Here is a 70,166-nt window from a genome sequence, read left to right on the forward strand (position 1 = left end):
TCTCTCTCTCTCCCATTCTATCCCTATCATTATTTCTACAATCTCAATCCTTCAATATTTCCTTCTCTTTCATTCTCTTTGTCTCTATCGTTTTATTTCCCACCATCATTTTCAAAGTCTCTTTCCCTATCTTTATCTCTGTTTCTCTTTTCTTTTTTCTTCCCTATTCTCTCTGTCTCTATCTCTCTGTATCTCAATATCCCTCTCTGTCTCTATCTCTATCACTGTCTCTGTCTGTCCCTCTTTCTGTCTGTCTATCTGTCTTTATCTCTCTCTGTCTCTCACCTTGCCCCGTTTCCTTTTTCTTCTCTGTCTCTTTTTCACTTTCTTTCAGACTCTACTACAAACTAACATTTCTTGTTTTCTGTAATCAGTCACTCTATCATTTTGTCCCTCCTACATTCTCTCTTTCAATCTCTCTCTCTCTCTGACTCTTTTCTTCTCTTTCCCTCTCCATTCTTCTCTCTCCTTCTTTGCCCATCCATTTCCCTTTCTACATTTTCTAATTCTCCCTTTCCCTTGTCTTTTCTATGTCTTCCCCTTCTTTTGTCCATCTTGTTCTTTCCTTCTTTTTCTTTCCCTTTCTCTTTTCTCTACTCCTTGCCTCTTACACCCCTTCCCTCATTCTTTCTTACTCTATTTCTGTCTCATTCTCCATATTTCACTATGATTCTCACTATTCACCTCTCTATTCTAACTTCCATTTCTTTCCCTCCATGTGTCTTTCTCTTTCTGTTTCAACATCTCTCTAATACTTTCACACTTCCTTCATCTCAATGTCTGTCTGTTTCTCTCTCCTCTCTCTCTCTCTCTCTCTCTCTCTCTCTCTCTCTCTCTCTCTCTCTCTCTCTCTAACTCTCTTTCTAACTCTCTTCCTCTCTCACTCTCCCCTTATTTCTTCAGCTCCCCGTCTCTCTTTCACTCTCTACTTCTCACTCTCTCTAATGCTTTCCTTCTCTCTATGCCTCCATGACTTTTTCCTTTCTCTCTCTCCTTCAACTCCCATTTTTCTTCCTGTAGCAGTTTATATTAACCTCTCCATCATTCTTTAACTTTCTACATCTTTTTCTTTTTTCCTTTCTCTATTACTCTCTCCATCATTCTAGCTTTTTTATTTTCCTTTCCTTCTCTCTTTCTCCTCAATTTTTCTATTATTTCTGTCTCTCTCTTTTGCTGTTCATCAGCTCTTATCTCTCTCCTCTTTTCCTGTGATTTTAAGTTTCTTGTTCTCTCTGTGTCTCTCCTTTTTTCTTGCCCCCCTCTCTCTTTTCATTTCTTTTTCTCTTTCCCTTTCCCTTTCTTTCTCACTCTTCCTCTACCCCATTTCTTTTTTCTGTATTTATCTTTCTATCATTCTCTCTCTTCAACATTCTTTCTCTTTCACTCTTTCCCTTTCCTTCTTTCTACCTGTTCATTTCTCTCTTTTTCTTTCATCTCTCTATTTTCCACCCTCTTAGCCTTCACTCTTCTTCTACTTCCATTCCAATTTTTCTTTCTCCGTAGCATCTGTCTCTGACTATATCTTTCTTTCTCTGTCTCTATCAATCTCTCTTTCTTGGGTGATATTTCCATTTTCATCTCTTTCTTTTTCCCTCTCCTTTACCACATTTTCTTTCTTTTTCAGTCTATCCCTATTGTTTTTTCTCCCTCTCTCCATCATTCTCACTCTAGCTCTCTTTCTATGTCCACCTACCCCTTTTATTCTCTCTCCTTCCCCATCTCTATGTGTCTCTCTGTCTCTGACTCTCTCTTTTCCTCTCTCTCTAGCTCTCTTCCCCTCTGACTCTGTTTCTATCTCTCCATCTCCTTCTATCTTTCTTTCTGTCTCTAACTCTCACTCTCTCTAATGCTTTCCTTCTCTCTCTACCTCTCCATGATTTTTCCTTTCTTTCTCTCCTTCAACCCCCATTTTTCTTTCTGTAGCAGTCTCTATTAATCTCTTTCTATCATTCTTTATCTCTCTATATCTGTTTCTTTTTTTCTTTCCTTCTCTTTCTCCTCATTTTCTCTCATTTCTCTTTTGAAGTTCATCAGTTCTTCTCTCTCTCCTTTTTTCCCATAGTTATGTTTCTTGTTCTGTCTCTGTCTCGTCCTTTCCCTTGCCACCTCTCTCCCTCTTCATTCCTTTCTTTCTTTCCCTTTCTTCCCCTTTCCCTCTACCCCATTTCTTTTTTGTACATTCATCTATCATTCTCTCTCTTCAACATTCTTTCTCTTTCATTTTTTCCCTTTCCTTTTTTCTACCTGTCCATCTGTCTCTGTCTTTCTTTTGTCTCTCTATTTCCACACACTTAGCCTTCTCTCTTCTCCTTCCATTCCATTTTTTCTCTCTCTGTAGCTTTCTTGTCTCTAACTCTCTGACTCTCTCTCCCTGCGTGTCTCTGTCAATCTGTCTCTCTCTTGGTTGATGTCTCATCTTCATCTCTTTCTCTCTCCCTCTTCTTTACCACATTTTCTCATTCTTTTTCAGTATATCCCTATTGTTTTTTCTCCCTACCTTCCCATAATTCTCTCTCTAGCTCTCTTTCTCTGTCCATCTCTCCCTTTCATTCTCTCTCCTTTTCCATCTATCTCTGTCCATCTGTCTCTCTGTCTCAATCTCTCTATCTCTGTCTGCCTCTGTCTCTCCCTTACCCTCTGTCTCCCTTTCTCTCTCCCTTTTCTTCAACTCCCTGTTTTTCTCTTTTTGGATTAGGTTCTCCTATCTGTTCTTTTTCTCTCTCCATCATTCTCTTTTTCTGTGTTTCTCCCTTTCCTTCTCTCCCCCTATCCATTCCTCTGTCTTTGTCTTTCTCCCCCCTGTCTCTGTATCTTTCTTGTCTCTCTCCCTGTCTCTGTCTCTGTCTCTCTCGGTCTCTATCTCTCTCAATTCATCTCTGTCTTGACTTTTCCTTCGATTTCCCTCTATATCCTTAATGTCTATTTTCCTTTCTCTTTCTCTCCCCACTCCTTGCCTCTTACACCTCTTATACCTCTTCCCTCATTTTTTCTTACTCTATTTCTTTTTCATTCTCCATATTTCACTCTTAATCTGCCTCTCAACCTCTCTCCATCCTTTATTTCTTCCATCTCTTTCCCTCCATATGTCCTTTTCTTTAATTCACTGTCTATCATATCATGGAGACCCCTCCATCCTTCTCAAAGTCTATCTTTGTCTCTGTCTCTCTTTTCTCTTCTTTTATCTCCTTTCTATCTCTGTTTCTCTGTATAAATATCTCTCTCTCTCTTGTCTCTCCCTTTCACTCTCTCCCTCTTCTTTCCTTTCTCTCTTTCCATTTCTATCTCTCTCTACTTCAACCCATCATTACTTGTTTTGTGTATCAGTCTCTCTTTCTTCCTTCCTCCATCCTTATTTCTCTTTCAATTTTTCCTTCTCTTGCTTTGTCTACCTTTCCTTCTCTCTCTTCATCCTTCTTTCTGTCTCTATCTCTCTATCCATACATTTCCCTTTCTACATTTTCTACTTCTTCCTTTCCATTGTCTTCTCTGTCTCTCTTGTCCTTTCCTTCTTTTCCCCTCTCTATTCTAAATGTCTATTTTTCTTTCCCTTTCTCTCCCTACTCCTTGGTTCTTATACCCCCTCTCTCATTACTTCTTACTTTATTTCTTTCTCACTCTCCATATTTCCTCGAGTCTCTCTTCACCACTCTCCATTCTTTATTTCTTCCATTTCTTTCCCTGCATGTGTTCTTCTCTTTCATTCTCTCTTGCTGTAATTTTCTACTCCTCCATCTTAAAGTCTCTTTTGTCTGTCTCTTTGTTTCTCTGTCTCTCTCTGTTTCTCTCATATCATGCTGTCTCCCTCTTCATCCCCTTCTTTCTTTCTTTCCCTTTTTATCTCCCTCTCCTTTACCCTGTTTTTCTATTTATCAGTCTCTCCCTATTGTTCCTTCTCCCTCTCTCCCCATCATTCTCCCTCTACCTCTGTCTATGTCTACCTCTCCCTTTTGTTCTCTCTCATTTCCCATCTTCTTGTCTCTGTCTCTCTGTCTCTCTCTCAATATTTGTGTCTGACTTTATTTTACTGTTTCTGTCTCTTTGTCTCTGACTCTGACTGTCTGTCTCTCTCTTACCTCTGTGTGCCTCTTCATCTCTTTCTCTCTTTCTCTTTCTCTCTCCCCTTCATTAAGTCCCTGATTTTCTCCTTGTGTATTAGGTTCTCCTATGTGTTCTCTCTCTCTCTCTCTCTCTCTCTCTCTCTCTCTCACACACACACATTATTTTTTTCTCTGTCTCTTTCTTTCCTTGTCTACCCCTACCCATTCATCTGTCTGTCTCTCCATCTTTCTCCCTGCTCTTTGTCTCTCTGTGTCTCATTTTCTCTCTCCCTCTCCATCCTTTTCTATGTCTCTTTCTCATTATCCATTCATTTCACTTTCTTTTTCTATTCCCCCCTTCTCTTGTTTTCTTCCTCGATTCTTCTTTCATTTGTGTCCTTTCTGTCTTTTCCCTTCATGTCCTTAATATCTATTTTTCCTTCTTTTTCTCTCCTTTCCTTGCCTCTTACACCACTTTACTCATTCTTCATTACTCTATTTCTTCCTCACTCTCCATATTTCAGTCTCAATCTCTCTTTCCATCTTTCATTTCTTCCACTTCTTTTGCTTATACGTCCTCATTGTCTCTGTCATTCTCTTCCCCTCTGTCCTTCTCAAAGTCTCCTTTGTCTCTTTTTGTCTCCTCCTCCTTTGTCTCTCTCCCCCTTTGAGAGGTGTCTACCTCTTCTTTCCTTTCTCTCTTTCCCTTTCTTGCTGAACTTTGAACCACCATTTTTTGTTTTCTATCACTTTCTCTACAATTTCCTCTCTCATCATTCTTTCTCTTTCAGTCTCTCTCTCCTTAAATTCTTTTCCTTCTGTCTTCCCTCTGCATCTGTCTCTTTCTCTGCCTTTTCTCTTTTTTCCCTTCCACTCTCTCTTCCTCTCCTTCCTTTCCACTTTTTCTTTCTCTAAAGCTTCCTGTCTCTGTTTATATCTATGTCCCTCTCTGTTTTTCTGTCTCTCTTTTACATGATGTCTATGTCTTCATCCCTTTCTTTCCTTCCATTTCTCTCTCCCTTTCCTTTACCCCCATTTTTCTCTTTATCAGTCTCTCCCTATCATTCTTTCTCCCTCCTTCATTCTCTCTCTACCTCTCTTTCTTTGTCTCTCTCTCACTTTCATTCTCTCTCCTTCCCCATCTCTTTGTCAATGTCTGTCTCTCTATGTCTCACTATCTGTCTCTGTCTGTTTCTGTCTGTCTCTCTTTCTTTCTCCCTGTCCCTTGCACTCATTCTCAGTCTTCATCTCTCTCTTTTCCCTTCTCTCTCCCTCTTCTTCATCCCCCTGTTTTTCTCTTTATGTATCAGGCTGTCCCATATGTTCTTTCTCTCTCTGCATCATTCTTTTTCTCTATCTTTCTTTCATTCTCTCTCCCTATCCATTCCTCTTTCTCTGTCTCCCCCTTAATCTCTATCTCTGTCTCTCTTTCTGTCCCTCTCTCCATCCTTCTGTCTCTTTCCCTTCCCCCTCCATCCCCCCTTTTCTATTTTTGTGTATTTCTTTCTCTATCATTCCCTGTCATCAGCATTCTTTCTTGCTCACTACCTCCCTTTCCTTCTCTCTCCCTCTCCATTTCTTTCTTTCTCTGTCCTGTTTTTTCTTCCTTCCTCCCTTTTCTTCCCTTCCTCTCCCCCACACTCCTTCTTTCTCTGTCTCCCTCTCCCCTGACCTCTCTCTTTCTCTCCATCCCTTCTATTCTTCCTTTTCTCCCTTGTTCTGCAACCCCCTTTCCTCTTTTTGTATTTTCTCCTCCAACCATTCTTTTTCTCTCTACACATTTCCCTCCTTTTCTTTCTGTGTAACCCTATTTCTCTCCTTGTTCCCTAACTCTCTCTCTTTCTCTCCCCTCTCTCCCTTGACATCTGTCATCCTCTTCAACACCTTCTCTTTCCCTTTCTTTCTCCTCTGATTCAACCCCTTTTCTGTTTTGTATATTTGTCTCTATCATTCTCTCTCTTCAACAATCTTTCTCACCCTCTACCTTTCCTTCTCTCTGCCTCTCCCTCTTTCTTTCTCTGTCCTCTGTCTGTCTTTTTCCTTCCACCTCCACGTTTCTCTTTCCTTCCCTTCCACTCCCCTTCCCCCCTCCTCCTCCACTCCTCTCTCTCTGTGTCTGTGTCTTTCTCTGTTTCTGTCATTCTTTCTCTCTCTCATCTTTCTGTATCTTTCTCTGTTGCTGTCTCTATCTCTCTCCCTGTCCATCCCTTTCTCTCCTTCCCTTTCTCTCTCCCTCTTCTTCAAGCCACTGTTTTTCTCTTTGTTTATCATTCTATGATGAGTTCTCTCTCTCTATCATTCTTTCTTTTTCTGTCTATATATTTCTTTCCTTCTCTCTCACTACCAATTCTCTCTATGCCTTTCTCCTCTCCCTTCCTCCCTCCCTCCCCCTCTCCCTTCCCCTTTCCCTCTCCCTATCAGTCTCTCTATCCATCCATTTCCCTTTCTTCATTTTCTATTTCTCCCTTTCCCGTTTTCTCTTTCTCTCTCCATTCTTTTATCTTGTCCTTTACTTCTATTTCACTCTATATCCATAATATCTATTTTCCTTTCTCTTTCCTTCTGCTTCTTTGCCTCTTATATCCCTTCATTCATCCTTTCTTACTCTATTTCTTTCTCACTCTCCATATTTCATTCTGAGTCTCTCTCCCCACCTCTTAGCATGCTTTGTTTCTTCCATCACTTTTCTTCCATTTGTCCTTCTCTTTTATCCTGTTTCTGTATTCTCTCCATCCTTCTCAAAGTCTGCCTTTGTCTATCTTTCTTTCTGTGTCTCTTTTCTTCTTTCTCTCTCTCCCTGTCTCTCTCTGTGTCTCCAGTTCTCACTCTCTCCCTGTCTGTCTGTGTCTTCAGTTCTCGCTCTGTCTCTTTCTCTCTATCCCTCTCCATGACTTTCCCTTTTTTCCTTTCTCTCTCATTCAATCCCCCATTTCTTTCTTTGTGTATCAGTCCCTATTACTCTCTCTTCACCATTATTTATCTCTTTTTCTTTTCCATCTCTTTCCCCATTTTTTCTCTCCTGTTTCTCTTTTTCCCTTCATTAGCTCTGCTCCCTCTCCTGTCTTCCCATGTTTATATGTTTCTTGTTCTGTCTTTCTCTTTCTCTGCCTCTTTCTGTCTCTATCCCTCTCCCTTGCCTTCTTGTCTCCCCCTCCATCCCTTTATCTCTTTCCCTTTCTTTTACCTTCTCCTTCAATTTCCTTTGTTTTTGTGAATTTCTCTCTCTCTCTCTCTCTCTCTCTCTCTATATATATATATATATATATCTATATATCACTATCTCTCTTCATTATTCTTTCTCTCACTCTCCCTTTCCTTCTCTCTCCTTCTCCATGTCTTTCTTTCTCTGTCCTGTTTCTTTTTCTTCCATACTCCGTTTTCTCTCCCTTTCCTTCCCTTCCTCTCCCCCAGCCTTCCTCTGTCTCTCTCTCTCTCCCCTGCCCTTTGTCTCCCTCTTCATCCCCTTCTTTTTCTCATGCAACCTTCATTTTTCCCTTTCTGTATTTTTCTCCTCCAATCATCCTTTCTTTCTCTCCATCATTTCCCTTTTTTCTTTCTGTGCATCCCCATTTCTTGTTTCCTCCTTGCTCCCTAAATACGCCCTACCTCCTCCCTCTCCTTCCCTCCCTCCCTCTTCATTCTTTTCTCTCCCTTTCTTATACCCCTTCATTCATTCTTTCATTTATTCAACCCACCATTTCTTGTTTTGTCTATCTTTCTCTTTATTTTTGCCTCTCTCCATCATACTTTACCTTTATGTCTCTCTGTCCTTTATCTTTGTCTTTTGGTCCTTTGGTTCCTCTCCATCTCTCTCTTCCTCTGGATTTTGTTTCTCTCTTTTTCCTCCCACTTTCCCTTCTCTTTTCTTCTTCCTTTCCTCTTTTTCTCTCTTTAGCTTTCCTCTCTGTCTCTTTCTCAGTCTCTTTCTCTATCTCAGGTGATGTCTACCTCTTTATCCCTTTCTTTTCTTCCCTTGCTCTCTCCCTTTTCTTTACCTACTGTTTTTCTCTTTATTTCTCAGTCTCTTCCTATCATTCTTTCCACCTCTACATCATTTTCTCTCTGCCTCTATTTCTATGTCCCTTTCATTCTCTCTCCTTCCCCATCTCTGTCTCTGTCTCTGTCTCTCTTCATCTCCTATCTCTATACCTCTTTATCATGATCAAAGTCTGTCTTTGTCTCTATCTTTCCTTATGTCTCTTTCCTCTTTTTCTCTCCCTGTCTCTGTCTCTCTTTGTCTCTCTCTCTATTTCTCTGTTTCCTATCTCTATCCTTCTCCATCATTCTCAAAGTCTGTGTTTGTCTCTATCTTTATGTCTCTTTTCTTTTTTTCTCTTTGTCTGTGTCTGTGTCTCACTATCTGTCTCTAGTCTGTCTCTCTTTCTCTCACATGCCCTCTGTTTCATTGTTCATCCCTTTCTCTCTTCCTCTTCTTCAACCCCCTGTTTTTCTCTTTGTGTATCAGGCTCTCCTGTCTTTCCTTTCTCTCTCTCCATAATCTTTCTCTTTTTCTGTCTCTCTTTCTTTTCTTCTCTCTACCTACCCATTCCTGTCTCTATCTCTCTGTCTCTCCCTCTCCATACTTTTCTGTCTCCATCCATTTCCCTTTCTACAATTTAGATTTCTTCTTCTCTGTCTTGCCCTTTCCTTTTTCCCCCTCTATGTCTTTAATATCTATTTTCTTTCCCCTCTCTCCCCGTTCCATGCCTCTTACACCCTTCAATCATTCTTTCTTTCTCTATTTCTTTCTCACTTTCCATATTTCACTCTGTCTCTCTCTTCACCTCTTCATCCTTTGTTTCATCCATATCATTCCCTACATGTGTCCTTATCTTTCACTGTCTCTGTCATTCTCTCCCAAGTCTGCCTTTGTCTCTGTCTTTCTGTGTGTCTCTTTTCTCCCTTCCTTTATCTCTCTCTCTGGAGTGCTCTCTCTCTCATTTTGCCTCTGCTTCTGTTTCTGTCTCTCCCTCCCTCTTTCTGGCTCTCTATCTCAAGCACTTTCTCCCTCCCTGCTTCTCCTTCCTTTCTCTCTCCCTCCTCATAACTTCCCCTCGTTTCCTTTCTCTCTCTCCTTCAACCTCCATTTCTTTGAGTATTAGTCTCTCTCTATTACCCTCTCCATAATTTCTTATCTTTCTGTCTCACTTTCTTTTTTACTTTTCCTTCACTCTCCCTTCTCATTTTGTCTCTTGTCTCTTTTTCCATTCGTCACCTATGCTCTCTCTTTTCTTCATATATTTATATATTTGTTCTGTCTCTTTCTCTCCCTCCCTTTTCATCTATCTCCCTCTTCATCCCTTTCTCTTTCCCTTTCTTTTCCCCTCTCCTTCAACCCCATTTCTTTTAATTTATTCATCTCTATCATTCTATCTTCAACATGCTATGCTTTCTCTCTCAATCTCTCCCTTTCCTTCTCTCCCCCACTCCATCTCTTTCTCTGTCCTGTTTCAGTTGTTTTTCTCCTACATCCACTTTTCTCTCCCTTTCCTTCCCTTCCTCTCCCCCTCTTTCCCTTCTTCCCTTCCTCCGTCTCTCGCTTTTTATTTCTCTGTGTCCTTCTCTGTCTTTGTCTCTTTATTTCTCTCTGTCTCTCCCTCTTCCCCTTTCCTTCTCACCATCTATTTTCCTCTTCTCTTTTTCCTCCCACCTCCCTTTCTCTTTCCCTTTTCCATTCATCTCTCTCTTTGTCTCTCCATTTCTCTGTATTTTTCTCTGTCTCTTTCTCCTATCTTTATCCCATCCCATCCTTCTCAAAGTGTGTCTTTTTCTCTCTGTCTCTTTTCTTTCCACAACCCCATCTGTTTCTCTCTCTGTCTCTATCCTTTCATCCCTCTCTGAATATCTGTGTCTCTGCCTCTGTTTGTTTGTCTCTCTCCCCTGCCATCTTCATCCCTCTTCATTTGTTTCTTTACCTTTCTCTCTTGCTCTCCTGTAACCCAGAGTTTCTTGTTTTCTGTATTTGTCTCCTCCTATCATCCTCTCCATCATTCTTTCGATTTGTCTTCACTCGTTCTGTGTATCCTTCTTTCTTTCCTTCTAACCATCTCTCTGTCTCACGTTGTCTCTCCCCCTCTCCCTCTGTCTCTCTGTCCCTTCTTCCTCAATGCTTGCTTTTTCTCTTTCTTCTATCTATTCATCTCTATCCTTCTCTGTCAGTTTCTCCATCCATCCATTTCTATTTCAACATATTCTGCTTCTCCCTTTGCCTTTCCCTCTTTCTCTCTTGATTCTCATCTATTTGTCTTTTCCTTTCCTTCTCTTCCCTCTCCATCCTTAATATCTATCTTCCTTTTTTCTTTCCTTTTCTGCCCTCCTTTCCTCACACCCCTTGTCTTATTCTCTTACTTTATTCTTGCTCTCCATTCTTCACTCTCTCTATCCCTTTTTCTTTTATTTCTATCCCTCCTTAGCGCTTTCTATTTCATTCGCTCTGACACTCTCTCCCCTCTATCCTTTTCAATGTCTTACTCTATCTCTTTCTCTTTCTGCATCTGTTTTTTCTCTTTTCTGCCTCTTTCCCCTTCTTCTGTCTCCCCTTCTGTCTTTATCTCCCTATTTCTTGGTCTCATTCTTTATCTCTTTGTCTCTCTCTCCAATCTTCTCTCTGACACTCTCTCTTGCCTACTCTCCCTTTTCCCTTTCCCCTCTCTTCCTCCCCTTCTCATTCTTTCTATCTCCTTTTTTGTCTCTGTCATTCTCTCCCCCTCCATTCTTCTCAATGCCTCTCTCTGTCTCTGTCTCCGAGTCACTGTGTCTTTGCATTTCTTTCTGTCTCTGTCTTTCTCTCCCTTCATCCTTCATGCTTCCTTTGTATTTTTCTCAGATCTCTATCCCTCTCCATCCTTCTCTCTTTCTCTGTCTCTCCATACATCCATTTTATACCTTTAGCTTGCTCTTTCTCTCTCAATTTTTCTTGGCTTCTCCTTTCCATCCCTATCTTTAATATCCATTTTCTTATCTTTCTCTCTTCCTCCCCCTCCTTACCTGTTATATCCTTTCATTCATCTTTTTTTATTCTACCTCTTTCTCCCTCTCCATATAAAACACTCTGAGTCTCTTTCTCATGTATGTATGTATGTATGCATGTAAGAGAAAAGACTAGAGTATATACACAAATACACACACACACACATATATACCTCTCTTCTTTCTTCCATCTCTCCCTCCTTGGCTCCTTCTATTTTACTTTCTCTGTTTCTGTAAATCTCTCCCCCTCCAAGCTATTCCATATTTTACTCTGCCACTCAATCTTCCGCATCTCTGTTTTTCTCTCTTCTACTCTTTCCCTTTCTTTTGTCTTCCCTTCTCTCTCTCCTTCCCCTCTTCTTTCCCTCCCTCCTTCCCAGCCTCATTCTATTTTTCTTTACTTCTCTGTCTTGCTCTCCAAACTTCTATCTGTTGCTCTCCCTCTTCCATGCTCTCCATCCCTTTTCCTTTCTTGTCTCTACCTACATCTCTCTTTCTATTTCTTTTTCTCTCTCTGTCATGCTCTCCCCTATCATCCTTCTCACAGTCTACCCATGTCCCAATATTTCTGTCTCTGTCTCTTGGTCTCTTCTTTTTTCTTTTTTGCTCTCTTCTGCACTAGCTCTTGCTCTATCTGCATCTCCCACTTACTTTCTTTTATTTTTGGTTGCGCAATGAGGGTTAAGTGACTTGCCCAAGGTCACACTAAGTGTCAAGTGTCTGAGGCCAAATTTGAACTCAGGTCTTCCTGACTCCAGGGCTGATGCTCTATCTACTGTGCCACCTAGTTACCCCTCACACTTATTTTCTTTCTCCCTCTCCATGACTTTCTTTATTCCCCTCTTCTCTCCTTCAAAGCACTATTTCTCTCATTGTGTATCAGTCTCTCTATTGTTCTCTCTCCACCATTCTTTATTCTCTATTTCACTCCCTCTCCATCTCTCTTTTTCTTTTTCTTCTGTCTCTCTCCTTTTCCTTTCATCAGTCTTTCTCTTTTCCTCTCTGTCCATCCCACCTTTATATCTGTCTCGTTCTTTCTTTGTCTTTTTTTCTCTCTTGCTTTTCTTGCTCCATCTTCATCTTCATCTTCTTTATCATACTTCTCTCCATTTCTCCTTTCTATTTCCATCACTCTCCTTCCATGTGCATCTCTCTATCTCTTTTTCTTTCTGTTTCTCTTTATCTGTCTCTCTTTGTCTCTGTCTCTCCATTTTTATCTTCATCTTTATCTCTCTGCCTGTCTCTCCTGACATCTTTCTCCCTCTTTGCTCCTTTTTCTGTTTCTTTTTTTCTTTCCCTCTCTTTCTATCCACATTTTCATTTTGTGTATATCCATTTTCGCTATCATTCTATCTCCATCATTCTTTTTCTTTCCATCTCTCTTGCCATTTCCTTTTCTCTCTCCATCCGTCTCTTTCTGTCTTCTCTCTAATTTTCCTCCCACCTCCCCTTCTCTCTACTTCTTCCCTTTCCCGCTCTCTTTTTGTAGCTTTCTCTGCCTCACTATCTCTGTTTCTGTCTGTCTCTTTCTATCTCTCTGACTCTGCCTGTTCATTTATCTCTCCCCTGCCCTGTCTTCCTCTTCATTCCTTTCTCTCCTTCCTTTTCTCCCTCCCTCTTCTTCAACTACCTGTTTCTTTATTTATAAGTCCCTCCCTATATTCTCTCTCTCTCATTCTGTGTTTCTCTTTCTTTTCTTCACTAACTCCCTACCCATCTCTCTGACTCTCTCTCCCCTCCTTCTCTGTCTCTCTCTTCCTCTCTCTGCCATGCTCTCTGTCTCTGTCTCTCACTCATCTCTATCCCTCTCCATCCTTCTTTCTTTCTCTGTTTCTCCATCCATCCATTTCTCTTTCTACATTTTCTACTTCTCTTTGTTTGCCTTCTCTTTCTCTCTTGATCATTCTCTATCTGTTCCCTTCTATTTCCCTCTATATGCTTAATATCTATTTTTATTTCTCTCTCTTCTTCTCCGCTCCTTTCCTCTTCCAACCCTTCACTCACTTTTTTTTTTTTTTGCAGGACAATGAAGGTCAAGTGACTTTCCCAGGGTCACACAGCTAGTAAGTGCGAAGTGTCTGAGGCCGGATTTGAACTCAGGTCCTCCTGAATCCAGGGCTGGTGCTTTATCTACTGTGCCATTTAGCTGCCCCTCACTCACTCTTTCTTCCTCCATTTTTTCTCCCTCTCCATATTTCACTCTGCTTCTCTCTCTCCAACTCTCTCTATCCTATATTTCTTCCACCTCTTTCCCTCCATGTCTTCTTTCATTCTCTCTGTCTGTCATTCTCTCCCCATCCATCCTTCTCAAAGTCTTTTTCTCTATCTTTCTCCCTGTCTCTTTTCTTCTCTCTCTCACTCTCTCCAGATTTCTCACGCTATCTCCTTTCTTTCTCTCTCTCTCCATGACTTCCCCCCTTTCCTTTCGTTTTCTCTCTCCTTCAACCCTTCCTTGTCTCTTTCTATTGCTCTGTCTCCACCATTATCTCTGCTCTCTTTTCTTCCTTTCCTTCTTTCTCCCTCCCCATTTCTATGCTTCTCTCTCTTCTGTCTCTCTTTTTACTTTTACTAGCCTGATCTCTCCCTCACCTTTCTTTACACCTTTATATATGGGTCGTTCTTTCTCTTGGTCTCTGTCTCTCTTTGCCTTTGTCTCTTGGTCTCTGTCCCTCTTTTTCTCTCTCTCTGCTTCTGCTTTTATCTCTCTCATGCTGTCTCCCCCTTCATCTCTTTCTCTTTCCCTTTGCGTCAACCACCTGTTGCTTTTATGTCTTTATCTGTTTCTCTATTGTTCTCTGTTCAACATTCTTTCTTTCTCACTCATTGTATCCCTTCACTTCTCTCTCCATCTCCCTTTCTTCTGTCTCTCTCTTGTTTTCTCTGTCACTCTGTCTTTGTATTTCTCTGTCTCTCCCTTTCCTTCTCTCTTCCTTGCAATCAATCTTTCTCTATATCCCATCTCTCATTTTCCTCCCACTTCCCCTTCTCTCTCTCTCTCTCTCGCATTCTCATTCGCTAGATGTCTCACTCTTCATTGGTCTCACTATCTTGCTATCTCTCTACACCAATCTAACTGTTCAGCTGTTCTTCTCTCTCTGGATAACACTTTCTCCCCTGATAATTCTCTTTGTTGTTGTTTTGGTTTTTGGGGTTTTTTTTTGTTTTAATGGGCAATGAGGGTTAATTGACTTGCCCAGGGTCACACAGCTAGTAAGTGTCAAGTATCTGAGGCCAGATTTGAACTCAGGTCCTCCTGAATCCAGGGCTGGTGCTTTATCCACTGCGCCACCTATCTGCCCCCCCAATATTTCTCTTTCACTCACCTTCTCCCTCACTGTCTCTCTGTCACTGTCTCTCTTGTTCTCTCACTGTTTTTGTCTCTCTCAATATCTCTCAATCTCTTTCTCTCTCAATCTCTCTTGTCTTTCTCAGTGACTCTCTGTTTCTATCTCTTTCCATCCCTCTTTCTCTGTATCTCTGTCTACTCTCTCATGTTCTGTCTCTATCTCCTTGGCTCTCACTGTCTTTCCCTCCCTCCCCCCCTCTCCCCTTCTCTCTCTCTCTCTCTCCCTCCCTCCCTCCCTCCCTCCCTCCCTTTCTCTGTGAATCTCTGTTTCTATCTATCTCCATCTCCCTTTCTCTGTATCTCTGTGGCTCTTCTGTAATTGTCTCCTTCCTTCCCCCCCTCTCTAGCTGTTTCTCTCTTGCCCTCTCACTCAATAGATATTTCACTCTTCATCTGTCTCACTATGGTGCTGCCTCTCTGCATCTATCAAACTCTCCAGCTGTTTCTCTCTTCCTTGATATCTCTTGCTCTCTTCCTGTTTCTCTCTCCCTCACTGTCTCTGTCTCTTTCTGCCTCTGTCACTATCTCTCTTGCTCTCTCACAGTCTGTATTTGTCTATCTCAATATCTATGTCTTCTCTCAATCTCTCTGTTTCAATCTCTCTCCATCCCTCTTTCTCTGTATCTCTCTCTCTCTCTCTCTCTCTCTCTCTCTCTCTCTCTCTCTCTCTCTCTCTGTGTCTCACTCTTCATCTATCTTACTATCTTGCTGTCTCTCTACATCAATTTAACTTTCCACCTGTCTTTCCCTCCCTGGGTATTTCTTTTTACTCTGATATTTCTCTCTCCCTCACCATCTTTCTCACTCACTGTCTCTGTCTCTTTTTCTTTGTCTCTCTCTCTCTCTTGATCACACATTTTCTGTTTTTATATCTGCCTTCTCTACCTCTCCCTCCCTCCCTCTCTCCACCTCTTTCTCTCACTGTATCCCTGTTTCTATCTCTCTCCATTCCTCTTTGTCCATATCTCTTCTCTTCTCTTCTCTTCTCTTCTCTTCTCTTCTCTTCTCTTCTCTTCTCTTCTCTTCTCTTCTCTTCTCTCTCTCTCTCTCTCTCTCTCTCTCTCTCTCTCTCTCTCTCTCGCACTCTCAGTCTCTAGATGTTTTATTCTCCATCTTTCTCACTATCTTTCTATCTCACCATAAATCTAAATCTCCAGCTGCTTTTTCACTACCTGTATATCTCTTGCTCCCTCCCTCTGTCTCTGTCACTATCTCTGTTTCTGTCTTTGTCTCTGTCTTTTCGTCTGTCTGTCTTTCTCTCTCTCTCTGTGTCACTGTCTGTCTCTATCTCTCTTGCTCTCTCAAAGGTTGTTTTTGTCTCTGTCAATATCTGTCTTCTCTCTTTCTCTCTGTCTTCCTCTAGCTGTCATTTACTGGCTGTATTGCCAGTACCTCTCACTCTCCCACTGTTTCTTTGTTTCTCTCTCTATCTTTCTCTCTCTCATTGTCTCTCTGTCTCTCTCCACCTCTTTCTCTCTCTCATTCTCTCTTTTTGGCTCTATCAGTGTCTCTCTTTCACTCTCTCTTTCTCTCCCTCTGCCTCCCTCTCCCCCTCTCTCTGGCTCTCTCTTTCTCTCTCCCTTTCTCTTTCTATCAATCTATATCAATCAATCAATCTATCTCACTCTCTCTCAGTGTCTCTCTGTTTCTCTCTCCATCCCTCTTTGTATCTATGTGTCTCTTCTCTTCTTCTCTCTCTCTCTCTCTCTCTCTCTCTCTCTCTCTCTCTCTCTCTCTCTCTCTCTCCCCCTCACTCAATAGATATTTCACTCTTCATCTGTTTCACTATGGTGCTACCTCTCTCGATCTATCAAATTCTCTAGCTGTTTTTCTCTCCCTCGATATCTCTTGCTCTCTTCCTGTTTCTCTCTCCCTCACTGTCTCTGTCTCTGTTACTATCTCTCTTGCTCTCTCACAGTCTGTATTTGTCTATCTCAGTATCTCTGTCTTCTTTCATTCTCTCTCTATCCCTCTCTCTGTCTCTATCCCTCTCTCTGTCTCTCTCTCTCTGTCTCTCTCTCTCTGTCTCTCTCTCTCTCTCTCTCTCTCTCGCACTCTCACACTCTAGATGTCTCACTCTTCATCTATCTCACTGTCTTGCTGTCTCTCTACTTCAACCTAACTCTCTACCTGTATTTCCCTCCCTGGGTATCTCTTTTTACTCTGATATTTCTCTCTCCCTCACCATCTTTCTCACTCACCGTCTCTGTCTCTCTCGCTCACACATTTTCTGTTTTTGTCTTCCTCAATAACTCTGTGTTTGTTCTTTCTCTCTCTGTCTCTCTCTCTCTGTCTCTGTCATTTGCTGGCTATATTGCTCTCCATCTTTCTCACTCTTCTTCCGTCTCACTCTCTTACTCTTCCTTTGTTTCTCTCTATTTCTCTCTCTCATTGACTCTCTGTCTCTCTCTATCTCTTGCTCTCTCTCTATCTCTCACTGTATCTGCTTCTATCTCTCTCCATCCCTCTTTGTCTATATCTCTGTACCTCTTCTCACTCTCGTTCTCTCGCTATCTCTCTAATTCTCTCTTTCAAACACTCTCTCTCTCGCTTTCTCTGTCTTGCACTCTTACTCTCTAGATGTCTCACTCTTCATCTGTCTCACTACCTTGCTGTCTCTCTATATCAGTCTAACTCTTCAGCTCTTTTTCTTTCCCTGCATATCTCTTCCTCCCCTGATATTTCTCTCACTCACCATCTTTCTCCCTCATGTCTCTATCTTAGTCTCTCTGTCACGGTCTCTCTTACTCACTGTCTCTTTTTGTGTCCCTCGATCTCTCTCTCTTTCTTTCTCTATCTCTCTTCCTTTCTGTAAGTGTCTCTCTGTTTCTATTTCTCTCTATCCCTCTTTCTCTGTATTTCTGTCTCTCTTCTTTCTCTAGTTCTCTCTCCCTCTCTATCTCCCTGACTCTCACTGTCTTTCTGTCTCTCTCTCTCTCTCTAGTTTTTTGTCTCTTACACTCTTACTCAATAGATATCTCACTCTTTATCTGTCTCATTATCGTGCTATCTCCATCTATCAAACTCTCCAGTTGTGTTTCTCTCTCCCTGGATCTCACTCATTGTTTGTGCCTCTCTCAATATCTCTGTCTTCTCTACTTCCCTCCATCCCTCTGTCTCTAGCTCTCTCTAGCTTTCTCTCTCTTGTTCTCTCACTCTCTAGATGTCTCACTCTTCATCTGTCTCACTATCGTGCTGTCTCTCTCTGTCTATCAAACTCTCCAGCTGTTTCTCTCTCCCTCAACATCTCTTGCTCCCTCACTGTCTCTGTCTCTCTCCCTGTCATGTTCTCTCTTGCTCTCTCACTGTCTGTATTTGTCTATCTCAATATCTCTGTCTCTCTCTTTGGTTTTCTCTCTATCACTCTCTTCTTCTCTTTTTGTCTCTTTCTAGCTGTCTCTCTCTTGCTCTCTCACTCTCTAGATGTCTCAATATTCATCTGTCTCACTATCCTGCTGTCTCCATCTATCAAACTCTCTAGCTGTTTCTCTCCCCCTGGATATCTCACTCATTGTCTGTTTTTGTTTCTCTCAATATCTCTGTCTTCTCTACCTCCCTTCCTCCCTGTATCTCTCACTCTCTCTAGCTTTCTCTCTCTTGTTCTCTCAGTCTTTAGATGTCTCACTCTTCATCTTTCTCACTATCGTGCTATTTCTCTCCATCTATCAAACTCTCCAGCTTTTTCTCTCTCCCTCGATATCTCTTGCTCCCTTGCTATTTCACTTTACTTCACTGTCTCTGTCTCTGTCACTATCACTCTTGCTCTCTCACTGTCTGTGTGTATCTCAATATCTGTCTTCTCTCGCTCTATGTCTCTGTCTCTCTCTTACTGAATCTGTTTGTATCTCTCTCTATCCTGCTTTCTCTGTTTCTCTTCTCTCTCATTGTATCTCTCTCGCTATCTCCCTGACTCTCACTTTCTTTCTGTCTTGCACTCTAACTCAATAGCTATCTCACTCTTCATCATCATGCTGTCTCTATCAGGCTATCAAACTCTCCAGCTGTTTCTCTCTCCCTCACTGTCTCTATCTCTCTATCACTATCTCACTTGCTCTCTCACTGTCTGTATTTGTCTATCTCAATATCTGTCTTCTCTCTGTCTGTTTCTTTTTGTCTCTCTCTGTCTCTGCTTCTCTCCCTCTCTCTCTCTCTCATATTCTATCCCTGTCTCTCTCTTGCTCTTTCTCTCTATATATGTCTTGCATTTTATCTGTCTTACTATCTTGCTGTCTCTCTCCATCTATCAAAATCTCCAGCAGTTTTTCTCCCCTTGGATATCTCATTACCTTGCTGCTTCTCTCTCTCTCACTATCTTTCTCCCTCACCCTATCTGTCTGTCTCTCTGTGTCTGTCTGCCTCTAGCTGTCTTTTGCTGGCTGCATTGCTCTCTATCTTTCTCACTCTTTGTTGGTCTCACTCTCTCACTCTTTCTTTGTATTTCTCTCTCATTGTCTCTGATTTTCTCGTTTTGTCTCTCTCTCACAGTATCTGTTTCTACTTCTCTTCTGTCTCATTCTCTGTCTCTGATTCTCTCTCACTGTCTTTCTATCTCTCTTTTTCTTTTTTTTCTCTCTCATTTCTCTCTCTGGTTTTCTCTCTGTCTCTCTCTCTCACACTGTCTCACTCTATAGCTTTTCCTTTCCATAATACTTACTTACAGCTGTATTTTCTCTCTCTTCTCTCTCTCTCTCTCTCTCTCTCTCTCTCTCTCTCTCTCTCTCTCTCATTTCTCTCTCTGGTTTTCTCTCTGTCTCTCTCTCTCTCACACTGTCTCACTCTATAGCTTTTCCTTTCCATAATACTTACTTACAGCTGTATTTTCTCTCTCTTCTCTCTCTCTCTCTCTCTCTCTCTCTCTCTCTCTCTCTCTCTCTCTCTCTCTCTGTCTTTTTCTCCCTCTCTGACTCTCTCTGTCTCTCTGTCCCTTGCTCTGAGTTCTAGAGCACTCTTCATATTGTCTATCTTGCTATCACTCTTTTTCTTTCTCAACCTCCAGTTGTTTCTCTCTCCCTCACTGTCTCTGCCTCTCTTTCTCACTTACTGTTTCTGTCCCTCTCCCTCATTCCCTCATGGTCTCGGTCTCTCTCTCTCTCTCTTCCTCTGGCTATCTCTCTTTCTATCTCTCTAGCTATTCCTTTCTTGCTGTCTAACTCTCTAGATGTCTCAAATTTCATCTGTCTCACCCTCTTGCTATCTCACTGTATCTTTCTCACCCTCCAATTGTTTCTCTCTACCCCAGTCTCTCTCTCTCACTCTCTCTCTCAAATTCTCTAGATGTCACACTCTTCATCTGTCTCCCTATCTGTCTCTCTACATCTATCTAACTCTCCAGCTGTTTTTCTCTCCCTGGACATTTCTTTCACCCCTTGTATTTCTATCTCATTCACGATTTCTTTCCCTCGCTGTTTCTATCTGTCACTGTCTCTCTTGCTCACTCACTGTCTATTTTTGTCTCTCTCAATATCTCGGTCTTCTCTGCCTCTCTCCTCTCCTCTCTCCTCTATCTCCCTGTCACTGTCTCTCTGTCTTCATCTCTTTCCTCTCACAAAGGTTTTTTTTTGTCTCTCTCAATATCTCTGCTCTCTCTCTCTCTCTCTCTCTCTCTCTCTCTCTCTCTCTCTCTCCCTCCCTCCCTCCCTCACTCACTCCTTCCCTCCCTGTCCTTTGCTGGCTGTATGGCTCTATATCTCTCTCACTCTTCATCTGTCTCACTTGCTCACTGTTTCTTTGTTTCTCCATTTCTATTTTTCTCTCTCTCACTGTTTCTTTGTTTCTCCCTTTCTATTTTTCTCTCTCATTGTATCTCTGTCTCTCTCCTCTCTCTTATTGTCTCACTCTCTGTCTCTGTCTCTCTCACTCTTGCACTCTAATTCTCTAGATGTCACACTCGTCATCTGTCTCCCTATCTTACTGTTTCTCTACATCTAACTCCCCAGCTATTTTTCTCTGTCTAGACAGCCCTTTTCCCCTGACATTTCTCTCCCACTAATTGTCTTTCTCCCTCACTGTCTCTTTCTCTGTCTGTCTCTCTCTGTCACTGTCTCTCTTTTTCCCTCACTGTCTGTTTTTATCTCTCTCAATATCTCTGTTTTCTCAGTCTCTCTCCTCTCTCTCTTTTTCTCTCCCTATCACTGTCTCTCTGTCTCTATCTGTGTTGCACTCAAAGGTATTTTTTTTTGTCTCTCAAAATCTGTCTTCTCCCCCCGCCCCCTCTTTCCCTGTCCTTTGCTGGCTGCATTGCTCTCTATCTCTCTCACTCGTTCACTGTTTCTTTGTTTCACACTTTATATTTCTCTCTTTCTCTCTTTTTTATTTTTATTTTTATTTTTTTGCGGGGCAATTGGGGTTAAGTGACTTGCCCAGGGTCACACATCTAGTAAGTAAGTGTTAAGTGTCTGAGGCCGGATTTGAACTCACGTCCTCCTGAATCCAGGGCCGGTGCTCTATCAACTGCGCAACCTAGCTGCCCCTTCATTCTCTCTTTTTGTGTCTCTATCACTGTATTTCTCCCTCTCTCACTGTCTCTCTATTTCTATGTCTCTCCATTCCTCTTTCTCTATATCTCTGTCTGTTACTGTCTCTCTTGCTCACTCACTGTCTATTTTTGTCTCTCTCAATATCTCTGTGCTCACTCTCTCGCTCTCTCTCTCTCTCTCCCTCCCTCCCTCCTTGTTCTTTGCTGGCTGTATGGCTCTCTATCTCTCACTCTCCATCTGTCTCACTTGCTCGCTGTTTTTTTTTGTTTCTCCCTTTCTATTTCTCTCTCTCTCTCTCTCTCTCTCTCACTCTCTCTCACTCTCACTCTTGCACTCTAACTCTCTAGATGTCAAATTCTTCATCTGTCTCCCTACCTTACTGTTTCTCTACATCTATCTAACTCCCCAGCTCTTTTTCTCTCCCTAGACAGCCCTTTTTCCCCTGATATTTCTCTCCCACTCATTGTCTTTCTCCCTCACTGCCTCTTTCTCTTTATGTCTCTCTCTGTAACTGTCTCTCTTGTTCCCTCACTGTCTGTTTTTATCTCTCTCAATATCTCTGTTTTCTCAGTCTTTCTCCTCCCTCTTTTTCTCTCCCTGTCACTGTCTCTCTGTCTCTATTTTTCTTGCCCTCAAAGGTATTGTTTTTTGTCTCTCAAAATCTGTCTTTTCTCTCTCTCTCTCCCTCTCCCTCTCCTTGTCCTTTGCTGGCTGTATTGCTCTATATCTCTCTCACTCTTTGTCTCTCTTACTTGCACTGTTTCTTTGTTTCTCGCTTTCTTTTTTCTATCTCTCCATCTCTCTCTTTCGCTCTGATTCTTTCTTTTTCTGTCTCTATCTTTGTGTCTCTCTATAGATCTAATATTTCATCTGTTTTTCTCTCCCTGGATCTCTATCTCCCCTGATATTTCCCTCTCCCTCACCATCTTTATCCCCCACTGTCGCTATCTCTTTCTCTCTGTATCTCTCTCTGTCTCTATCTCTCTGTCTCGCTGTCTCCCTCCCCAGCCCTCCCTGTCCTTCGCTGGCAGTATTGCTTTCTATCTCTCTCACTCTTCAATCAGTCTCACTCTCTCATTGTTTCTTGGGTTCACCCTTAATTTCTATTTCTCTCTCATTCTCTCCTTTTGTGTTTTTCTTACTGTATGTCTACCTCTCTCAGTGTCTCTCTATTTCTATCTCTCTCCATTCCTCTTACTCCATATTTGTCTGTTACTGTCTCTCTTCTTTGGTCACTGTATATTTTTGTCTCTCTCAAAATCTCTGTATTCTCTGCCTCTCTCTCTCTCTAGCACTATCTTTCTGTCTCTGCCTTGCTCTATCAAAGGTTTTTTTTTCTTTCAAAATCTGTCTTTCCTCTCCCTCTCTCTCTCTCTCCCTCTCTCTAGCTGTCCATGTTATTTTCTGGCTGTACTGCTCTCTATCTCTCTCACTCTTTGTCTCTTTCACTTGCACTGTTTCTTTGTTTCTCATTTTCTTTTTTCTCTCTCTCCAAATCTCTAATTCTCTTTTTCTGTCTCTATCACTGTATTTCTCCCTCTTTCATTGTCACTATATTTCTATTTCTCTCCATTCCTCCTTCTCTATATTGCTGTCACCCTCTCTCTTGCTCACTCACTCTCTATTTTTGTCTCTCAATATATCTTCTCTTCCTCTCTCTTCTCTCTCTCTCTCGCTCACTGTCTCACTTGTACTCTCAGTCTCTAGATGTCTTACACTCCATCTGTTTCACTATCTTTCAGTCTCCCCATAAATCTAAGACTCCAGCTGTTTATCTCTTGCTGGATATCTCCCTCTCCCCTGCTATTCCTATCGCATTCAACATGTTCCTCCCTCACTGTCTCTATCTCTGTCACTCTGTCCTTCTATGTCACTGTCTTTCTTGCTTGCTCAATCTCTCTTTTTGACTCTCAATATTTGTCTTATCTTCCTTTCTCTCTCTCTCTCTCTCTCTCTCTCTCTCTCTCTCTCTCTCTCTCTCTCTCTCTCTCTCTCTCTCTCTCTCTCCATGTTCTTGGATGGCTCTATTGCACTCTATCTCTTTTACTCTGTCTCTTTCACTTGCACTGTTTCTTTGTTTATTGCTTTCTTTTTTCTCTCTCTCATTCTCTCTTTTTCTGTCTCTATCACTGTATTTCTCCCTCTCTCACTGTCTATTTTTATCTCTTTCCACCCATCTTCCTCGGTATCTCTGTGTTTTTTCACGCTGCTGTTGAATCTCTATCTCCCTGATTCTCAATCTCTCTCTGTCTCTCTCCTTCTCTCTCTCCTTGTCTCACTTGCACTCAGAATCTAGATGTCTAACACTCCATCTGTCTCACTATCTTTGACTCTCTCCATACATTGAACACTCCAGCTGTTTATCTCTCTCCCCTGGTATTCCTATGTCATTCAACATCTTCCTCTCTCACTGTCTCTATCTCTGTCTGTCTCTGTCATTGTCCCTCTTGCTCATTCACTGTTTTTGTCTCTACCAATATCTGTCTTCTCTTCCTCTCTCTCTCTCTCCCTATATCACTCTCCTCTGTCTCTCTCCCTCTACCTGTTCTTTGATGGCTGTATTGCTCTTTATCTCTCTAACTCACAGTGTTTCTTTGTTTCTTGCCTTATTTTTTCACTCTCTCCATCTTTCTTTCTCTTTTGCTCAAATGCTCTCTTTTTCTGGCTCTGTCACTGTATTTCTCCCTCATTCACTGACTCTCTATTTCTATCTCTCTCCATTCCTCTTTCTCTATATTGCAGTTTCCCAAGCTCTCCCTTCCTCTTATACTCTCTATTTTATTCTCTACCAATATCTGTCTTCTCTCTCTCTCTCTCTCTCTCTCTCTCTCTCTCTCTCTCTCTCTCTCTCTCTCTCTCTCTCTCTCTCTCTCACTGTCTCACTTGTATTTTGAGTCTCTACCTATCTTACACTCCATCTGTCTCACTATCTTTGAGTGTCTCCATAAATCTAACACTCCTGGTGTTTCTCCCTCAGTGGATATCCCTCTCTCCCCTGGTTTTCCTATTTCATTCAACATCTTCCTCCCACACTGTTTCTATCTCTATCATTCTGTCCTTCTATGTCACTGTCTTTCTTGCTTGCTCACTTTCTCTTTTTAGCTCTCTCAAAATCTTTCTTCTCTCCCTCTCTCTCTTTCTCTCCATCTCTCCTTCTTTCTCTCCCTTTCTTTATTTTTGGGTCTCTATCACTGTCTTTCTCCCTCTCTAACTGTCTATTTCAATCTCTCTCCATTCCTCTTTCTCTATATTGCTGTCTGTCACTGCCTCTTTTGTTCGCTCATTGTCTATTTTTGTCTCTATCAATATTGGTCTTCTCTTCCTCTCCCTCTTACTATCTTCCTCTTCCTAACTCTCTCTCTCTCTCTCTCTCTCTCTCTCTCTCTCTCTCTCTCTCTCTCTCTCTCTCTCTCTCTCTCTCTCTCTCACTGTCTCACTTGTATTTTGAGTCTCTACCTATCTTACACTCCATCTATCTCACTATCTTTGAGTGTCTCCATAAATCTAACACTCCAGGTGTTTTTCACTCTGTGGATATACCTCTCTCCCCTGGTTTTCCTATTTCATTCAACATCTTCCTCCCACACTGTTTCTATCTGTATAACTCTGTCCTTTTATGTCACTGTCTTTCTTGCTTGCTCACTTTCTCTTTTTATCTCTCTCAATATCTTTCTTCTCTCCCTCTCTCTCAATCTCCCTCTCTCTCTCTCTCTTTCTCTCCATCTCTCTTTCTTTCTCTCCCTTTATTTTTGGGTCTCTATCACTGTCTTTCTCCCTCTCTAACTCTCTATTTAAATCTCTCTCCATTCCTCTTTCCCTATATTGCTGTCTGTCACTGCCTCTTTTGTTTGCTCATTGTCTATTTTTCTATCAATATTGGTCTTCTCTTCTTCTCCCTCTTCCTCTCTTCCTCTCTCTCAATCTCCCTCTCTCCCCCTCTCTCTCTCTCTCTCTCTCTCTCTCTCTCTCTCTCTCTCTCAATCTCCCTCTCTCTCAATCTCCCTCTCTCTCTCTCTTTCCCTCCATCTCTCTTTCTTTCTCTCCCTTTATTTTTGGGTCTCTATCACTGTATTTCTCCCTCTCTGTCTATTTAAATCTCTATCCATTCTTCTTTCTCTATATTACTGTCTATCACTGCCACTTTTGTTCGCTCATTGTCTATTTTTATCTCTATCAATATTGGTCTTCTCTTCCTCTTCCTCTCCCTCTTCCTCTCCCTCTTCCTCTCTCTCTCTCTCTCTCTCTCTCTCTCTCTCTCTCTCTCTCTCTCTCTCTCTCGCTCACTCACTCTGTCTCTCTCTCTCCCTCCCTCCTTCCCTCTCGCTGTTTCACTTGTACTACCATTCTCTAGATGTTTTATACAACGTCTGTCCCACTATCTTTAAGTTTCTCTATAAATCTAACACTCCAGCTGTTTATCTCTTGCTGGATATCTCGCTCTCCCCTAGCATTTCAATCTCATTCAACATCTTCCTTCCTCACTGTCTCTAGCTGTGTCTGTCTCTGTCATTGTCCCTCTTGCTCATTCACTGTTTTTCTCTCTATCAATATCTGTCTACTCTTCCTCTCTCTCTCTCTCCTCTGTCTCTGTCTCTGTCTTTCTGTCTGTCTGTCTGTCTGTTTCTGTCACTCTCTCCCTCCCTCTCTCTCTCTCCTTCTCTACCTGTTCTTTGATGGCTGTATTGTTCTTTATCTCTCTCACTCGCAATGTTTCTTTGTTTCTTGCTTTCTTTTTTCTGTCTCTCCATCTTTCTTTCTCTTTTGCTCAAATACTCTCTTTTTCGGGCTCTGTCACTGTATTTCTCCCTCACTCACTGCCTCTCTGTTTCTATCTCTCCCCATTCCTGTTCCTCTATATTGCTGTTTCCCATGCTCTCCCTTCCTCTTATACTCTCTATTTTATTCTCTACCAATATCGGTCTTCCCTTACACTCTCTCTCTCTCTCACTGTCCCACTTGTATTTTGAGTCTCTACCTATCTTACACTCCATCTGTCTCACTATCTTTGAGTCTCTCCATAAATCTAACATTCCACGTCTTTTTTACTCTGTGGATATCCCTCTCTCCCCTGGTTTTCCTATTTCATTCAACATCTTCCTCCCACACTGTTTCTATCTCTATCACTCTGTCCTTTTATGTCACTGTCTTTCTTGCTTGCTCACTTTCTCTTTTTATCTCTCTCAATATCTTTCTTCTCTTCCTCTCTCCTCTCTCCCTCTCTCTCCATCTCTCTTTCTTTCTCTCCCTTTATTTTTCGGTCTCTATCACTGTCTTTCTCCCTCTCTGACTATTTAAATCTCTCTCCATTCCTCTTTCTCTATATTGCTGTCTGTCACTGCCTCTTGTTTGCTCATTGTCTATTTTTCTCTCTCTCAATATTGGTCTTCTCTTCATCTCCCTCTTCCTCTCTTTCTCTCTCTCTCTCTCTCTCTCTCTCTCTCTCTCTCTCTCTCTCACTCACTCACTCACATTGTCTCACTTGTATTCTGAGACTCTACCTATCTTACACACCATCTGTCTCACTATCTTTAAGTCTCTCTATAAATCTAACATTCCAGGTGTTTTTTACTCTGTGGATATCCCTCTCTCCCCTGGTTTTCCTATGTCATTCAACATCTTCCTCCCACACATTCTCTATCTCTATCACTCTGTCCTTCTATGTCACTGTCTTTCTTGCTTGCCCACTTTCTCTTTTTATCTCTCTCGATATCTTTCTTCTTTCCCTCTCCCTCCCTCTCTCTCTCTCTCCCTCCCTCTCTCTTTCCCTCCATCTCTCCATCTCTCTTTCTCTCCCTTTCTTTATTTTTGGGTCTCTATCACTGTATTTCTCCCTCTCTGTCTATTTAAATCTCTATCCATTCCTCTTTTTCTATTTTGCTATCACTGCCTCTTTTGTTCGCTCATTGTCTATTTTTGTCTCTATCAATATTGGTCTTCTCTTCCTCTCCCTCTTCCTCTCTTCCTCTCTCTCTCTCTCTCTCTCTCTCTCTCTCTCTCTCTCTCTCTCTCTCTCTCACACACACACACTGTCTCACTTGTATTCTGAGTCTCTACCTATCTTACACACCATCTGTCTCACTATCTTTGAGTCTCTCCATAAATCTAACACTGCAGGTGTTTTTTACTCTGTGGATATCCCTCTCTCCCCTGGTTTTCCTATGTCATTCAACATCTTCCTCCCACACAGTCTCTATCTCTATCACTCTGTCCTTCTATGTCACTGTCTTTCTTGCTTGCCCACTTTCTCTTTTTATCTCTCTCGATATCGTTCTTCTTCCCTCTCCCTCCCTCCCTCTCTCTTTCCCTCCATCTCTCCATCTCTCTTTCTCTCCCTTTCTTTATTTTTGGGTCTCTATCACTGTATTTCTCCCTCTCCAACCGTCTATTTCTATCTCTCTCCATTCTTCCTTCTCTATATTGCTGTCTGTCACTGCCTCTTTTGTTCGCTCATTGTCTATTTTTATCTCTATCAATATTGGTCTTCTCTTCCTCTCCCTCTTCCTCTCTTCCTCTCTCTCTCTCTCTCTCTCCCTCCCTCTCTCTCTCTCTCTCTCTCTCTCTCTCTTGCTCACTGTCTCTCTCTCTCTCCCTCCCTGCCTCCCTCTCGCTGTTTCACTTGTACTACCATTCTCTAGATGTTTTATACAATGTCTGTCTCACTATCTTTAAGTTTCTCTATAAATCTAACACTCCAGCTGTTTATCTCTTGCTGGATATCTCACTCTCCCCTAGCATTTCAATCTCATTCAACATCTTCCTTCCTCACTGTCTCTAGCTGTGTCTGTCTCTGTCATTGTTCCTCTTGCTCATTCACTGTTTTTGTCTCTTTCAATATCTGTCTACTCTTCCTCTATCTCTCTCTCTCTCTCTCCTCTCTCTCTCTCTCTCTCTTTCTGTCTCTGTCTGTCTGTCTGTCTGTTTCTGTCACTCTCTCCCTCCCTCTCTCTCTCTCCTTCTCTACCTGTTCTTTGATGGCTGTATTGCTCTTTATCTCTCTCACTCGCAATGTTTCTTTGTTCCTTGCTTTCTTTTTTCTCTCTCTCCATCTTTCTTTCTCTTTTGCTCAAATACTATCTTTTTCAGGCTCTGTCACTGTATTTCTCCCTCACTCACTGCCTCTCTGTTTCTATCTCTCCCCATTCCTGTTCCTTTATATTGCTGTTTCCCATGCTCTCCCTTCCTCTTATACTCTCTATTTTATTCTCTACCAATATCTATCCTCCCTCTCTCTCTTTCTCGCTCTCTCTCACTGTCTCACTTGTATTTTGAGTCTCTACCTATCTTACACTCCATCTGTCTCACGATCTTTGAGTGTCTCCATAAATCTAACACTCCAGGTGTTTTTCACTCTGTGGATATCCCTCTCTCCCCTGGTTTTCCTATTTCATTCAACATCTTCCTCCCACACGGTTTCTATCTCTATCACTCTGTCCTTTTATGTCACTGTCTTTCTTGCTTCCTCACTTTCTCTTTTTATCTCTCTCAAAATCTTTCTTCTCTCCCTCTCTCTCTCTCTCCATCTCTCCTTCTTTCTCTCCCTTTCTTTATTTTTGGGTCTCTATCACTTTCTTTCTCCCTCTCTCAGTCTCTATTTCAATCTCTTTCCATTCCTCTTTCTCTATATTGCTGTCTGTCACTGCCTCTTTTGTTCGCTCATTGTCTATTTTTGTCTCTATCAATATTGGTCTTCTCTTCCTCTCCCTCTTACTATCTTCCTCTTCCTAACTCTCTCTCTCTCTCTCTCTCTCTCTCTCTCTCTCTCTCTCTCTCTCTCTCTCTCTCTCTCTCTCTCTCTCACTGTCTCACTTGTATTTTGAGTCCCTACCTATCTTACACTCCATCTATCTCACTATCTTTGAGTGTCTCCATAAATCTAACACTCCAGGTGTTTTTCACTCTGTGGATATACCTCTCTCCCCTGGTTTTCCTATTTCATTCAACATCTACCTCCCACACTATTTCTATCTCTATCACTCTGTCCTTTTATGTCACTGTCTTTCTTGCTTGCTCACTTTCTCTTTTTATCTCTCTCAATATCTTTCTTCTCTCCCTCTCTCTCAATCTCCCTCTCTCTATCTCTCTTTCTCTCCATCTCTCTTTCTTTCTCTCCCTTTATTTTTGGGTCTCTATCACTGTCTTTCTCCCTCTCTAAGTCTCTATTTAAATCTCTCTCCATTCCTCTTTCCCTATATTGCTGTCTGTCACTGCCTCTTTTGTTTGCTCATTGTCTATTTTTCTATCAATATTGGTCTTCTCTTCTTCTCCCTCTTCCTCTCTTCCTCTCTCTCAATCTCCCTCCCTCTCTCTCTCTCTCTCTCTCTCTCTCTCTCTCTCTCTCTCTCTCTCTCTCTCTCTCTCTCTCCCTCCCTCTCTCCCTCTCTCTCAATCTCCCTCTCTCTCTCTCTTTCCCTCCATCTCTCTTTCTTTCTCTCCCTTTATTTTTGGGTCTCTATCACTGTATTTCTCCCTCTCTGTCTATTTAAATCTCTATCCATCCTTCTTTCTCTATATTGCTGTCTATCACTGCCTCTTTTGTTCGCTCATTGTCTATTTTTATCTCTATCAATATTGGTCTTCTCTTCCTCTCCCTCTCTCTCTCTCTCTCTCTCTCTCTCTCTCTCTCTCTCTCTCTCTCTCTCTCTCACTTGCTCACTGTCTCTCTCTCTTTCCCTCCCTGCCTCCCTCTCGCTGTTTCACTTGTACTAGCATTCTCTAGATGTTTTACACAACGTCTGTCTCACTATCTTTAAGTTTCTCTATAAATCTAACACTCCAGCTGTTTATCTCTTGCTGGATATCTCGCTCTCCCCTAGCATTTCAATCTCATTCAACATCTTCCTTCCTCACTGTCTCTAGTTGTGTTTGTCTCTGTCATTGTTCCTCTTGCTCATTCACTGTTTTTGTCTCTTTCAATATCTGTCTACTCTTCCTCTCTCTCTCTCTCCTCTGTCTCTCTCTCTCTTTCTGTCTCTGTCTGTCTGTCTGTCTGTTTCTGTCACTCTCCCTCCCTCTCTCTCTCCTTCTCTACCTGTTCTTTGATGGCTGTATTGCTCTTTATCTCTCTCACTCGCAATGTTTCTTTGTTCCTTGCTTTATTTTTTCTGTCTCTCCATCTTTCTTTCTCTTTTGCTCAAATACTGTCTTTTTCAGGCTCTGTCACTGTATTTCTCCCTCACTCACTGCCTCTCTGTTTCTCTCTCTCCCCATTCCTGTTCTTCTATATTGCTGTTTCCCACGCTCTCCCTTCCTCTTATACTCTCTATTTTATTCTCTACCAATATCTGTCCTCCCTCTCTCTCTTTCTCTCTCTCTCTCACTGTGTCACTTGTATTTTGAGTCTCTACCTATCATACACTCCATGTGTCTCACTATCTTTGAGTCTCTACATAAATCTAACACTCCAGGTGTTTTTCACTCTGTGGATATCCCTCTCTCCCCTGGTTTTCCTATTTCATTCAACATCTTCCTCCCACACTGTCTCTATCTCTATCACTCTGTCCTTCTATGTCAAAGTCTTTCTTTCTTGCTCACTTTCTCTTTTTATCTCTCTCAATATCTGTCTTCTCTTCCTCCCTCCTTTCTCTCTCTGTCTCTCTCTCTCTCTCTCTCTTCTCTCTCTCTCGCTCACTCACTCTGTCTCTCTCTCTCCCTCCCTCCTTCCCTCTCGCTGTTTCACTTGTACTACCATTCTCGAGATGTTTTATACAACGTCTGTCCCACTATCTTTAAGTTTCTCTATAAATCTAACACTCCAGCTGTTTATCTCTTGCTGGATATCTCGCTCTCCCGTAGCATTTCAATCTCATTCAACATCTTCCTTCCTCACTGTCTCTAGCTGTGTCTGTCTCTGTCATTGTCCCTCTTGCTCATTCACTGGTTTTGTCTCTATCAATATCTGTCTACTCTTCTTCTCTCTCTCTCTCTTTCTGTCTCTGTCTGTCTGTCTGTCAGTCTGTTTCTGTCACTCTCTCCCTCCCTCTCTCTCTCTCCTTCTCTACCTGTTTTTTGATGGCTGTATTGCTCTTTATCTCTCTCACTTGCAATGTTTCTTTGTTTCTTGCTTTCTTTTTTCTGTCACTCCATCTTTCTTTCTCTTTTGCTCAAATACTCTCTTTTTCTGGCTCTGTCACTGTATTTCTCCCTCACTCACTGCCTCTCTGTATCTATCTCTCCCCATTCCTCTTCCTCTATATTGCTGTTTCCTATGCTCTCCCTTCCTCTTATACTCTCTATTTTATTCTCTACCAATATCTGTCTCTTCTCTCTCTCTCTCTCTCTCTCTCTCTCTCTCTCTCTCTCTCTCTCTCTCACTGTCTCACTGTCTCACTTGTATTTTGAGTCTCTACCTATCTTACACTCCATGTGTCTCACTATCTTTGAGTCTCTACATAAATCTAACACTCCAGGTGTTTTTTAACTCTGTGGATATCCCTCTCTCCCCTGGTTTTCCTATTTCACTGAACACCTTCCTCCGACACTGTCTCTATCTCTATCACTCTGTCCTTCTATGTCAAAGTCTTTCTTTCTTGCTCACTTTCTCTTTTTATCTCTCTCAATATCTTTCTTCTCTTCCTCTCTCCTCTCTCTCTCTCTCTCTCTCTCTCTCTCTCTCTCTCTCTTCTCTCTCTCTCGCTCACTCACTCTGTCTCTCTCTCTCCCTCCCTCCTTCCCTCTCGCTGTTTCACTTGTACTACCATCTCTTTCAATATCATTTCTTCTCTTCCTCTCTCCTCTCTCTCTCTCTCTCTCTCTCTCTCTCCCTCTCTCTCTCTCTTTCTCTCCATCTCTCTTTGTTTCTCTCCCTTTCTTTATTTTTGGGTCTCTATCACTGTATTTCTCCCTCTCTAACTGTCTCTTTCTATCTGTCTCCATTCCTCCTCTATATTGCTGTCTGTCACTGCCTCTTTTGTTCGCTCATTGTCTATTTTTGTCTCTATCAATATTGGTCTACTCTTCCTCTCTTCTGCTCTCTCTCTCTCTTTCTCTCCATCTCTCTTTCTTTCTCTCCCTTTCTTTATTTTTGGGTCCCTATCACTGTATTTCTCCCTCTCTAACTGTCTATTTCTATCTCTCTCCATTCCTCCTTCTCTATATTGCTGTCTGTCACTGCCTCTTTTGTTTGCTCATTGTCTATTATTGTCTCTATCAATATTGGTCTTCTCTTCGTCTCCCTCTTCCTATCTTCCTCCCTTTCTCTCTCTCTCTCTCTCTCTCTCTCTCTCTCTCTCTCTCTCTCTCTCTCTCTCTCTGTCTCTCTCTCTCTCTCTCTCACTGTCTCACTTGTATTTTGGATCTCTACCTAACGTACACTCCATCTGTCTCACTACCTTTGAGTGTCTCCATAAATCTAACACTCCAGGTGTTTTTCACTCTGTGGATATCCCTCTCTGCCCTTGTTTTCCTATTTTATTCAACATCTTCCTCCCACACTGTTTCTATCTGTATAACTCTGTCCTTTTATGTCTCTGTCTTTCTTGCTTGCTCACTTTCTCTTTTTATCTCTCTCAATATCTTTCTTCTCTCCCTCTCTCCTCTCTCCTCCCCAGCCCCCCCCTCTTTCTCTCTCCGTCCATCCCTCTCTCTCTTTCTCCATCTCTCTCTCTCTCCCTCTCTCTCTCTCTTTCTCTCCATCTCTCTTTCTTTCTCTCCCTTTCTTTATTTTTGGGTCTCTATCACTGTCATTCTCCCTCTCTAACTGTCTATTTAAATCTCTCTCCATTCCTCTTTCTCCATATTGCTGTCTATCACTGCCTCTTTTGTTCGCTCATTTTCTATTTTTGTCTCTATCAATGTTGGTCTTCTCTTCCTCTCCCTCTTCCTATCTTCCTCTCTCTCACTCTCTCTCTTTCTCCCTCCATCCCTCTCTCTCTTTCTCCCAATCTCTCTCTCTCACTCTCTTCCTCTCTCTTTCTCCCTCTGTCTCTCTTTCCCTCCATCTCTCCATCTCTCTTTCTTTGTTTTTGGGTCTCTATCACTGTATTTCTCCCTCTCTCTCTCTATTTAAATCTCTATCCATTCCTCTTTCCCTATACTGCTGTCTATCACTGCCTCTTTTGTTCGCTCATTGTCTATTTTTGTCTCTATAAATATTGGTCTTCTCTTCCTCTCCCTCTTCCTCTCTTCTCTCTCTCTCTCTCTCTCTCTCTCTCTCTCACTTGCTAACTCTGTCTCTCTCTCCCTCCCTCTCCCTGTTTCACTTGTACTACCATTCTCTAGATGTTTCACACAGCGTCTGTCTCACTATCTTTAAGTTTCTCTATAAATCTAAGAGTCCAGCTGTTTATCTCTTGCTGGATATCTTGCTCTCCGCTAGCATTTCAATCTCATTCAACATCTTCCTTCCTCACTGTCTCTATCTGTGTCTGTCTCTGTCATTGTCCCTCTTGCTCATTCACTGTTTTTCTCTCTATCAATATCTGTCTACTCTTCCTCTCTTTCTCTCTCCTCTGTCTCTCTCTCTCTTTCTGTCTCTGTCTGTCTGTTTATGTCACTCTCTCCCTCCCTTTCTCTCTCTCTCCTTCTCTACCTGTTCTTTGATGGCTGTATTGCTCTTTATCTCTCTCAATCGCAGTGTTTCTTTGTTTCTTGCTTTCTTTTTTCTCTCTCTCCATCTTTCTTTGTCTTTTGCTCAAATACTCTCTTTTTCTGGCTCTGTCACTGTATTTCTCCCTCACTCACTGCCTCTCTGTTTCTATCTCTCCCCATTCCTCTTCCTCTATATTGCTGTTTCCTATGCTCTCCCTTACTCTTATACTCTCTATTTTATTCTATACCAATATCTGTCTTCCCTCTCTCTCTCTCTCTCTCTCTCTCTCTCTCTCTCTCTCTCTCTCTCTCTCTGTCTCTCTCTCTCTCTCTCACTGTCTCACTTGTATTTTGAGTCTCTACCTATCTTACACTCCATGTGTCTCACTATCTTTGAGTGTCTCCATAAATCTAACACTCCAGGTGTTTTTTACTCTGTGGATATCCCTCTCTCCCCTGGTTTTCCTATTTCATTCAACATCTTCCTCCCACACTGTTTCTATCTCTATTCCTCTGTCCTTTTATGTCACTGTCATTCTTGCTTGCTCACTTTCTCTTTTTATCTCTCTCAATATCTTTCTTCTCTTCCTCTCTCCTCTCTCTCTCTCTCTCTCTCTCTCCCTCTCTCTCTCTCTTTCTCTCCATCTCTCTTTGTTTCTCTCCCTTTCTTTATTTTTGGGTCTCTATCACTGTATTTCTCCCTCTCTAACTGTCTCTTTCTATCTGTCTCCATTCCTCCTCTATATTGCTGTCTGTCACTGCCTCTTTTGTTCGCTCATTGTCTATTTTTGTCTCTATCAATATTGGTCTACTCTTCCTCTCTTCTGCTCTCTCTCTCTCTTTCTCTCCATCTCTCTTTCTTTCTCTCCCTTTCTTTATTTTTGGGTCCCTATCACTGTATTTCTCCCTCTCTAACTGTCTATTTCTATCTCTCTCCATTCCTCCTTCTCTATATTGCTGTCTGTCACTGCCTCTTTTGTTTGCTCATTGTCTATTATTGTCTCTATCAATATTGGTCTTCTCTTCGTCTCCCTCTTCCTATCTTCCTCCCTTTCTCTCTCTCTCTCTCTCTCTCTCTCTCTCTCTCTCTCTCTCTCTCTCTCTCTCTCTCTGTCTCTCTCTCTCTCTCTCACTGTCTCACTTGTATTTTGGATCTCTACCTAACGTACACTCCATCTGTCTCACTACCTTTGAGTGTCTCCATAAATCTAACACTCCAGGTGTTTTTCACTCTGTGGATATCCCTCTCTGCCCTTGTTTTCCTATTTCATTCAACATCTTACTCCCACACAGTCTCTATCTCTATCACTCTGTTCTTCTATGTCACTGTCTTTCTTGCTTGCCCACTTTCTCTTTTTATCTCTCTCAATATCTTTCTTCTCTCCCTCTCTCTCTATCTCTCTCTCTCTCCCTCTCTTCCTCTCTCTTTCTCCCTCTCTCTCTCTCTTTCCCTCCATCTCTCCATCTGTCTTTCTTTCTCTCCCTTTCTTTATTTTTGGGTCTCTATCACTGTATTTCTCCCTCTCTAACTCTCTATTTAAATCTCTATCCATTCCTCTTTCTCCATACTGCTCTCTATCACTGCCTCTTTTGTTCGCTCATTGTCTATTTTTGTCTCTATCAATGTTGGTATTCTCTTCCTCTCCCTCTTCCTATCTTCCACTCTCTCTCTTTCTCTCTCTCTCTCTCTCCATCCCTCCCTCTCTCTCTTTCTCCCAATCTCGCTCTCTCACTCTCTTCCTCTCTCTTTCTCCCTGTCTCTCTTTCCCTCCATCTCTCCATCTCTCTTTCTTTTCTCTCTTTCTTTATTTTTGGGTCTCTATCACTGTATTTCTCCCTCTCTCTCTATTTAAATCTCTATCCATTCCTCTTTCCCTGTACTGCTGTCTATCACTGCCTCTTTTGTTCGCTCATTTTCTATTTTTGTCTCTATCAATGTTGGTCTTCTCTTCCTCTCCCTCTTCCTATCTTCCTCTCTCTCACTCTCTCTCTTTCTCCCTCCATCCCTCTCTCTCTTTCTCCCAATCTCTCTCTCTCACTCTCTTCCTCTCTCTTTCTCCCTCTGTCTCTCTTTCCCTCCATCTCTCCATCTCTCTTTCTTTGTTTTTGGGTCTCTATCACTGTATTTCTCCCTCTCTCTCTCTATTTAAATCTCTATCCATTCCTCTTTCCCTATACTGCTGTCTATCACTGCCTCTTTTGTTCGCTCATTGTCTATTTTTGTCTCTATAAATATTGGTCTTCTCTTCCTCTCCCTCTTCCTCTCTTCTTCTCTCTCTCTCTCTCTCTCTCTCACTTGCTAACTCTGTCTCTCTCTCCCTCCCTCTCCCTGTTTCACTTGTACTACCATTCTCTAGATGTTTCACACAGCGTCTGTCTCACTATCTTTAAGTTTCTCTATAAATCTAAGAGTCCAGCTGTTTATCTCTTGCTGGATATCTTGCTCTCCGCTAGCATTTCAATCTCATTCAACATCTTCCTTCCTCACTGTCTCTATCTGTGTCTGTCTCTGTCATTGTCCCTCTTGCTCATTCACTGTTTTTCTCTCTATCAATATCTGTCTACTCTTCCTCTCTTTCTCTCTCCTCTGTCTCTCTCTCTCTTTCTGTCTCTGTCTGTCTGTTTATGTCACTCTCTCCCTCCCTCTCTCTCTCTCTCCTTCTCTACCTGTTCTTTGATGGCTGTATTGCTCTTTATCTCTCTCAATCGCAGTGTTTCTTTGTTTCTTGCTTTCTTTTTTCTCTCTCTCCATCTTTCTTTGTCTTTTGCTCAAATACTCTCTTTTTCTGGCTCTGTCACTGTATGTCTCCCTCACTCACTGCCTCTCTGTTTCTATCTCTCCCCATTCCTCTTCCTCTATATTGCTGTTTCCTATGCTCTCCCTTACTCTTATACTCTCTATTTTATTCTATACCAATATCTGTCTTCCCTCTCTCTCTCTCTCTCTCTCTCTCTCTCTCTCTCTCTCTCTCTCTCACTGTCTCACTTGTATTTTGAGTCTCTACCTATCTTACACTCCATGTGTCTCACTATCTTTGAGTGTCTCCATAAATCTAACACTCCAGGTGTTTTTTACTCTGTGGATATCCCTCTCTCCCCTGGTTTTCCTATTTCATTCAACATCTTCCTCCCACACTGTTTCTATCTGTATAACTCTGTCCTTTTATGTCACTGTCATTCTTGCTTGCTCACTTTCTCTTTTTATCTCTCTCAATATCTTTCTTCTCTTCCTCTCTCCTCTCTCTCTCTCTCTCTCTCTCCCTCTCTCTCTCTCTTTCTCTCCATCTCTCTTTGTTTCTCTCCCTTTCTTTATTTTTGGGTCTCTATCACTATATTTCTCCCTCTCTAACTGTCTATTTCTATCTGTCTCCATTCCTCCTCTATATTGCTGTCTGTCACTGCCTCTTTTGTTCGCTCATTGTCTATTTTTGTCTCTATCAATATTGGTCTACTCTTCCTCTCTTCTGCTCTCTCTCTCTCTCTCTCTCTCTCTCTTTCTCTCCATCTCTCTTTCTTTCTCTCCCTTTCTTTATTTTTGGGTCCCTATCACTGTATTTCTCCCTCTCTAACTGTCTATTTCTATCTCTCTCCATTCCTCCTTCTCTATATTGCTGTCTGTCACTGCCTCTTTTGTTTGCTCATTGTCTATTATTGTCTCTATCAATATTGGTCTTCTCTTCGTCTCCCTCTTACTATCTTCCTCCCTTTCTCTCTCTCTCTCTCTCTCTCTCTCTCTCTCTCTCTCTCTCTCTCTCTCTCTCTGTCTCTCTCTCTCTCTCTGTCTCTCTCTCTCTCTCTCACTGTCTCGCTTGTATTTTGGATCTCTACCTAACGTACACTCCATCTGTCTCACTACCTTTGAGTGTCTCCATAAATCTAACACTCCAGGTGTTTTTCACTCTGTGGATATCCCTCTCTGCCCTTGTTTTCCTATTTTATTCAACATCTTCCTCCCACACTGTTTCTATCTGTATAACTCTGTCCTTTTATGTCTCTGTCTTTCTTGCTTGCTCACTTTCTCTTTTTATCTCTCTCAATATCTTTCTTCTCTCCCTCTCTCCTCTCTCCTCCCCAGCCCCCCCTCTTTCTCTCTCCGTCCATCCCTCTCTCTCTCCCTCTCTCTCTCTCTCTCCCTCTCTCTCTCTCTTTCTCTCCATCTCTCTTTCTTTCTCTCCCTTTCTTTATTTTTGGGTCTCTATCACTGTCATTCTCCCTCTCTAAATGTCTATTTAAATCTCTCTCCATTCCTCTTTCTCCATATTGCTGTCTGTCACTGCCTCTTTTGTTCGCTCATTGTCTATTTTTGTCTCTATCAATATTGGTCTTCTCTTCCTCTCCCTCTTCCTACCTTCCCCCCCCCTCTCTCTCTTTCTCTCTCACACTGTCTCACTTGTATTCTGAGTCTCCACCTATCTTACACACCATCTGTTTCACTATCTTTGAGGCTCTCCATAAATCTAACACTCCAGGTATTTTTTACCCTGTGGATTTCCCTCTCTCCCCTGGTTTTCCTATTTCATTCAACATCTTACTCCCACACAGTCTCTATCTCTATCACTCTGTTCTTCTATGTCACTGTCTTTCTTGCTTGCCCACTTTCTCTTTTTATCTCTCTCAATATCTTTCTTCTCTCCCTCTCTCTCTCTATATCTCACTCTCTCCCTCTCTTCCTCTCTCTTTCTCCCTCTCTCTCTCTCTTTCCCTCCATCTCTCCATCTGTCTTTCTTTCTCTCCCTTTCTTTATTTTTGGGTCTCTATCACTGTATTTCTCCCTCTCTAACTCTCTATTTAAATCTCTATCCATTCCTCTTTCTCCATACTGCTCTCTATCACTGCCTCTTTTGTTCGCTCATTGTCTATTTTTGTCTCTATCAATGTTGGTATTCTCTTCCTCTCCCTCTTCCTATCTTCCACTCTCTCTCTTTCTCTCTCTCTCTCTCTCCATCCCTCCCTCTCTCTCTTTCTCCCAATCTCGCTCTCTCACTCTCTTCCTCTCTCTTTCTCCCTGTCTCTCTTTCCCTCCATCTCTCCATCTCTCTTTCTTTTTCTCTCTTTCTTTATTTTTGGGTCTCTATCACTGTATTTCTCCCTCTCTCTCTATTTAAATCTCTATCCATTCCTCTTTCCCTGTACTGCTGTCTATCACTGCCTCTTTTGTTCGCTCATTTTCTATTTTTGTCTCTATCAATGTTGGTCTTCTCTTCCTCTCCCTCTTCCTATCTTCCTCTCTCTCACTCTCTCTCTTTCTCCCTCCATCCCTCTCTCTCTTTCTCCCAATCTCTCTCTCTCACTCTCTTCCTCTCTCTTTCTCCCTCTGTCTCTCTTTCCCTCCATCTCTCCATCTCTCTTTCTTTGTTTTTGGGTCTCTATCACTGTATTTCTCCCTCTCTCTCTCTATTTAAATCTCTATCCATTCCTCTTTCCCTATACTGCTGTCTATCACTGCCTCTTTTGTTCGCTCATTGTCTATTTTTGTCTCTATAAATATTGGTCTTCTCTTCCTCTCCCTCTTCCTCTCTTCTTCTCTCTCTCTCTCTCTCTCTCTCTCTCTCTCACTTGCTAACTCTGTCTCTCTCTCCCTCCCTCTCCCTGTTTCACTTGTACTACCATTCTCTAGATGTTTCACACAGCGTCTGTCTCACTATCTTTAAGTTTCTCTATAAATCTAAGAGTCCAGCTGTTTATCTCTTGCTGGATATCTTGCTCTCCGCTAGCATTTCAATCTCATTCAACATCTTCCTTCCTCACTGTCTCTATCTGTGTCTGTCTCTGTCATTGTCCCTCTTGCTCATTCACTGTTTTTCTCTCTATCAATATCTGTCTACTCTTCCTCTCTTTCTCTCTCCTCTGTCTCTCTCTCTCTTTCTGTCTCTGTCTGTCTGTTTATGTCACTCTCTCCCTCCCTCTCTCTCTCTCTCCTTCTCTACCTGTTCTTTGATGGCTGTATTGCTCTTTATCTCTCTCAATCGCAGTGTTTCTTTGTTTCTTGCTTTCTTTTTTCTCTCTCTCCATCTTTCTTTGTCTTTTGCTCAAATACTCTCTTTTTCTGGCTCTGTCACTGTATTTCTCCCTCACTCACTGCCTCTCTGTTTCTATCTCTCCCCATTCCTCTTCCTCTATATTGCTGTTTCCTATGCTCTCCCTTACTCTTATACTCTCTATTTTATTCTCTACCAATATCTGTCTTCCCTCTCTCTCTCTCTCTCTCTCTCTCTCTCTCTCTCTCTCTCTCTCTCTCTCTCTCTCTCTCACTGTCTCACTTGTATTTTGAGTCTCTACCTATCTTACACTCCATGTGTCTCACTATCTTTGAGTGTCTCCATAAATCTAACACTCCAGGTGTTTTTTACTCTGTGGATATCCCTCTCTCCCCTGGTTTTCCTATTTCATTCAACATCTTCCTCCCACACTGTTTCTATCTCTATCACTCTGTCCTTTTATGTCACTGTCATTCTTGCTTGCTCACTTTCTCTTTTTATCTCTCTCAATATCTTTCTTCTCTTCCTCTCTCCTCTCTCTCTCTCTCTCTCTCTCTCTCTCTCTCTCTCTCTCTCTTTCTCTCCATCTCTCTTTGTTTCTCTCCCTTTCTTTATTTTTGGGTCTCTATCACTGTATTTCTCCCTCTCTAACTGTCTATTTCTATCTGTCTCCATTCCTCCTCTATATTGCTGTCTGTCACTGCCTCTTTTGTTCGCTCATTGTCTATTTTTGTCTCTATCAATATTGGTCTACTCTTCCTCTCTTCCTCTCTTCTGCGCTCTCTCTCTCTCTCTCTCTCTTTCTCTCTCACACTGTCTCACTTGTATTCTGAGTCTCTACCTATCTTACACACCATCCGTCTCACTATCTTTGAGTCTTTCCAAAAATCTAACACTCCAGGTGTTTTTTACTCTGTGGATATTCCTCTCTCCCCTGATTTTCCTATTTCATTCAACATCTTCCTCCCACACAGTTTCTATCTCTATCACTCTGTCCTTCTATGTCACTGTCTTTCTTGCTTGCCCACTTTCTCTTTTTATCTCTTTCAATGTCTTTCTTCTTTCCCTCTCTCTCTCTCTCCCTTTCTCTGTCTTTCTCCCTCTCTGTCTCTCCATCTGTCCATCTCTCTTTCTTTCTCTCCCTTTCTTTATTTTTGGGTCTCTATCACTGTATTTCTCCCTCTCTGTCTCTCTATTTCTATCTCTCCCCATTACTCTTTCTCTATGTCGTTCTCTGCCACTCTCTCTCTTGCTCCTATACTCCCTATTTTATTCTCTACCAATATCTGTCTTCCCTCTCTCTCTCTCTCTCTCTCTCTCACTGTCTCACTTGTAATCTCAGTCTCTAGATGTCTTACACTCCATCTGTCTCACGATCTTTAAGTCTCTCCATAAATCTAACACTCCAGCTGTTTATCTCTTTCTGGATATCTCTCTCTCCCCTGGTCTTCCTATCTCGTTCAACATCTTCCTCCCTCACTGTCTCTATCTCTCTCTGTCTCTGTCATTATCCCTCTTGCTCATTCACTGTCTGTTTTTGTATCTATCAATATCTATCTTCCTCTCTCTCTCTGTCTCTCTCTCTCTCGTCTGTCTCTCTCTCTATCTCTCTTTCCCTCTCTCTGTCTCTCTTTCTCTACCTTTTCTTTGATGGCTGTATTCCTCTTTATCTCTGTCACTCGCACTGTTTCTTTGTTTCTCGCTTTCTTTTTTTTCTCTCTCCATCTCTTCTTTCTCTTTCGCTCACATTGTCTCTTTTTCTGGCTCTATCCCTGAATTTTCCCTGACTCACTGTCTCTCTATTTCTATCTCTCCCCATTCCTCTTTCTCTATATCGCTCTCTGCCACTCTCTCTCTTGCTTGTTCACTCTCTATTTTTGTCTCTCAATATCTGTCTTCCCTTCCTCTCTCCCTCTCCCTCTCCCTCTCCCTCTCCCTCACCCCCCCCTCTCTCTCTCCATCTCTCTTTCTTTCTCTCCCTTTCTTTATTTTTGGGTCTCTATCACTGTATTTCTCCCTCTCTAACCGTCTATTTCTATCTCTCTCCATTCCTCTTTCTCTATACTGCTGTCTGTCACTGCCTCTTTTGTTCGCTCATTGTCTATTTTTGTCTCTATCAATATCTGTCTTCCCTTCCTCTCTCTCTCTCTCTCTCTCTCTCTCTCTCTCTCTCTCTCTCTCTCTCTCTCTCTCCTCTCTCTCCTCTCTCTCTCACTCTCTCACTCTGTCTCTTTCTCTCTCTTTCCCTCCCTCCCTCCCTCCCTCTCACTGTTACACTTGTACTACCATTCTCTAGATGTCTTACACAACCTCTGTCTCACTATCTTTAAGGTTCTCTAGAAATCTAACACTCCGGCTGTTTATCACTTGCTGGATATCTCTCTCTCCCCTAGTATTCTCGTCTCATTCAACATCTTCCTCCCTCACTGTCTCTATCTCTGTCATTGTCCCTCTTGCTCATTCACTGTCTGTTTTTGTGTCTATCAATATCTGTCTTCTCTTCTTCCCTCTCTCTCTCTCCCTCTCTCTCTCTCCTCTGTCTCTCTCTCTCTCATTCTCTCTGTGTCTCTCTCTCTCCTTGTCTCACTTGCACTCTCAGACTCTAGATGTCTTACACTCCATCTGTCTCACTATCTTGGAGTCTCTCCATAAATCTAACACTCCAGCTGTTTATCTCTTCCTAGATATCTCTCTCTCCCCTTGTATTCCTTTCTCATTCAACATCTTCCTCCCTCACTATCTCTATCTCTGTCTGTCTCTGTCATTGTCCCTCTTGCTCAATCACTCTTTTTGTCTCTATCAATATCTGTCTTCTCTTCCTCTCTCTCTCCCTCTCTCTCTCTCTCTATGTCACTCAATCTCTCTTCTCTTCCTTTCTCTCTCCCCCCTCCCCCGCTCTCTTTCTCTACCTGTTCTTTCATGGTTGTATTGCTCTTTATCTCTCTCACTCACACTGTTTCTTTGTTTCTTGCTTTCTTTTTTCTCTCTCTCCATCTTTTTTTCTCTTTTGCTCACATTCTCTTTTTTTTCTGGCTCAATCACTGTATTTCTCCCTGACTCACTGTCTCTCTATTTCTCCCCATTCCTCTTTCTCTACATCGCTCTCTGCCACTCTCTCCCTTGCTCCTATACTCTCTATTTTATTCTCTACCAATATCTGTCTTCACTTCCTCTCTCTCTCTCTCTCTCTCTCTCTCTCTCTCTCTCTCTCTCTCTCTCTCTCTCCTCTCTGTCTTTCTTTCTCTCTCTCTGTCTCTCCTTCGCTCTCCCCTTGGCTCACTTTCACTCTCAATCTCTAGATGTCTTAAATTCCATCTATCTCACTATCTTTGAGACTCTCCATAAATCTAACACTCCAGCTGTGTATTACTTGCTGGATATCTCTCTCTCCCCTAGGATTCCAATCTCATTCAACCTCTTCCTCCCTCACTGTCCCTATCTCAGTCATTGTCCCTCTTGCTCATTCACTGTCTGTTTATGTGTCTATCAATATCTGTCTTCTCTTCCTCCCTCTCTCTTTCTCTCTCTCTCTCTCTCTCTCTCTCTCTCTCTCTCTCTCTCTCTCTCTCTCTTTGTCTCTATCTCTGTCTCTCCTTCTTTCTCTCCCTGTCTTACTTGCACTCTCAATCTCTAAATGTCTTAAACTCCATCTGTCTCACTATCTTTGAGTCTCTCCATAAATCTAACACTCCAGGTGTTTTTCCCTCTGTGGATATCCCTCTCTCCCCTGGTTTTCCTATTTTACTCAACATCTTCCTCCCACACTGTCTCTATCTCTGTCACTCTGTCCTTTGTCACTGTCTTTCTTGCTTGCTCACTTCCTCTTTTTGTCTCTCTCAATATCTTTCTTCTCTTCCTCTCCCCTTTCTCTCTCTCTCTCCATCTCTCCATCTCTCTTTCTCTCCCTTTCTTTATTTTTGGGTCTCTATCACTGTATTTCTCGCTCTATCATGGTTTATTTCTATCTCTTTCCACCCATCTTCCTCGGTATCTCTGTATTTCTTCACTCTCTTGTTCAATCTCTATCTCCGTGACTCTCATTCTCTCTCTCTATCTCTCTCCATCTCTCTTTCTCTCCCTTTCTTTATTTTTGGGTCTCTATCACTGTATTTCTCCCTCTCTAACTGTCTATTTCTATCTCTCTCCATTCCTCTTTCTCTATATTGCTGTCTGTCACTGCCTCTTTTGTTCGCTCATTGTCCATTTCTGTTTCTATCAATATTGGTCTTCTCTTCCTCTCCCTCTTCCTCTCTCTCTCTCACTCACTCACTCACTCATTCTGTGTCTCTCTCTCTCCCTCCCTCCCTCCCTCTCGCTGTTTCACTTGTACTACCTTTTTCTAGATGTTTTACACAACCTCTGTCTCACTATCTTTAAGTCTCTCCATAAATCTAACACTCCAGCTGTTTATCTCCTGCTGGATAACTCTCTCTCCCCTAGTATTCCAATCTCATTCAACCTCTTTCCCCCTCACTGTCCCTATGTCTGTCATTGTCCCTCTTTCTCATTCACGGTCTGTTTATGTGTCTATCAATATCTGTCTTCTCTTCCTCCCTCTCTCTTTCTCTCTTGCTCTCTCTCTGTCTCTCTCCTCTCTGTCTCTCTCTCTCTGTCTCTCCTTGGCTCACTTGCACTCTCAATCTCTAGATGTCTTAAATTCCATCTATCTCACTATCTTTGAGACTCTCCATAAATCTAACACTCCAGCTGTTCATCTCTTGCTTGATATCTCTCTCTCTCCCCTGGTATTCCTATCTCATTCATCATCTTCTTCCATCACTGTCTCTATCTCTGTCAATCTGTCCTATGTCACTGTCTTTCTTGCTTGCTCACTCTCTCTTTTTGACTCTCTCAATATCTGTCTTCTCTTCCTTTCTCTCCTTTCTCTGTCTCTGTCTCTGTCTCTCTTTCTCCCTCTCTCTCTCTCTCTCTCTCTCTCTCTCTCTCTCTCTCTGTCTTTCTCTCTCTCAATGTCTCATTTGTATTCTCAGGCTCTATATGTATCACAAACAAGGTGTCTCACTATCTTTGAGTCTCTCCAGAAATCTAACACTCCAGCTGTTTTTCCCTCGCTGGATATATCTCTCTCCCCTGGTCTTCCTATCTCATTCAACATATTCCTCCCTAACTGTCTCTTATCTCTCTCCTTCTATGTCACTGTCTTTCTTACTTCCTCACTGTCTCTTTTTGTCTCTCTCAATATCTCTATTCTCTAACGCCCACACTCTCTCTCTCTCTCTCTTCCTCCCTCCCTCTCGCTGTTTCACTTGTACTCCCATTCTCTAGATGTCCTACACAACTTTTGTCTCACTATCTTTAAGTCTCTCTATAAATCTAACACTCCAGCTGTTTATCTCTAGCTGGATATCTCTCTGTCCCCTAGGATTCCAATCTCATTCAATATCTTCCTCCCTCACTATCCCTATCTCTGATTGTCCCTCTTGCTCATTCACTGTCTGTTTTTGTGTCTATCAATATAGGTCTTCTCTTCCTCCCTCTCTCTTTCTCTCTTGCTCTCTTTCTGTCTCTCTCTGTCTCTGTCTCTCTCTGTCTCTCTGTCTCTCTTTCTCTCTCTGTCTCTCTCTCTCTCTGTCTCTCTCTCTGTCTCTCTCTCTGTCTCTCTCTCTCTCTCTCTCTCTCTCTCTCTGTCTCTCTCTCTCCTTGTCTCACTTGCACTCTCAACCTCTATATGTCTTAAACTCCATGTATCTCCCTATCTTTGAGTCTCTCCATAAATCTAACACTCCAGCTCTTTTTTCCTCCCTGGATATATCTCTCTCCCCTGGTCTTCCTATCTCATTCAACATCTTCCTCCAAAACTGTCTCTTATCTCTGACCTCCTATGTCACTGTCTTTCTTACTTGCTCACTCTCTCTTTTTGTCTCTCTCAATATCTCTCTCCTCTACCCCACCACCCTCTGTCTCTCTCTCTCTCTCTTTCTCGGTGTCTCACTTGCACTCTCAGTCTCTTACACTCCATCTGTCTCACTACCTTTCAGTCTCTCCATAAATCTAACACTCCAGCTGTTTATCTCTTGCTGGATATCTCTCTCCCCCCTGGTATTTCTATCTCATTCAACATATTCCTCCCTAACTGTCTCTTATCTCTGTCCTTCTATGTCACTGTCTTTCTTACTTCCTCACTGTCTCTTTTTGTCTTTCTCAATATCTCTATTCTCTAACGCCCCCCTCTGTCTGTCTGTCTGTCTGTCTCTCTCTCTCTCTCTCCCTCTGTCTCTCTCTCTCTTCCTCCCTCCCTCCCTCTCGCTGTTTCACTTGTACTACCATTCTCTAGTTGTTTTACACAACGTCTGTCTCACTATCTTTAAGTTTCTCTCTAAATCTAACACTCCAGCTGTTTTTCTCTTGCTGGATATCTCTCTCTCCCCTAGGATTCCAATCTCATTCAACATCTTCCCCCCTCACTGTCCCTATCTCTGTCATTGTCCCTCTTGCTAATTCACTGTCTGTTTTTGTCTCTATCAATATGTGTGTTCTCTTCCTCCCTCTCTCTTTATCTCTCTCTCTGTCTCTGTCTCTGTCTCTGTCTCTCTTTCTTTCTCGGTGTCTCTCTTGCACTCTTAGTCTCCTACACTCCATCTGTCTCACTACCTTTCAGTCTCTCCATAAATCTAACACTCCAGGTGCTTTTCACTCTCTGGATATCTCTCAGTCCCCTGGTATTTCTATCTCATTCAACATTTTCCTCCCTCACTGTCTTTTGCCTCTCTCCTTCTATGTCACTGTCTTTCTTACTTGTTCACTGACTCTTTTTGTCTCTCTCAATATCTGTCTTTTCTACCTCTCACTCTTTCTCTCTCTCTCTCTCTTTCCCTACATGTTCTTTGATGGCTGTATTGCTCTTTATCTCTCTCACTCACACTGTTTCTTTGTTTCTTCCTTTCATTTTTCTCTCTCTCATCTCACTTTCTCTTTCACTCTCCTTCTCTCTTTTCTGTCTCTATCACTGTACTTCTCCCTCTCTCACTATCTCTCTATTTCCTTCTCTCCCCATTCCTCTTTCTCTGTATTGCTCTCTGGCACTCTCTCTCTCTTGCTCGTTCACTCACTATTGTTTTTCAACATCTGTCTTCCCTTCCTCTCCCTCTCTCTCTCTCTTAGTGCCTGTTTCTATGTTTCTCCATTCCTCTTTCTCTGTATCTCTGTTTCTTCACCATTTTTTCAATCTCTATCTCCCTGACTTTAATTTTCTCTCATTCTCTCTCTCTGTCTCTCTCTCTCTCATTGTCTCACTTGTATTCTCAGGCTCCAGATGTCTTACACAGCATTTGTCACACTATATTTGAGTCTCTCCATAAATCTAACACTCCAGCTGTTTATCTCTTGCTGGATATCTCTCTCTCCCCTGGTATTCCTATCTCATTCAACATCTTCCTCCCTCATTGTCTCTATCTCTTTCACTCTGTTCTTCTATGTCACTGTCTTTCTTGCTTGCTCACTCTCTCTTTTTGACTCTCTCAATATCTGTTTTCTCTTCCTTTCTCTCCTCTCTCTCTCTCTCTCTCTCTCTCTCTCTCTCTCTCTCTCTCTCTCTCTCTCTCTCCATCATCTTGGATGGCTCTATTGCGCTCTATCTCTTTTACTCTGTCTCTCTCACTCATACTGTTTCATTGTTTATTGCTTTCTTTTTTCTCTCTCATTCTCTTTTTCTGTCTCTATCACTGTATTTCTCCCTCTCACTGTCTATTTTTACCCCTCTCCAACCGTCTTCCTCTGTATCTCTGTGTTTCTTCACTCTCTTGTTCAATCTCTATCTCCATGACTGTCATTCTCTCTGTCCTGCTCGCTCGCTCTCTCTCTCTCTCTCTCTCTCTTTCTCTCTCTCTCACTCTCACAAACTCTCTCTGTCTCTCTTTCTTGGTGTCTCACGTGCACTCTCAGTGTCTAGATGTCTTACGCTTCATCTGTCTCACTATCTTTGAGTCTCTCCATAAATCTAACACTCCAGGTGCTTTTCACTCTCTGGATATCTCTCTCTCCCCTGGTTTTCCTATTTCATTCAACATCTTCCTCCCACACTGTCTCTATCTCTGTCACTCTGTCCTTCTATGTCACTGTCTTTCTTGCTTGTTCACTTTCTCTTGTTGTCTCTCTCAATATCTGGCCTCTCTTCCTCTCTTTCTCTCTCTCTCTCTCTCTCTCTCTCTCTCTCTCTTTCTTTTTCTCTACATGTTCATGGATGACGCTATTGCACTCTATCTCTTTTATTTTTTGTCTCTCTCACTCACACTGTTTCTTTGTTTCTTGCTTTCTTTTTTCTCTCTTTCATTCTCTCTTTTTCTTTCTCTATCACTGTATTTCTCCCTCTCTCACTGTCTATTTCTATCTCTTTCCACCCATCTTCCTCGGTATCTCTGTATTTCTTCACTCTCTTGTTCAATCTCTATCTCCCTGACTCTCATTCTCTCTCTGTCTCCCTGTCTGTCTGTCTGTCTGTCTGTCTGTCTGTCTGTCTGTCTGTCTGTCTGTCTGTCTCTCTCTCTCTCTCTCTCTCTCTCTCTCTCTCCCTGTCTCTCCCTGTCTCTGTCTCTCTCTCCATCTCTCTTTCTCTTCCTTTCTCTATTTTTGGGTCTCTATCACTGTATTTCTCCCTCTCGAACTGTCTATTTCTATCTCTCTCCATTCCTCTTTCTCTATAGAGAAAGGCAGTCTGTCACTGCCTCTTTTGTTTGCTCATTGTCTATTTTTGTCTCTATCAATATCAGTCTTCTCTTCCTCCCTCTCTTTCTCTCTCTCCCTCCCTCCCTCTCGCTGTTTCACTTGTAATCCCATTCTTTAAATTTCTTACACAACCTCTGTCTCACTATCTTTGAGTCTCTCTATAAATCTAACACTCCAGCTATTTATCTCTTGCTGGATATCTCTCTCCCCTAGTATTCCAGTCTCATTCAACATCTTCCTCCCTCACTGTCACTATCTCTGTCATTGTCCCTCTTGCTCAGTCACTGTTTGTTTTTGTCTCAATCAGTATGTCTTCTCTTCCTCCCTCTCTCTTTCTTTCTCGTTTTCTCTCTCTCTCTTTCGCTCTCTCATTCACTCTGTCTCTCTCTATCTCGCTCTCTCTAGATGTCTTACACAACCTCTGTCTCACTATCTTTTAGTCTCTCTGTAAATCTAACTGTATAAATCTAACACTCCAGCTGTTTATCTCTTGCTGGATATCTCTCTCCCCTGGTATTTTCATCTCATTCAACATCTTCCTCCCTCACTGTCTCTATCTCTGTCATTGTCCCTGTTGCTCATTCACTGTCTGTTTTTGTCTCTATCAATATCTGTCTTCTCTTCCTCCCTCTCTCTTTCTCTCTCGCTCTCCCTCTCTCCCCTCTCTCTCTCTGTCTCTGTCTCTCTCTCTCTGTCTCTCTCTGTCTCTGTCTCTCTCTCTGTCTCTGTCTCTCTCCTTTGCTCTCTCCTGGTCTCACTTGCACTCTCAGTCTCTAGATGTCTTAAACTCCATCTGTCTCATCATCTTTGAGTCTTTCCAGAAATCTAACACGCCAGCTGTTTTTCGCTCGTTGGATATATCTCTCTCCCCTGGTCTTCCTATCTCATTCAACATATTCCTCCCTAACTGTCTCTTATCTCTCTCCTTCTATGTCACTGTCTTTCTTACTTCCTCACTGTCTCTTTTTGTCTCTCAATATCTCTATTCTCTAACCCCCCCACTCTCTCTCTCTCTCTCTCTCTCTCTCTCTCTCTCTCTCTCTCTCTCTCTCTTTCTCTCCCTCCCTCCCTCCCTCCCTCTCGCTGTTTCACTTGTACCCTCATTCTCTAGATATCTTACACAACCTCTGTCTCACTATCTTTAAGTCTCTCTAGAAATCTAACACTCCAGCTGTTTATTACTTGCTGGATATCTCTCTCTCCCCTAGGATTCCAATCTCATTCAACCTCTTCCTCCCTCACTGTCCCTATCTCTGTCATTGTCCCTCTTGCTCATTCACTGTCTGTTTATGTGTCTATCAATATCTGTCTTCTCTTCCTCCCTCTCTCTTTCTCTCTCGCTCTCTCTCTGTCTCTCTCCCCTCTCTCTCTCTCTCTCTCTCTCTCTCTCTCTCTCTCTCTCTCTCTGTCTCTTTGTCTCTATCTCTGTCTCTCCTTCTCTCTCTCCCTGTCTTACTTGCACTCTCAATCTCTAAATGTCTTAAACTCCATCTATCTCACTATCTTTGAGACTCTCCATAAATCTAACACTCCAGCTGCTTATCCGTCGCGGGATATATCTCTCTCCCCTGGTCTTCCTATCTCATTCCTCCTTAACTGTCTCTTATCTCTGACCTCCTATGTCACTGTCTTTCTTACTTGCTCACTCTCTCTTTTTGTCTCTCTCAATATCTCTCTTCTCTACCCCCCCAACCTCTGTCTCTCTCTGTCTCTGTGTCTCTTTCTTTCTCAGTGTCTCACTTGCACTCTTAGTCTCCTACACTCCATCTGTCTCACTACCTTTCAGTCTCTCCATAAATCTAACACTCCAGCTGTTTATCTCTTGCTGGATATCTCTCTCTCCCCTGGTATTTCTATCTCATTCAACATTTTCCTCCCTCACTGTCTCTTACCTCTGTCCTTCTATGTCACTCTCTTTCTTACTTGTTCACTAACTCTTTTTGTCTCTCTCAATATCTGTCTTCTCTACCTCTCTCTCTTTCTCTCTCTCTCTCTCTCTCTCTCTCTCTCTCTCTCTCTCTGTCTCTGTTTCTGTCTCTGTCTCTCTTTCTCTACATGTTCTTTGATGCCTGTATTGCTCTTTATCTCTCTCACTCGCACTGTTTCTTTGTTTCTTCCTTTCATTTTTCTCTCTCATCTCACTTTCACTTTCACTCTCCTCTCTTTTCTGTCTCTATCACTGTACTTCTCCCTCTCTGTCTCTCTCTCCCCATTCTTCTTTCTCTATATTGCTCTCTCCCACTCTCTCTCTCTCTTGCTCGTTCACTCACTATTTTTGTTTCTCAATATCTGTCTTCCCTTCCTCTCTCTCTCTCTCTCAGTGCCTGTTTCTATCTTTCTCCATTCCTCCTTCTCTGTATCTCTGTGTTTCTTCACCATCTTTTTCAATCTCTATCTCCCTGACTTTAATTCTCTCTCATTCTCTCTCTCTGTCTCTCTCTGTTTCTCTCATTGTCTCACTTGTATTCTCAGCCTCTAGATGTCTTACACAGCATCTGTCACACTATATTTGAGTCTCTCCATAAATCTAATACTCCACCTGTTTTTCCTTCACTGGATATCTCTCTCTCCCCTGGTCTTCCTATCTCATTCAACATCTTCCTCCCTCACTGTCTCTTACCCCTGTCACTCTATGTCACTGTCTTTCTTGGTTGCTCACTGTCTGTTTTTGTCTCTCTCCATATCTGTCTTCTCGACCTCTTTGTCTCTCTCTCTCTGTCTCTCTCTTTCTCTACATGTTCTTTGATGGCTGCATTGCTCTTTATCTCTCTCACTCGCATTGTTCCTTTGTTTCTCGCTTTCTTTTTTCTCTCTCTCCATCTCTCTCTCTTTCACTCTCATTGTTTCTTTTTCTATCTCTATCACTGTATTTCTCCCTCTATCACTGTCTCTCTATTTCTATCTCTCCCCATTCCTCTTTCTCTACATCGCTCTCTGCCACTCTCTCTCGGTCATTCACTCTCTATTTTTGTTTCTCAATATCTGTCTTCCCTCCCCCCCCCTCTCTTAGTGCCTATCTGTTTCTATCTTTCTCCATTCCTCTTTCTCTGTATCTCTGTGTTTCTTTACCATCTTGTTCAATCTCTATCTCCCTGACTTTAATTCTCTCCCATTCTCTTTCTATCTCTCTCTTTCTCTCTGTCTCTCTCTCTCTCTCCCTCTCTCTCCGTGTGTGTGTCTCTCTGTCTCCCTCTCTCTTTCTCTCTATCTCTCTCTTTCTCTCTGTCTCTCTCTCTCTCTCTCTCTCTCTCTCTCTCTCTCTCTCTCTCTCTCTCCCTCTCCCCCTCCCTCTCCCTCTCTCTCCGTGTGTCTCTCTGTCTCCCTCTCTCTCGCTGTTGCACTTGTAATCTCAGTCTCTAGATGTCTTACATACCATCTGTCTCACTATCTTTAAGTCTCTCCATAAATCTAACACTCCAGCTGTTTATCCCTTTTTTTGTTTTTGTTTTTTTTTGTTTTTGGTGAGGCAATTGGGGTTAAGTGACTTGCCCAGGGTCACACAGCTAGTAAGTGTTAAGTGTCTGAGGCCGGATTTGAACTCAGGTACTCCAGGGCCCGTGCTCTATCCACTGCGTCACCTAGCTGCCCCCAGCTGTTTATCTCTTGCTGGATATCTCTCTCCCCTGGTATTACTGTCTCATTCAACATCTTCCTCCCTCACTGTCTCTATCTCTGTCACTCTGTCCTTCTATGTCACTGTCTTTCTTGCTTGCTCACTTTCTCTTTTTGTCTCTCTCAATATCTGGCTTCTCTTCCTCTCTCTCCTTTCTCTCTCCTCTCTCTCTCTCTTTCTCTACATGTTCTTGGATGACGCTATTGCGCTCTACCTCTTTTACTCTTTGTCTCTCTCACTCGCACTGTTTCTTTGTTTCTTGCTTTCTTTTTTCTCTCTCTCATTCTCTCTTTTTCTGTCTCTATCACTGTATTTCTCCCTCTCTCACTATTTCTATCTCTTTCCACCCATCTTCCTCTGTATCTCTGTGTTTCTTCACTCCCTTGTTCAAGCTCTATCTCCCTGACTCTCATTCATTCTCTCTCTGTCTCTCTGCTGTTTATCTCTTGCTGGATATCTCTCTCCCCTGGTATTACTATCTCATTCAACATCTTCCTCCTTCACTGTCTCTACCTCTTTCACTCTGTCCTTCTATGTCACTGTCTTTCTTGCTTGCTCACTTTCTCTTTTTGTCTCTCTCAATATCTGGCTTCTCTTCCTCTCTCTCCTTTCTCTCTCTCCTCTCTCTCTCTCTCTCTCTCTCTCTCTCTCTCTCTCTCTCTCTCTCTCTCTCTCTCCATGTTCTTGGATGACGCTATTGCGCTCTACCTCTTTTACTCTTTGTCTCTCTCACTCGCACTGTTTCTTTGTTTCTTGCTTTCTTTTTTCTCTCTCTCATTCTCTCTTTTTCTGTCTCTTTCACTGTATTTCTCCCTCTCTCACTGTCTATTTCTATCTCTTTCCGCCCATCTTCCTCTGTATCTCTATGTTTCTTCACTCCCTTGTTCAAGCTCTATCTCCCTGACTCTCATTCATTCTTTCTCTCTCTCTCACTGTCTCTGTCTCTCTCTTAGTGACTATCTGTTTTTATCTTTCTTCATGCCACTTTTTCTGTATCTCTGTGTTTCTTCACTCTCTTGTTCAAAATCTATCTCCCTGACTCTCATGTTCTCTCTCTCTCTCTCTTTCTCTATTTCTTGCGCTGTCTCACTTGTACTCTTACACTCCATCTGTCTCACTACCTTTCAGCCTCTCCATAAATCTAACACTCCAGCTGTTTTTTCCCTTCCTAGATATCTCTCTCTCCCCTGGTCTTCCTATCTCGTTCAACATCTTCCTCCCTCACTGTCTCTTATCTCTGTCCTTCTATGTCAATGTCTTTCTTGCTCACTCCCTGTCTGTGTTTTTCACTCTTAATATCTGTCTTCTCTTCCTCTCTCCTCTCTCCCTCTATTTGTCTGTCTCTTCCTCTGCCTCTATCTCTCTTTCTCTCTCAAGTTTTTATATTGTCTCTCTTAATATCTCTGTCCCCCCTCTCTCTCCCTTGCACTCTAACTCTCTAGATGTCACATTCTTTATCTGTCTCCTTATCTTACTGTTTCTCTACATCTATCTAACTCTCCAGCTCTTTTTCTCCCCCTGGACATCCCTTTCTTTGCTGATATTTCTCTCCCACTCATTGTCTTTCTCCCTCACTATCTCTCTCTCTCTCTCTCTCTCTCTCTCTCTCTCTCTCTCTCTCTGTCACTATATTCTCTTGCTCTCTCACTGTCTTATTTATCTCTCTCAATATCTCTGTTTTCTAGGCCTCTCTCCTCTCTTTCTCCCTGTCACTGTCTTTCTGTCTCTGTCTTGCTCTCTCAAAATCTGTTTTCTATCTCTGTCTCTGTTTCTCTGTCTCTGTCTCTCTCTTAGTAACTTTCTCTTTCTACCTCTCTCTGATTCTCTCTCACTGTCTCTCTGTTTCTATCTCTGTGCATCTCTTTTTCTATTTCTCTCTGTCTGATTTTCTCTCTCTCACTGTCTCACTCTCAATCTTTCTCTCTCCATAATAATCTCCAGCTGTTTTTCCTCTCTCACTGTCTTTCTCTCCCTTTCTGACTCTGTCTCTCTTTGTCCCTCGCTCTGAGTTCTAGAGCACTCTTCATTTGTCTCACTATCTTGCTGTCTCCCTTTATCTTTCTCACCCTCTAGTTGTTTCTCTCTCCCTCACCATCTCTCTCTGTCCCTGTGTCTCTCTTTCTCTGTCTCTGTTTCTCTCTTTCTCTCTAGCTCTCTCTCTTTCTTGCTCTCTCCCTTTCTAGATGTCTTACTCTTCATCTATCTCACTATCTTGCTTTCTCTTTCCATCTCCCAAAATCTCCAGTTTTCTCTCTCTCCCTAATTCTCTCTCCCTCACTGTCTCTGTCCCTTTCTCTCTGTCTCTGTCTCTCTTTTCTCTATCTCATTCTCTCTATCTCTGTGTGTCTCCATCTTTATCTTTCTCCCTCTCTTGCTATCCCTCTCCACATTTCTCACTCTGTTGCTGTTTCTTTCTCCCTGACTCTCTCTCTTGCTGTTTCTCTGCCTCTCTCAGTCTGTTTTTGTCTCTCTCCATCTATTTCTTTCTGTTTCTCTTCTCTCTGTGTCTCTATAGCTTTCTCTCTTGCTGCCTCATTCTCTACATTTCTCACTATTCCTCTGTCTCACTACCTTGTCTCTCCAGCCTTCTCACACTCCAGCTGTTTCTCTCTCCCTGTCTCTCTCTCTGTGTCTGTCTCTCTCTCAGTCTGTTTTTATCTCTCCATCCCTCTTTTTCTTTCTCTCTGTCTCTCTTCTCTGTTGTTCTCTCTTTCCGTCTCTCACTGTCTCACTCTCTCTCCAGCCTGCTTACTCTCCAGCTCTTTCTCTTTCCCTCAATGTTTCTCTCTCCCTCTGTCTCTTTGTCTCTCTAGTTGTCTTTCTCTTTTTTCACTCTTCCTCTTTCTCACTGTCACTCTGCTGTTTTTCTCCATCTCTTTTTTGTCTCTCGCTGTCTCTCTGTCTCTTTCTCTCTAGCTCTCTCCAGCTTTCTCACTCTCCAACTGTTTTTCTTTCCCTCCCTGTCTGTCTCTTTGTCTCTCTGTCTTTCCCTCCCTCCTTCCATCCCTCCTTCTCTTCTTCAATCTCTCTTTTTCTCTCTCACTCTCTTTTCTTTATCTTTCTGTCTCTCTGTCTACCTCTCATACTCTCTGTCTCTCACTGTATCTCTCTCGCTGTCTCTCTTGCTGTCTCTTTTGCTCACTGTCACTCTCTCTCATTTCTGTTTCTCTCTTCCATCCTCTCCCTTTTCTTTTCTCTCCCCATATCATGCAATCTCTTTTTATCTCCATTTCTTTCTCCTCTGTCTCTGACTCTGTCTTTCTCTTTCTCACTCTGTATCTCTCTTTCGGTCTCTCTTTCTCCCTTCCATTTTAATCTATTTCTTGTCTCTGTTCATTCCTCCCCATCCTTTTGTCTTTTTCTCTCTCACCATCCATCACTCCCTCTTCATTTTCTATCTTTCCCTTTGCCTGGCCCCTCCTTTTATTCTCGATTCTTCTCTTTCTTGCTGTCTCCCCCTTTCCTTCTCTTGACCTCTCTAGCCTTATATCAATTTTCCATTTCCTATTCTTCCTCCCCACTGTTTGCTCCCTCCTCCCTCCCTTCTTGTCTCATTCTTCTTTCTGCATCTCCATCTCTCTCTCCACTCTTTACTGATTCTTCCTCTATGTCATTTTCCCTCTTCCTCTCTTTCTCCTTGTCCCTCCTTCCTCTCTTCATTCCCCCCTCCATTTTTATGAATCTTTCGCTCTCTGTGTCTCTGTTTCTCTCTGTCTCTGTCTCATTCTGTTTCTGTCTCCCTTTCCCTCTTTCTTACTCTACATCCTCCATGTCTCCTCTCTTTTCCTCTCCATTCTTATCTCCCATTCTTTATGAGTGTCTGTGTCTCCCTTTTTCTCTGTTTGACTTTCTATCTTGCAATCTCTCTTTTCACCTTCTCTTTTTTCTCCCTCTATGTCATCCCTGTTTGTCTTCTTTCTCCCTATCTATTCCCATAACACTTTCTCTATCTTCCTCTCATTTTTTCTCACTGTCTCTTCCTCTCTCTTTCTCACTGTTTCTCCCTTTTTCTGCCTTTCCTTATCCTTATGTCTATCCATGATTCTCTCTTTATAACACCCAATTTCTCTCTCTCTCTCTCCTCTTTCTATCTCATGCCATCTTCATTTCTGTTTAGCTTTCCATCATTCATTCTTTCTTTCAGTTCTTCTCTTTCTGTCTCCCCCTTCCTTCTGTCTCCCTCTCCAGCCTTCTCTTTCCCTCTTCTTCTTCTTCTTCCCCACTTTTTATCTCACTACCTCCCTCCCTTACTGTGTCATTATTCTTTCTGTATCTTTTTATCTCTCTCTCCACTCTTCACTCTCAGTCTTTCTCTGTCACTCTCTTTCTCTGTCTGTGTCTCTATCTTCCTCTCCTTCTCTTGCTACTTGTCCCTTCTTCCTGTCTTTCCTCTTTCTCCTTCTCCATCCTTATCAATCTTTCCCTGTGCCTCTCTCTTTCTCTCTGTGTTTTTCTATCTCTGTCACTCTCACTCTCAATCCTTCACCCTATGCCTCTCCATCTTGTCTTCACCTCCATTCTTCTCTGCCCATCTCTCCCTCACTTCTATCTCTGTGTTTCCCTCCCTCTCTACTTCCGTTTCTTTCTGCCTCTCTTTCTCACTCTGTCTCTGTCTCCCTCACTGTCTAATTATCTCACTGTCTCCTTCTCTCTCTATAGTATTTTCCCCGCTTTGGCTGAAGCCTTCTTTTTTTGTTTTGTTTTATTTTATTTTGTTTTGTTTTGGCGGGGCAACGAGGGTGACTTGCCCAGGGTCACACAGCTAGCAAGTGTCAAGTATCTGAGGCTGGATTTGAACTCAGGTCCTCCTGAATCCAAGGCTGGTGCTTTATGTACTGTACCACCTAGATGCCCCCTCTATAGTATTTCTAATCTCCCTTTATCCTCCCCATGCCATGCTTCTATCTATTTCTCTTTCTTTCTCACTTCTGTTTCTGTCTCTTCTATCCTCTCTTCTTTTCTCACCCCTCCTCAATTCTCTCTATTCTTTGTCTTTGTCTCTCTTTATGTTTCTCTCCATCCATCCCATCCATCTATCCCTCCCCCACTCTCTACTGCCCATCCATTTTAATCTTTCTTGTCCCTGTCTATCCCACCCCATCCTTCTCTCTGTCTCTATCTCTCCATCCATAACTCCCCCTCTATTTTCTCTCTCTCCCTTTGCCTGGCCCTCTCCTATTCTCAATTCTTCTGCTCTCTCCCCTTTTCCTTCTCTCTCTCTATAGTTTTATATCTATTTCTCTTTTTCTCTTCCTTCCCATTTTTGTCTTCCTGCCTCCTGTCTCATTCTTCTCTATGCAGCTCTGTCTTTTTCTCCACTCTCCACTCTGAGTCTTTCTCTCTGCTACTGTGCCTTTTCTCTCTTTCTCTATAGTCCTCACCCTCTCTTCTTGTCCTTCCTTCCTATCTCCTCTTTCTCCCTCTCCTTTCTTATCAATCTTTCACTCTCACTGTCTCTCTTTGTCTCTGTCTCTCTCTTTCAATCCTTAATGCTATGCCTCTCTATGCCCCCATCTCTCCTCTATCTCCACCTCCATTCTTCTCTGCCTCTCTATCTCACTTCAATCTCTGTCTCTCCCTCCCTCTCTATTTCCTTTTATTTCTGCCTTCATTTCCCACTCTGTCTTTGTCTCCCTCACTGTCTGATTCCCCCACTCTCTGTTTCTATCTCTTTTTCTCTCCATAGTCTTTCTGGATCTCCTTTTCTCCTTGCCCATGCCATCCTTCTCTATGTCTATTTCTCTCTCTCACTTCTGTTACTCTCTCTTCCAAACCTTTCTTTTCTTTTCTCTCTCCTTCCCTCACTTATTCCTTCTCTTTCTGACTGTTCCTGTTCATCTCCCCATCTCCATATCTATCTCTGTCTCTCCTTCTACCTTTCTTTCTCGCTCTACATTCTACCTGTCCCCTCTCTTTCCCTCTCCATTCTAATCTCTCGTTTCTGTGTATGTCTCTTTCTGTCTTCCTTTTGCTTCCTGTTTCTCTGTCTCTCAAGCTCCCTTTTCCCCTCTTTTTTCTACCTCATCCCTGTCTGTCCTCTTTTTCCTTATCTATTCCCAACTCACTTTCTGTCTTCCTCTTGTTTTCTTTCTCACTGCCTTCCCTCTTTCCCTCCTTCCCTTCTGTTTTAATCCCTCTCTCATCTCTGTCTCTCCTACCCCATCTTTCTCTCTGTCTCTCTTTTCATCCATCACTCCCCCTCCATTTTCTGTCTCTCCCTTTGCCTTGCCCTCTCCTCTTCCTAATTCTTGTCTTGTCTTGTCCCCCTTTCCTTTTGTCACTCTCCATCCTTATATCTCTTTCCCTTTTCTCTTCTTCCTCCCCACTTTTTGTCTCTTTACCTCCCTTTCTTCCTATGTCATTGTTCCTTCTACATTTCTGTCTTTCTATTCACACTTTGCTGAGTCTCCCTCTGTGTCACTGTCTGTCTCTGCTTCCCTCTCCCTCTCTTCCTCCTTGTCCCTCCTTTCTGTCTCTCCAATTTCTCCATCTCCACTCTTATCAGTCTTTCACTCTCCACCTGTCTGTTTCTCTCTGTCTCTCTGTCTCTGTCTCTCTCTTCCTGCCTCTCCCCTTCACTTTATGTCTCTCCATTCTCATTGTCTCTCATCTGTCTTGACTTCAATTGTTCTCTGCCCTACCTTCAATCTCTTTCTCTCCCTCCCTATTTCCTTTTCTTTCTACCCCCCTTTCCCACTCTGTCTTTGCCTCCCTCACTGTCTGATTCCCTCGCTCTCTCTTTATTTCTGTCTCTTTCTCTCTCCTTTGTCTTTCTGAATGTCCTTTTTTTCTTCCCATGCCATCCTTTTCTATTTCTATTTATTTCTCTCGATTTTTCTTACTTCTATCTCTTCAAACCTTCTCTTTTCTTTTCTCTCCCTCCCTCACTTATTCCCTCTATTTGTATCTCTATCTGTCTCTCTTTATCTCTCCAACTCCAACTCTGTCTCTTTCTCTCTCCCTCTTGCTCTCTATCTTCTCTGTCCCCTCTCTTTCCCTCTCCGTTCTTATTTCTCACTGTCTTTGTGTATGTCTCTTTCCCTGTCTCCCTTCTGTTTTTCTGTTTCTCAAGCTCCCTTTCCCCCCTCTTTTTTATCCCTCTAGCTCTCAGTCTGTCATCTTTCTCCCTATCTATTCCCATCACACTTTCTGTCTTCCTGGCTCTTTCTCTCACTGTCTCTGCATTTCTGTCTCTTTTCTTTTTCTCACTCTTCTCTGTCTCACACCCAATTTCTCAATCTCTCTCTCTGTCTCTGTCTCTCTCTGTTGTCTCTCCCTTCCATTTTAATTTCTCTCTTGTGTCTCTCTTACTCCATCCTTCTCTTTTTCTCTGTCTCCTTCTATCCATCCATTACTCCCCCTCCATTTTCTCTCTCTTTGACTTGCCCTCTCTTCTTCTCAATTCTTCTGTCTGCCCCTTCCTTCTCTCTTCCTCTTCAGCCGTGCACCTCTTTCCATTTTTCTCTTCTTCCTTCCCACTTTTTGTCTCCTTACCTGTGTCAGGGTTCCTGATACATTTCTGTCTCTCTCCACATTTCACTCTGAATCCCTCTGTGTCACTGTCTCTTTTTCTGTTTCTCTGTTTTCATTTCCCTCTCCCTCTTTCTCCTTGTCCTTTTCTGTCTCTATGTTTTCTCCCTCTCTATTTTTTCAGTCTCTCTATCTGTCTGTTTCTCTCTCCCTCTGGATATCTGTAGCTATCTGTCTCTTTCAATCTCTCTCTGTCCCTCTCTCTTTCTCAGTTCTTCATTTTATGCCTCCCTGTTCTCCTTGTCTGTCCTCTGACTCCACCTTAATTCTTGTCTGCTTGTCTGTCTCATTTCAATCTCTATCTCTCCCTCCCTCTCTCTTTCCTTTTCCTTCTGTCTCCCTTTCCCACCCTGACTCTCTTTTCCTCTCCATCCTTATGTCTGTCTTTCCAACCATCTTCTATTTCTTCATCTCAGTTGACCTTTCCCTCTCTCCCTAAGTCTCATTCTCTCTCTCTCTCTCTCTCTCTCTCTCTCTCTCTCTCTCTCTCTCTCTCTCTCTCTCTCTCTCTCTCTCCCCCCCCTTCCATCCTTCTCTATTCCCATCTCCCTCTTGCACTCCACCAACTAATCCTCTCTCCCCGTCTCTTTCCCTTTCCCTTTTTCTCTCTCCCACTATCTCCATCCTTCTCTTTCTCCTATTTGTTTCTCTATTTTCCCCCTCTCTCCAACTATTTTCGCCCACCCTCACCTCATATTATTCTTTATTACTCTCACTCTCTATGTATTTTTCTCTCTGTCTCTGTCACTCACTCCCTCTATCTCCCTTGTTTCCTCTCCATCCTTACTGTTTCTCTTTACATAGCTAGTCATTCCCCAATATAGAGTCACAGAATAAAACAGTTCTAAAAAGAAGAATTGTACAGTATTAACAGCCACATGAAAGAATGCTCCAAATCGTTAATAATAAGAGAAATGGACATCAAAACAAGACTGAGGCTTCAACTTACATTTTCAAAATTGGTTAAAAAAATAACAAAAGGATACAAGATGGATTAAGCAGTTGTGGGTCACACTGATACCTTCGGTGGAACTATGAATGAGTACATCCATTTTGGACAGCAATTTAGAATTATAACAGAAAGCACCTAAAATGCTCATACCCTTTTATTCAGAGATTCTATGACTGAGTTTATAATTCAAGGTATAGATTGATAAGGAAATTGATATTAAGAAAACTTGCCACATATGCTAAAATATTTATAGCATTACTTCTGGGGATAGCAAAGAATAGATAATAAAGCAGATCACTATAAATCAGGGAATGACCAAAGGAATCATATAAAGGAATATTACAAGGCCTGTAAGGAATGATGAATGTGAATAGAGAAAAATATGGAAAGAGCTACATGAACTAAAAAATACCTGCACATTTAAAATAAGAGGCTAGAGCAGAATCTATTATGATTCAGCTGAAGTAAAAGGAGAAGTAGCAATCATGATCTCAGAAAAAGCAAAATCAATGGTGAAGCCAAGATGTCAGAGAGAAGCCAGGAAGTTGCCTGAGCTCTTGCCAGTTTCCCTTAAAAACAACAGTAATTCAAGCCTCTAAGTGGATTGTGGAGCTACATAACCTACAAAAAGACAGAGTGAAACATTCTTCTAGTTTAAGATAACTTAGAAGAACTTCAGGAAAGGTCTGTCTCACTTGGGTAAAAGGGGAACACAGTGCAGCAGAGAAAATGTTTGGGCAAGCCTGGTGAGGATCCTGTAATAGGATGAAAGGAGAGAGAAAGGTATATACAAGGGAAAAAATAGAATGGAGGGAAATACACAGTTAGTAATCATAACTGTGATTATGAATAGAATGAAATCTCCCATAAAATGGAAGCAGATAGCAGAGTGGATTAAAAATTGGAATCATGGGGCACAGTGGATAAAGCACCGACCTTGGATTCAGGAGTATCTGAGTTCAAATCTGGCCTCAGACACTTGACACTTACTAGCTGTGTGACCCTAGGCAAGTCACTTAACCCTCATTGCCCTGAAAAAAAAAATTGAAATCATGCAATTTGTTGTTTACAAGAAATGTATTTGAAGAAGATAGATATACATGAAGTGAAGGTAAAAGCCTGGAACAGAATATATTACACTTCAGCTGAAGTTTTAAAAAAAGCAGGGATAGCAATCCTGATCTCAGAAGAAAGCAAAAGCAAACACATGTCTAATTAAAAGAGACAAGGAAGGAAACTACATCTTACTAAAAGGCACCATAGTCAATGAAGTAATATGTATATTAAACATATATGCACCAACTGGTATAGCATCCAAATTCTTAGAGGAGAAATTAAGTGAGTTACAGGAAGAAATAGACAGCAAAACTATACTAGTGGGGGACTCAACCTCCCCCTCTTAGAACTACATAAATCTAACCACAAAATAAATAAGAGAAGATAAGGATGAATAGAATTTTTTAAAAGTTAGATATGATAGAACTCTGGAGAAAACTGAATGGAGATAGAAAGGAATATACCTTTTTCTCGGCAGTACATAGCATCTACACAAAAATTTACCATGTGGTAGGGCACAAAATCCTTATCATCAAATCCAGAAAGGCAGAAATAGTAAACTCATCCTTTTCAGATCATGATGCAATAAGATTACATGTAATAAAGGACAAGAGATAGACCAAAAATTAATTGGAAACTGAGTAATCTCATCCTAAAGAACAACAAATCATAGAAACAATCAATAACTTCATCCAAGAGAATGACAACAATGAGACAACATGACAAAAATTATGGGATGAAGTCAAAACAGTTCTTAGGGGAAATGTTATATATCTAAATGCTTATATGAATAAAACAGAGAAAGAGGAGAGAAATAAATTGGGCATGGAACTAAAAAAGCTAGAAAAAGAACAAATTAAAAATCCAATTACATGCTAAATTAGAAATTCTGAAAAGCAAAGGAGGGATTAATAAAATTGAATTCATAAATGCAAATAACAGCTGGTTTTATGAAAAAAAATAATAAAATAGATAAACTTTTGGTTAATTTGACTGGAAAAAGAAAAAAGAAAACCAAATCACCAGTATCCAAATGAAAAGGGTGAATTCACCACCAATGAAGAATAAATTAAAGCAATAATTAGGAGCTATTTTGCCCAACTGTAATGCAATAAATTTGATAATCTAAAGGAAATGGATGAATATTTACAAAAATATACATTGCCCATATAAAAGAAGAGGAAATAAAATATTTAAATAAGCCAACTTTAGAAAAAGAAATTTAAGAAGCCATCAATGAACTCCCTAAGAAAAACTCTCCAGGGCCAGATGGGTTTACAAGTGAATTCCACCAAATATTTAAAGAACAACTAATTCCAATACTATGTAAATTTGAAAAAATATGCAAAGAAGGAGTCCTATCAAATTCCTTTTATGAGACAAATATGGTGCTGATACCTAAAAAAGGAAGAGCAAAAACAGAGAAAAGCAATTATAGACCAATTTCCTTAATGAATATTGAGACAAAAATTTTAAATAAAATATGAGCAAAGAGATTACAGCAATTTATCACCAGGATAATGCACTATGACCTGGTGGGATTTATACCAGGAATGCAGGGCTGGTTCAATATTTGGAAAATTATCAACATAATCGACCACATCAAGGATAAAACTAATCAAAATCATGATTATGTTAATAGATGCAGAGAAAAGCTTTTGACAAAATACAGCATACATTCCTATTAAAGACACTAGAGAGCACAGGGATGAATGGATTTTTCCTTAAGATGATAACAAGTATTGGGGGCAGCTAGGTGGCGCAGTGGATAAAGCACTGGCCCTGGATTCAGGAGGATCTGAGTTCAAATCCGGCCTCAGACACTTGATACTTACTAGCTGTGTGACCCCGGGCAAGTCACTTGACCCCCATTGCCCTGCAAAAAAACAACAAAAAAAAAAACACCAAAAAACAAACAAAAAAGAAGATGATAAAGAGTATCTCTCTAATACCACCAGAAAACATTATATCCAATGGGGATAAGCTAGAAGTGTTTCCAATAAGATCAGGGGTGAAATAAGGATGTTCATCATCACCACTGTGATTCAATATATTGTACTAGAAATGTTAACTTTGTCAATAAGAAAAGAAAAAGAAATTGAAGGAATTAGAATAGGCAAGGAGGAAGCAAAATTATCACTCTTTGCAGATGATATAATGGTATACTTAGAGAATCCTAAAGAATCAACTAAAAAACTACCTGAAACAACTTTAGCAAATTTGCAGGATGTAAAATAAAACTACATAAATCATCAGCATTTCTATATATGACCAACAAAGCCCAGCATCAAGAGACAGAAAGAGAAATTCCATTTAAAATAACTGTGGACAATATAAACTATTGGGGGTCAACCTGCCAAGGCAGACCCAAGAACTACATGAACACAATTTCAAAACATTTCTCACATAAATGACTGGAAAAAATATCAATTGCTCATCAGTAAGTAGACTGAGCTAATATAATAAAATTGACAATTCTACCTAAATTAATTTTCTTATTCAATACCATACCAATCAAATTACCAAAAATTATTTTATAGAGCTAGAAAAAATAACAACATTCATCTGGATGAAGAAAAGGTGAAGAATAACAAGGGAATTAATGGGGAAAAATGCAAAGGAAGGTGGCCTCGCTGTACTGGATGTAAAACTATATTATAAAGTGGCAATCATCAAAACTATTTGGTTCTAGCTAAGAAACAATGTGGTGGATCAGTGGAACAGGTTAGGTACACAAGATTCAGTAGAAAATAACTAGAGTAAATACTAGAGTAATCTATTCTTTGATAAACCCAAAGACTCCATCTTCTGGGGTAAGAACTCACTATTTGAAAAAAAAACTGCTGGGAAACTGGAAAATAGTATGGCAGAAACCAGGCATAGACCAACATCTTGCACCATACACCAAAGTAAAGTAAAAATGGGTATATGATCTGGACATATGGTATGGTATAACCATATCATAGACAAATTAGAAAAGAAAGGAATAGTTTACTTATCAGATCTATGAAGAGAGGATAAATTTATGAACAAAGATGAGATAGAAAACATTTTGAAATGCAAAATGGATCATTTTGATTACATTAAATTAAAAAGATCTTGTCCAAACAAAACCAATGCAACCAAAATTAGAAGGAAAGCAGAAAGCTGGGAAACAATTTTTTTTTTTTTTTTTTTTTTTTTAGTGAGGCAATTGGGGTTAAGTGACTTGCCCAGGGTCACACAGCTAGTAGGTGTTAAGTGTCTGAGGCCGGATTTGAACTCAGGTACTCCTGACTCCAGGGCCGGTGCTCTATCCACTGCGCTACCTAGCTGCCCCTGGGAAACAATTTTTATGGCCTTTATCATCAGCATTTCTGATGAGTGTAAGAATAGAAGTTTATTTACCAACTGAGAAATGGTAGAAGGATATGAACAGGTAGTTTTCAGATGAAAAAATTAAAGCTATTTATAGCATTATGAAAAAATGCTCTCAGTCACTACTTATTAAAGAAATGCATATAAAAACTACTCTGAGGTACCACCTCACACCTATCTAATTGTCTAATATGACAAAAAAATGAAAATGGTAAATGTTGGAGAAGATGTGGGAAAATTGGAACACAAATGCACTGTTGCTGGAGTTGTGAACTGATCCAGCCATTCTGGAGAACAATTTGGAACCATGCCCAGAATGCTATAAAACTGTGCATACACTTTGGCCCAGCAATACCACCACTAGGTCTATGTCCCAAAGAGATCATGGAAAAGGGAAAAGGACCCATATGTACAAAAATATTTATAGCTACTCTTTTTGTGGTAGCAAAGAATTGGAAACTGAGGGGATACCCATCAACTGGGGAATAGCTAAACAAGATATGGTATATGAATGTAATGGAATAATATTGTGCTGTAAGAAATGATGAGCAGGAAGACTTCTGAAAAACCTGGAAATACCTACATGAATTGATGATTAGTGAAATAAGCAGAACCAAGAGTACATTGTATACAGTATCAATAACACTGAACCATGATAAACTGTCACAGACTTAACTCTTCTCAGCAATACAATGATCCAAGATAATGCCAAAAGACTCATGATGGAAAATGCTCTCCACATCCAGATAAAGAACTATGGAATGAACTATGGAAAGAACTATATCTGAATGCAGATTTTACTTTGTTATTTTTTTGTTTTTTCTTGTGGCTTTGTTCTGATTCTTCTTTCACAACATGACTAATGTGAAAATGTGTTTAACATGATTGTACATATATAACCTATCTGCTTGCTGTGTTGGCAAGGGAAGGGAGGAAGGGAGAAAAATTTGGAACTCAAAATCTTATAAAAATAAATGTTGAAAACTAAACTAAAAACTAAAAAATACTATTGGTTATTTTTAAAAGAGGAAAAGCAAAAGCAAAAATTACACCTAATTAAGAAAGATAATCAGGGAAACTACATATTGCTAAAAGGAAACCTAGACAATGAAGGCAGAGCTTCCAAATTCTTAAAATTAAAGTTAAATGACGCACGGGAGGAAAAAAATAGTACCAGAAGAACATTGTACAGAGTATCAACAACATTGTATGTTGATCAACTGTGATAGACTTGACTCTTCTCAGCAATACAGTGGTCCAAAATAGTTCCCTCATGATGGAAAATGTTTTCCAAATCCAGAAAAAAAGAACTGTTGAATCTAGATGCAGATTGAACCATACTATTTCTACTTTTTGTTTTTCTTTTTTGAGGTTTTTCCCTTTTGTTCTGATTCTTCTTTCACAGCATGACTAACGCAGAAATATGTTTAATGAGATTGTACATATATAACCTATATCAGATTGCTTGCTGTCTTGGGGAGGGGGGGAGGGAGGGGAAGGAGGGACAAAAATTTAGAACTAGAAATCTTATAAAAACAAATGTTGGAAGATGGCGGAGGAAAGGCAGTGAGCTCCTGAACTCATGACACGATCGCTCCAAAAAACATCCAAATAAGGTCATAGGAAAATGCCCGGAGCAGCAAAACTCACAGAAGAATGTGCTGAAATCATCTTCTAACCAAGAACGGCTTGGAAGGTCAGAAGGAGGGAGCTGCTGTGCTGATACAGGAGTCAGGTCCAACCCCACAGTCACCCTGACACAGATCCAGTCTCAGGAAGTCCTCACCAGAGAAGGAGACCCCCAGAGCCTCTGAATCAGCTGAAGCACCAGTGTTGTCTGGAACTCAGCTCACAGTCTGGTGAGAGGACTGAGCCCTGGGCAGGGGAGAGACTACACGGGTCTATGCTGGTGTTAAGGCAGAACTTGGATTTTACACCCCTACTGAGAACCAGGACGTAGGCTTGAGTAGAAGTGGCCCAGGTCGGGGAGGGGCACAGGCTCGTCGGAGCTAGCAACCACAACACACAAAGCTGGTTGATTGGCAAGTTGGTCTAGGATCATCTAAGGACCAGGGAACAGGCCGGGAGAGGGAAGAACCTGATTCTCCTTAAATCATACCACCTGGGACTTCTTAAGCTTGGGATACTGCAGCCTGGAAACAGTGCCCCACTTTAAGGAGCTAAAAGTCTAGTAAAAGAAAGGCAAGATGAGCCGACAGAGAAAGGTGAGGACCATAGAAAGTGTCTTCACAGACAAGGAAGACCAAGGGGCACCCTCAGAGGAAGATGTCAACATCAGGGCCCCTGTATCTAAAGCTTCCAAGAAAAATACGAATTGGTCTCAGGCCATAGAGGTGCTCAAAAAAGACTTTGAAGACAAAGTTAGAGAGGCAGAGGAAAAAATGAAAGAGAAATGAGGGCGATGCAGGAAAGACATGAGAAAAAAGTCAACAGCTTGAAAAGTCAAATAGAAAAGGAGGCACAAAAGCTCTCTGATGAAAGTAATTGCCTAAGAATTAGGATTGAACAAATGGAAACCAGTGACTTTATGAGAAACCAAGACACAATAAAGCAAATCCAAATGAATAAAAAAATAAAGGGCAATGTGAAATATCTTCTGGGAAAAACTGCTGACCTGGAAAATAGGTCCAGTTAGAGATCATTTGAAAATTATTGGTCTACCTGAAAACCACGATCAAGGAAAGAGCTTAGACACCATCTTCCAAGATATTCTCAGGGAAAATTGCCCTGAAATTCTAGAAGAAGCAGCTAAAATAGAAATTGAAAGAATCCCCTCAAGGAGGGACTAATAGACACACCCAACTGGGTGGAGTAATCTATTTAATCTGGGCAGTAAACACTCATTAAAATTGGCTCAAAGACCTCAATCTCATTAGAATTGGCTCAAGGAGGGACTAATGTACACACTCAATTGGGTAGAGTAATCTCTATAACCCTGCAGGAAAAAAGGAGGGGAAGGGGATAAAGAGAGAGGGTCAAAAGAAGAAAGGGCAGAGTGGGGGAGGGGACAGACAGAAGCAAATCCCTTTTGAAGAGTGATAGGATGAAAGAAGATGGATAATAGAATAAATATCATGGGGAAGGGAATAGGATAGAAGGGACATGGTTAACAATAGTAATCATGAAAAAGAGAAAAGGGGAAAAATTGTATAAAAAATATTTATAGCAACTCTTGGTGGAGGCTAAGAATTGAGAATCAAGGGAATGTCCATCAATTGAGGAATGATGGAAAAAGCTGTGTTATATGATTGTAGTGGAATGGACTTGTGCTACAGGAAATGACAAACAGGATGATCCCCGAAAAACCTTGAAAGACTAATGAACATCGATGTATGGTGAAGTGAGTAGAGCTGAGAGGATATTGTGCGTAGTGACAGCAGCATTGTTCAATGAGTAATTGTGAATGACTTAGCTACTCTCAGCAGTACAGTGATCCAGGACAATACCAAGGAACTAATGAGGCTTACTTTGCACCCCTATAGAAAGAACTGATAAAAAGAACACTTGTGGATTGTACACATATAACCTGAATGCGATCTTGTGGAGGGGGGAGGAAAGGAAGGGAGAGGGGGGAGGAAAGGGAGGGAGGGAGAAAAATTTGGAACTCTAAATCTTATGAAAATGAATGTTGAAAACTACCCTTACATGTAAATGGAAAATAAAATAAATGTTTGTTGAGAAAAACAAATGTTGAAAACTATCTCTACATGTAAAATAATAAAATACTTTTAAAAAAAGAAATAATGACAAACCCTTTCTTCTGCTCATTGCAGAAGCTCAAGAAGCACCTAAGCATGTGGTCAACTTCAAGCACTAGATGCTAGACAAGCAAATGGGCATGTTTTATCCAAGACCATTCAGTTTCCTAACAAGCTGAAGGAGTGCCCCCCCCAACTCTTCATCTTTTTCTGCAACTGAGTCAAGTATACCTTGATGGGTATGAGGTTAAGAAGATCTGCAAGCAGTGGTTTATCAAGATGGATGGCAACATCCACATAGACATGACTTACCCTGCTGTCTTCAAAGATATCATGAGCACCATCTGCTCCATGACACCAAGGGCTACTAAACTGTTCATTGTATCATAGCTGAGGAGACAAAGTACAAATTGTGTAAAGTGAAAAAGATTTTTTGGTCACCAAAGCCATTCCCCATCTGGTAACCCATGATGCCTACACCATCCACTATTGAGATTCATTCATTAAATGAAATGATAAAATTCATATTTATCTGGATCACAAATTTCATTAAGACTGAAACTGGTAATATGTGTATGGTGACTAGTGGAGCCAAATTGGGTCAAATTGGTGTGATCACCAATAGGGAGAGAAACATCTAGGCTTTTCTCTGATACTTAGATATCTAAATCAGGATATCACATCCCTTGCCTTCTTAATGTAGAGGAGATGGGGGGGTGGCTAGGTGGCACAGTGGATAAAGCACCGGCCCTGGATTCAGGAATACCTGAGTTCAAATCTGGCCTCAGACACTTGACACTTACTAGCTGTGTGACCCTGGGCAAGTCACTTAACCCCCATTGCCCTGCAAAAAAAAAAATACAATGTAGAGGAGATAGAGGGAGGGACAGTATTTGGAACTCAAAATAAAAAAAATGAATGTTAAAAAATTTTTATTTAAAAAAAAGTTAATTATCCCAAACCTTTAAACAACAATTAATTCTAATACTACATAAGGTATTTGAAAAGGGAGCTAAAACTGGGATCCTATGAAATCCCTTATATAACAAAATATAATCTTGGTAACTAAACACAGGTTGTCAATTTCTTTTCTTTTTTTTTTTTTTGTGAGGCAATTGGGGTTAAGTGACTTGCCCAGGGTCACACAGCTACTAAGTGTTAAGTGTCTGAGGCCAGATTTGAACTCAGGTACACCTGACTCCAAGGCCGGTGCTCTATCCACTGAGCCATCTAGTTGCCCCCAGGTTGTCAATTTCAATAATGATTATTGATAAGAAAACTTTAATTGAAATATTAGCAGGCAGACTACAGTAATATACTAGGATCAGGCTGTATTTAAACAAGGAATGAAGGTTCAGTTCCATATTAAGAAAACTATTAACATAATTTACCATATTACTAGCAAAACTGACAAAAACATATGATTATTTCAATAGATGCAGAAAAAGGTTTTGATAAAATACCAATTTTTGATTAAAAAAACAAAAAAGCATAGAAATAATTGGAGAGTTCCTTAAAATGATAAGAAGTATTTATCTTTAGATAAATTAAGGGCAGGGCAGCTAGGTGGTACAGTGGATAGAGCACCAGCCCTGGAGTCAGGAGTATCTGAGTTCAAATCCGACCTCAGACACTTAACACTTACTAGCTGTGTGACCCTGGGCAGGTCATTTAACCCCCATTGCCTCACTTAAAAAAAAAAATTAAGGGCAAGCAATATCTTTAAAGGTGATTAGTTAGAAGACTTTTCCATATGATAAGGAGTCAAACAAGGATGTCAATTATTACTACTGGTATTCGCTAGGTTATATACATTATACATTATATATGATATATGATATATATTCGATATATACAAATCCAAGGCATAGAATTAAGACAAAAATATTTTGAAGAAATAAGAATTGGCAAAAAAGAAACCAAACT

The 70,166-nt window shown here is 41.6% G+C and overlaps 2 protein-coding genes and 1 pseudogene across 2 annotated transcripts; all 3 read left to right on the plus strand.

Annotated features, from left to right (window-relative positions):
• Positions 1–25,963: 25,963 nt before the first annotated feature.
• LOC122733585 lies at positions 25,964–27,463 on the plus strand. Its single transcript, XM_043974106.1, has 2 exons — positions 25,964–26,842; positions 27,338–27,463. Exons 1-2 carry the CDS (start codon positions 25,964–25,966, stop codon positions 27,461–27,463), a joined length of 1,005 nt encoding a protein of 334 aa, XP_043830041.1.
• Positions 27,464–29,207: 1,744 nt separating this feature from the next.
• On the plus strand, positions 29,208–41,244 carry LOC122733584. Its single transcript, XM_043974105.1, has 2 exons — positions 29,208–30,128; positions 40,129–41,244. The coding sequence occupies exons 1-2, from the start codon at positions 29,545–29,547 to the stop codon at positions 40,712–40,714; spliced, it is 1,170 nt and encodes a 389-aa protein (XP_043830040.1). The 5' UTR covers positions 29,208–29,544; the 3' UTR covers positions 40,715–41,244.
• Positions 41,245–68,359: 27,115 nt separating this feature from the next.
• On the plus strand, positions 68,360–68,881 carry LOC122733879 (annotated as a pseudogene).
• The last annotated feature ends 1,285 nt before the right edge of the window (positions 68,882–70,166 follow it).

This window comes from Dromiciops gliroides, chromosome X (assembly GCF_019393635.1).
Source record: "Dromiciops gliroides isolate mDroGli1 chromosome X, mDroGli1.pri, whole genome shotgun sequence".
NCBI classification, from domain to species: domain Eukaryota; kingdom Metazoa; phylum Chordata; class Mammalia; order Microbiotheria; family Microbiotheriidae; genus Dromiciops; species Dromiciops gliroides.

Bases quoted from the DNA above. Each gene is read 5' to 3' on its own strand.
- LOC122733585 (XM_043974106.1), top strand. From the start codon at position 25,964: ATGTCACTGTCTTTCTTGCTTGCTCACTTTCTCTTTTTATCTCTCTCA. The intron at 26,843-27,337 runs CACACACACACA...CTTCCTCTCTTC, and splicing joins CTCTCTCTCTCTCTCTCTCT to CTCTCTCTCTCTCTCTCTCT.
- LOC122733584 (XM_043974105.1), top strand. From the start codon at position 29,545: ATGTTTTACACAACGTCTGTCTCACTATCTTTAAGTTTCTCTATAAAT. The intron at 30,129-40,128 runs TTCTCTCTCTCT...CTCTCTCTCTCT, and splicing joins TCTGTCCTCCCTCTCTCTCT to CTCTTTCTCTCTCACACTGT.